Below are 59565 nucleotides of genomic sequence, written 5' to 3'. Positions count from 1 at the left end.
TCGTCCGGGTGACTGGGGGGGTCTGGGGGCTTCTCTGTGGGAAATGGAGACGGGGGTTGGCCGGTGTGTTGCTTCGTGAGAGGGGCTGTGGGGGCTGTGTGCTGTGGTGGGCTTGGGGCTTGCACGGAAAATAGCCAGAAAACCCCACCGAAAAACCAAACCAGTGCTTGTTCAAAGACTCTGCTGTGACCCTGTGTTTTGAGGGACAGTGATATTGAACTGTCCAGCCCTTGTCCAGGCAGCTCCTCTTTGAAAGCATTGAGCTGAAGTGGGACACGCAGCTGAAGGGTTACAGAGCAGATGCCGACTTTAAAAGTCTGTTACTCTTCCTGTTTTAGATGAGCTTCCGGGTTTTAACACAAATACGTCAGTGACATGAGACTAAAATGACTCATGCTGATATTTTGCCTATGCCTTCATTTGTATATGTCTGAGAAATACCCCTGGAAGTGCAGGAAAGATCCCCTTCCCCAAGCACAGCCCATGGGGTTGGTGGCCTGCTGGCAGCGAGGGACTCATCTGGGAACAGCCAGCAGAGGTTGGGTGCTGTCAGGCAGCTTTTATTGAAGGGATGCTGTTATAACTTCTTCCTGTGAGGCAGAAGATTATTCAGCCCCTGTTAGAGATGCTTTATCTTTACTCTTCACGATGTCTAATCTGTGCAGCCATTGGAGAATCTGCCTAAGCCTGGAACTGAGGCTGGGATTTGCAGTGACACTGGCTGACAGTGAATTTCCCTGCTGGCTGCATGAAGAGGACTGTTCCCATTGGCTTAGGGAGAAACTTGCTCCCTCCCTTCTTGCCCTACTTCCTTGCTGCTTCCTCTGGATCTCTGCCTGCCTGTCCTGCTGGCCTTCTTACTCATGCAGGAGGCTCGTCTTCCTGTGAAGTTCATGGTTACAGAGACTGTCAGCTTAGGAAACTGCTGCCTCTGCTGCCTGAAGCAGCACAGCGATGAGGCTTGGGAAATCCATTGAAAACCATCACTGGCTGTCTATTTAGAGGCTCAGGAACCTCTGCACATAGAGAATTGGAGACTGTGTTGGTTTGTAGCATAGAATAAACTAATACTGACATCTTCCAGAAATCCTACTCTTCATACTTCACAGATTTTTTTTCAGCTGGAAGCAGAGTCACATCTTCTCAGTCTGATTTCCATTTGTGAGAAGCGAGCCTTGCACAGAACAGACACAAACTTTACTCTTAGGAAGGAGACCTTCAGTGTGGCTGAAAGTAAAGCGTACCGGTGTCCACTAACTATAGACCAAGCCTCCTGAGTAAACATAGCAGCAGGTGATTTGATGATGCGTGTGCACTTTCTCCTCTGTTCAGGCAGCAGTGACGGTGTGTACTGCAGAGCAGTCACCGTGTGTCTGTCTGGTGACATCAGTCATAACTTAGCAGAAGGTGTATGTCTTATCGTCTCAAATCCAGTGATCATAAAACCAAAAGGGTTCTCACAGAGACTGCAGAATGTATTTTCAAAATCGAGTTTGTTGGGACAAAAATTATCATCATAATTGAAGTTTGTTTTGTTCGTTAGAGCTATGAGTGGGTAGTTATCTTTACCAAAAATGTATGTTTTATTTAAATTCATCCATATATGGAATTTCCTGGGCTTGTACTGCTTTTTTGGGGGTAATTTTGGAAATTGAAACATTTCTCTAAATGTTTACCATGCATCGATATGTATTTCAATGTTTACTTAAAATTTCTCATTGATACAAGAAAAAACATTTTGTGAGAACAATCCTGTTTAAACGGTGACTTTAAGAATCTGAATTTTATTTATATTTAAGCCTTATTTGTATCAGTGCCTATACAGTCATTCGAAAAAACAATTGGACTATACTTGCTTTTGTTGCTACATGAAGTTATTGTATTTTTTGTCCTGCATTTTGCATACTAATTGATACGTATGTATTGATTACACTTGTCCTTTTCCGTTGGACTGAAACATGGAAAAAGTAAAGAACACCTGTGTCAGTTGGTGCCTCTGCTCAGGATCACCTAAACTGTTCTAGATTCTCCTGGAGTGAGATCTGATAGCCTTCAACAGCGGCTCGGTTCAGTTGTTGCCTTGCTGCTGGGTGCTTTTTGTTCTGTATTTGACAGCCACGAGCCTGAAGATGAGAAATGTAAAATTAACATCATCTGTTCCAGCAGTTCACTGGAGGTACATGGAGCAACAAGAGCTGCTGGAAACACCTGGCTAAACAGCTTTATGGCAAATGGTTCTTCTGGAAGAGTAGCGCTGTCCTGTTCTCTGCTCTCCATGACTATCCATCACAGGAAGCTGGTATGCTTTATGGGCTGTGAAAACCTGAAGATGACGGTAGTATGCAGAGATGAAGAAGATGATGGTTGTGCTGGAAGATGTGCTTTACCAGCGTTGACTTATGTGACACATACATGATGCAAAAACACGTAACTGTTGCAGACTTTCAGAATTGTATGGATGATTAGCTTTGCAGGCAGGCACTGGCGTGGGTCTGGTACTCTCTGTACCTCCTGCAGTTAGTCATAGCATCTCTGCAAGGGATACATGATGTGCTGTCGTTTAAAGTAATAAAAACGCACTTGTGCTTTTGATGGGAACAGATTTGTGCTGCTCAGCGGTCCTGCAGCAAGCAAAACGGGTGTGTTAATGGTTATGAAACCTTGGCCCAGAGCAGGCACCATCAGTTCCCATTGGAGGAGCAGTCATAATTAATCAACAACACAACCGTTAAAATTTATTCTTTAGCGCTTTTTCATAGACTTGGTAGTCCAAGAAGTGTGGTTTTTCCTTTGTCTCAGACCTGCTTAACGCTTGTCACAAATGCCCCCTTTGCCCCTTTCCCCCAAATACGTCCCCATGACATGCTGTTGGGAGAGAAGTACTCCAAGAAATTTGTTTCCAAGCTGGTCTGAGGGTGGCAGAGCTGTAGGAGGTGGCCTGCAGCTCTTGTAAAGACCAAAACTTATGCTGACTTCATATTTTGAATTGGAATATTGATAATAATGTACGCTTTTATTGGTGGGAAGCAATGAAATTGCACAATGGTAGCCATCAATAAAATGTGTGAGAAAATTTGGGAACCATGGAGTTGGAAGACACGCAGTGTGCCTTTTGTTCTTTTTTTGGGTACTTACCGCATAGCTCGAGCTGGAAATTCCAGTGATAACAGCATCCACATTGGAAAGTTCTGATCTGGTGAAACCTTGCTGTGTAACTCGGATTTTTCTGTGAGGGTGGGATGTGACCATGGGTTTATTTTATACCGGCAGGTTTTTTGCTGGATCAGATACTGTCTGTCTACATCACACTAGTTCTTAGGTTGGATCAGGTTTTTTTTTTTCCTGCCTTTCTGCAGGGCAAGCTCCCGGAGCGGGTGCTCTGGCTGATTTGACAAATTGTGACTGTTCCTGATCTGATGTGAAACTAATTCTGCTGAGAGGTCTTGTAGCGCAAACTGTCGGTGTTTGCAGCCCTCAGCCTGAAAAGCTGGGGACTGGGGCTGCATAGAGGGCTTGTGTTGGTTTATATATATAATGCACAGACACACATATATAAAAAATTCTATGTATGTTTATGCACATATGTATGTATATACACACACACAGAGAACTCTGTATATACTGCTTCTTGATAGCAATGCAGCCAGCTCACTGTGACTTATTTTATTAGGGCTGAGGAGATCTCTTACATTGGTAGACCCCATTTAGTAGAAAGTATAAATGAAATGAAATATCATAAAATAGAAAGGAATCTCTGGAACCTATTTAGAGGCAAAGACTAAGATCTTAATTCTGTCACATCATGTATGTTTCCAAGAGCCCAAGAAGCATGACAAGCTATTGAAGTTTGGGTTTGCCTGTTCTTGGTACCTGAAGGTTTCTCTGCGTGGATGCCAGTAGCTTAAGTGTTTCACAGAGAGAGAAATAAAAGCCCAAACCAGTGTCTCTGACCTTACGGAGAGAAGGACTTCTGCTACTGCCTTGAATTGCTTCTTTCTTATTCTTACAGCTGTTGAATAGCAGATGAGTGCTTTTACTTTCCCTCTAGGAGACTACTCACCTTCTTAGCTACCGATAGATTTTCATTAGGAAATCTCAGTTGAAGAGCACAAAACTGTTGTGGGAAATACAGGCATTTTTGCAGTTCTGAAAATTCAGATGTGGGAAATGAGTGCATTCATGACAAATAATTATTCTTTCAGGTATATCAAGCTGCAGAATGGCTTATGTGCACTTTTGATTTCGGATTTGAATTGCTTGGATGGGGCCCCAGCTGCTTTGTCTTCAGAGGAAGAAGAGGAGGAGGAGGACAACGATGATGGTGAATCAGAAGAGGAAAGTGATGAAGATGACGACTCTGGAGCTGAGATTGAAGATGGTAAAGAAGGTTTTGATGATGAGGACTGTGATGAGGAGGATGAGGGTGAGGACAATGATGGAGATAATGATGATTTCAATGATCCTGATGACAGTGAGTTAGAAGAGCTAGCTGAAAAGGAAGAGACAAGAAAGAGAGGCTGTACAGAAAAGCAGGTAGGTACTTAAAGCTGGAGAGTGAAAAAATACGTACTGAGCTTTCTGAAGCCTTGTGATTAGGCATTCAGGCTAGACGTTCTTTTTATTGTGCCACTCCTGATTGATTTAGCTGATACTTCTGTCATTTTCCTGAAGTGTTTCTTGAAGTGGCTTTTACTGAGTGTTGTATTTTCTCTAGTCTGCAGCAGCCCTCTGTGTAGCTGTTGGCAGCTTCTCTGATCCCGAAGATCTGCCTGGATTAGCACACTTCCTGGAACATAGTATGTATCTGCTCCTTTTTAATCTAATCCAATTTCAGGGCAAAATGACTGTTACCTAGCTGTGAATTTGGGTAGCATTTTAGTTATTTCTTATTTTAGCTACCCCAGAATTGATTTTGATTAGTTAAATAAATCTGTGTTTTCATAAGGATATTGATTTAGTAAGGAACTCTTAATACGAGAGTATCTCGTATTAAGAGAAGGTGTCTCATGCTCCGGCAGGCTGTGCATTGAGGTACGCTTTCCTGCTGCCCCTTAAACGTGGGAGGAAGCATGTTACCTATGTTTTGATGAAATAAGGTTGGAGCTACAGACCTTTATCTCTCTAGTAAAGGATGATGACTTAGTAATAAAGGCACAGAAAGCACATGAAGTTTCTGACCCGATGTATCTTAAAATGCTGCTCTGGACTGATCAAGGCCAATCATGCCTAGAAAGGCACTGTTATTTCCAGCCTGTTTGGGCTTTCTGCTAAAGGCAGATTACACTAATTTTTGGGCAGATGGCACAGTCTGTGGCTGTTCAGTAGTTAGCCTCTGCATGGGAGCTGTGGGTCAGTTGCAGGTAATGCTGTGTTGGAGAGGGGTCGCTATAGCTGCCATTAATGTCATCGAATTCATGTCATCTTGGTAATTTTGCTGATTTTTGTTCCAGTGGTTTTTATGGGCAGTCTGAAGTACCCAGATGAGAATGGGTTTGATGCATTTCTGAAGAAACATGGGGGCAGTGACAACGCTTCGACTGATTGTGAGCGAACAGTCTTCCAGTTTGATGTGCAGAGGAAATACTTCAAAGAAGCGCTTGACAGGTAACTTCACATAAATAGTGGTTAGGTGTTAAGGAACGTTTGTATGTGCCTCAAGCTTGAGTGTAGCTGTGCAGGTCTTCATTTTGGGATGATTAAGGCTGTTGCTGAACTTCCACAGGTACTTGTACTACTACAGAGAATACTGAATATAAGGAAAATATGTTTTCCCTTTGGATATCTTACTGGTTTTTGAGATAGTGCCTGTGTAGCTGCTGTGTGATTACTTAAGATCCATGTTTAAGTCCTAATGCACATAGCTTTTTGATTGTTTTACCCCCCTTAAACTAGTAGCGTCCATGACAGGAGAAATCTTATGCGGTGTGACGACTGTTCAGAGGGGAAGTGCTCCCAGAATCCCAGTGACTCATCCCTTGGAATATCTGTCCTGATGGAGTTAGTGTTGTGTTTTGGTTTTTTTTTGTTCCAAGTCTAATCCATCAAACTGAGAAGAAGTGCAGCCTTGAAAGTCGTGGTACAATGTGTGCCGCTGACGGGTACATTTAACCCAGTCCAGGTTATGTGTATGTCTTTTGTCAAAAAGTATTTAATGTGGTCTTTTGTGCTGTGGGATATGTTAGGACAATGGAGCTCCACCTGTTGGCATGGTTTCCTTCGGTGAGAGGAAATTACTTGTTCATAGGGGCATGGCAGCTGAGTATTCTTTATGTTGCAAAGTATTTCAGGAGGAGAGTAGACTCCCCTGTGAACTTACTTTGATCAAAATACAGTCCTGTGATGACGCCAAGAACACATGTTTGCACATCTTACCAAGCATTGCCTAAATTTTACTTTACTGGGCCAAATTCAGCTTTCATTTGCAGATTAGTCCAGTTTTTAGACGTTTGGAAGTGCAAAAGAATCAAAAACCATAATTGCAATCTGTCACAACAGCTCACTTAGTGGAGGGGAAACACAGAAAGTATGAGTTCTGTAGAACAATATCTCATACGAAGAAGATAAACGGATGCTGCTGATGGTTTCTGGTCATTCAAGCACTTGTGGATCTAAAGAAATTGAAAGACATCACCTTTCAATGTTCTATAGCTTAATGGGTCCTGTAGCTCTAGAACTCTTTCAGCAATGTGTAACTGTTAACCTTTTCCTTTAGCAAGTTCAGTGCATCATTAAAAAATTCAACAAATAAAATAGGAATATTAGATTCTCTGGCAGAGTCTCTGCAGAGTCTCCATTTGCTGCGGATTTGTCCCTTTCCTTTGCTCTGCTCTCTATGGGTACAGGAGAAGATATGTACCTGGATGACAACACTGACTTTTATAATAGAAAAAAAAAATTGTAAGGGATGTAAAACCTTGTGTTTCAGGACATAAATGAACAATTTATTGCCTGAAGTTAGGAAGAAACTTTCCTTATCGTCATGTTCCTAATGAACAACCAAGGATTTCCTCTGATTGTGGTCCCTGCTAGAGCCAGGAACCGGACTGCATGGATCACTTGTCTGATCTGGTATGATCATTCCTAGGGTGTAAAGGCAGATACTCCTGCATCCGTTAGTATCACACCACACTGTATCCAACCAATTAATTCCTACTTTACGGAGCATGGCAGCCCTGCCCTTTGGTTTTTGATGCTATCACAAAACTGGCTTTTATCTTTCCTTAAGACGGTACAGTCAAGAATGACATAATTTTTAGTAAGACAAGCGATGTTATGAACTCAAAATAGTGGATGTTGGTTTTAATTGGTTTTTGTTCTAGGTTAATAGACACTGAAGGAAAGCATGTGAATTTTTCTGTTTTGTAGGTGGGCACAATTCTTCATTCATCCACTCATGATCAGGGATGCGATAGACCGAGAAGTCGAGGCTGTAGACAGTGGTAAGAATATCTTTTTCTGTGTGCTTAGCCCATCTTCTTAAAGCAATAAACAGTGAACAACATGCCTATAGCTCCAGCGTAGCCCCAGTGCTCTCTCCCGTCCTCTGTGGGGTAAATACAATAAGTCGAGGTCTTTGTGCTTGCCTCCTTATTCTAACACATGAACAGCTACAGATTTGCTTCCCAGAAGGAAATTGAACCTGGCGTAGAAGTGACTGGAGCGTTCACTTGATTTTCTAGTATTACGAATACTTCCAGGCTGCCTATAAAATTTCATGGTTTTAGAAAAAAATGTTATTGGCAGGTATACCAGCTGTTTCAAATGTGTGTTCTGAGTCTTCATCTGTACTCTGACAAAGAAAACTAAGCAAGTTGATCTTTGAATCTAAGTAAGTGTCAGTGTTAACAAGGACCTGTCTTTGAGTTAAGGTGTGGTTTCTTCAACAGCTTAAGCCAGCTTACACCTTCACTTGCACTGCCTTCATCATGCAGATCCACTCCTTTCCCTGTACTGACACTGTGATACTGGGCTGCCCAGTAAACTGTGTCAGCGTGATGAACCAGCTGCTGACTAACCCAGCCAGGGTCATTATTTTGCAGCTCTCCTGTGCATGTTTCTTGTTACCAGCAAAAACAGGAACAGGAAAATGCAGTTCGAGAGGGTGAATTCCTGGTTTTGGTGGAATCCCAGATGTAGATTAGTAAAACTGCATTTCTGGAAACTGTCTTGCTCAGCTTTCACTTTCTTATTTCATAATTAGGCTACAAGTTGTTCTGTGTGATACACAGGGGAAGCAGGTTTATAATTGTTCTCTGGCCCGTTCTGCAGAGCCTGGCTCTGTAGAATATTGATGGCCGCCTGTTCCCATTAAATTTTTCAGATTGAGAGCATTCAGGTGGGACAGGCTGGGGCTTTACATGTTTCCTCTACTTATCCCTTTCTGTACTTCTCAGCAATAAGCTATGGATTTCCTTTTCTCTTGATTTATATTCATTACTGCTAGCAAGTCCTGTTTCTTATGCTATTTCACCACTTCATCATACATTAAAACAAAACTATTTCAGTCTACGTCTGTGTCATATGTCTCCTTTTCAGTTTGGTTGGGGTTTTCGCTTTGCTTTGTTTTGTGGGAAGATGACCTCGAATTTTGATGCATACCACTGCAAATTCTTTAAATTAACAGAGTATCAGCTAGCAAGACCTTCTGATGCAAACAGAAAGGAGATGCTATTTGGGAGTCTTGCCAGGCCTGGACATCCTATGAAGAAATTTTTTTGGGGTAAGTTCTGAATTTATCTTATAAGGTGGTGATAATACTTAAACTTTTAACCCCTTAAAAGATACACTAACATGAGCTATTTTATCACAGCAAGCACTAGCCTTGTGAAGAAGTATTGAGCAATTATTCGCTTTACAGTAAAATGTTTGGGAATAAAAGCAGCTGTCTGCATCTTAAGATACTTTTCATTCTGGTACTGCTTTTTGCTGATGTTAAAGCTAGGTTGCCCTGGGCATTTCATCATATAAGTTTCTGTTAAGGTAAAGGTGATGCTCTCTGAGTCATCTCTGTCTTGCTTAAGCTTGTTTTTTTCTATGAAAATCTCCTGCAAAAATCAAGTGTTTCTGGATTTGTGCCTAAGGAGGTTTTTCAAAGTAAATAATTCACTGATGAACTTGCAGGAGTAGACCTTCCCAGCCATATGAGTGGAGAAGAAGGGAAATACAGAATCCGGGCTTCCTCACCCTTGTGGTGCTGGTGAACATGTCAGTTCCAGTGTGATGGGTAATAGAGTCAGCCAGCTTTGAAATGTAGATAGTTTTAATAACGTTCTGTAGTGACATATTCTGAACATCCTATTTTCCTCTTTTCCCCTCCCCTGTTCTGCAAGTTCTGTTGGTGAGGGAATAGCTGGCGACACAGAGTGAGCTGTGCAGGACGCGGTGTGGGTGATCTGATAACGCAAGAGGACTCAGTCCTCCCTTGTTGTAGAAATATCAACTGTCCTTATAATAGGAACTAGAAATTGTAAGATATTAAATTTCATTTAACATTCCCTTAACTTCACATTTCTATTAGGTATTTTTAATGTGCTTACTGTGACTAGACTGAGTGCCAGGGGAGGAAGAGAAATTGTTGGTATATCTGGTCTTGACATAACCAATGTCTAACTAACCACCTTTTAACGTTTACAGGTAATGCGGATACACTCAAACACGAGCCTAAAATGAATAATATTGATACCTACACCAGGCTGAGGGACTTCTGGCAGCGCCATTACTCTGCTCACTATATGACTTTAGTTGTCCAATCTAAAGGTAACATCAGCTGTTCCTTAAAAACAGGCTCCTTGCTGCTGTTGGTGTAGTGCTTTTGGCACCGGTTCAGCTGTAGCCCAAGCTGCTTTAGTGGACTGGCCGGTCCTGCAGGCAGTATTTGTATGTAGATTTTAGCCTGGTTTCCAACTGAAACTTGAACAATTGTGCTGAGTTATTGTCATCCTGCCACTTCTTGAGAAACTTTTAGCTGAAACTGTTGAATAGGTTCCAGATGGACACAGAATGTAAAACCTCAAAGATATGTTTTGAAAAGAATGTTGTAGGAGTGCAGAGTCAGACCGCTTAAATGACTTAATGCTGCTGGTTTCTCTGTCATCAACAGTGAACCTCCACAGAAAAGGATGCGGAGACTGAGACTGGCTCTCCCAGATGTCTTGTTCTGTTTGCGGCTCTTTCAAAAGAGGCCTTCAAATAAAATGGGTTTCTCTAGGAAGAACAGAGATTCTAAGTTTCTTTTTCCCCATAGACTGAAAAATTTTATGCAAATTGAATTGAGTTTCATTTCAGCAAAGAACTTCAGACCTACGGGTTGTTTCTGCTAAGAAAATAAAAGATTTTCTTAGAAGTTAAGCACGTAGCATAGACTGGTGTTAAATATAAATAGCTGTGTGCATTCCAGTTAGGCTTGTGCTTAGAGGTTTTATTGAATGCTAAAGCTGATTGCAATTCCCAGCTGTAAAATGGAGATGGTGATAACAGAGGTGGTAATTCTTTTTGTCTCCCTTGCTTTTCGGTCTAGACTATGAAATTCTGAGGTCATTGAATGCCTCTTGAATAATTGTTTATGTAGCGAGGGATTGTAATGTTGTTTCTGTTGGCGATTGGAAAGAAAAGCGTGGGACTGGTAGGCAGCCAGGTCTGCTTTGTATTTCTATCTCTGTTAAAACAAAAGAAACTGTGAGTTTCTTCTGTGCCCCTTCCTCCCACCCAGCATTTTTGTTGTTGTTGAGCATATACTGCATCACTTCTGGAACACAGAATGCTCACCTAAACAAGCAATCTCTGATCGATCATTTAAAAAAAATATTAAACTTCTGGTTCTTCACACATTTCCTTTGGGAAAGAGGATGGGGAGAAGGAATTCTTAGCACTGTAGGGCTGCGTTTAGGTGTGAAAACTGCTGCGTATGTTCTGGTCATAGAAGGATGGAATTAGTCTAGCAAGTACTGGTGATTTTTGTACATCCCTAAGTTGGTAATTCCTTTTCACAGTCACAGCAGATACTGCTGGACTTTAAATCCCAGTTGTCTTAGCCTGAGATTTCAGCAGTATGTCCAAAAGCAGAGCTATGATCAAAGATATCATTCAGTGAATATTAAGAATTGTCTCGCACCAACAGCTTTGAAGCTTATAATTTTTTAGAACTTTGCAATTCTAAAATACACTGACTTGCAGGCTCTTTAAAATAACTGAACTAGTGAGATAAGATAAAGAATTTGTCTTACATCTTCAGGAAATTACATTTCTGGCTTTTTTTTTTTTTCCTCTTTATTAGAAACACTGGATACATTGGAAAACTGGGTGACAGAAATCTTCTCTGAGATCCCAAATAAGTAAGACTCTTTTGATGCATAAAGGCATTACAAATTGTAAATTTATGTGTTCTTAAAATTACTGTTTTTAAAAAACGTTCCTTACTGGAGAAGCTAAGGAAATTAACATTTGCTAATTAACATCCTCATCCAGAAAAAAGAAATGGGTAACTTTGGAAATTAAAGACGGGCATTGTTTCAGGAAGACTTTGTTTATGCTTAACAATTATTTAGCCTGCAAGCTGTGATGGTGATAGCTTGCAGCAGTGTTTGCTTCATAGGTACTGATACCTTGATTTTATGATAAATCATTCAAACCTAGCTTATCATCTTACGTTTCTTATCTTTGCTTTATGTTGAAAATAATTAGGAGCAAAATAAATTAAGGCCATATCTTGAATTTAAGTGTTATCCTTAGTGTGGCAACTGGGTAGAACCTGATCTTTGTTTTAATAATTCGCTCCAGTGTGCTGTCTAAAAAGGGGGTTCTGCAAAAGCATTACTGACTTGAAAAGTGTTTAATTTCCCCTTTAATTTTCTGGTTTTGCAAGTTGTTTATTTCTGTGGTGCATAGAAATGTGCTTGTGAAAATCTGGTGCTGTACAGAGACACGTTTGTCTCTCCCAGCTCCTGTCCTTCTCCTTCCTCCTTCCCCACAAGACAATCCATCAGGATCCTGTGAATCCAGGGTCAGCTTAGGAAGTTGTCTGCCGTGCTTGGCTTTCCTTTCCCCTGTTATGAAAGCAAGCTTTTTATTGTTACTGCCTTGGACAGAAGGAGAGGGAGGAGTTGATGGGGTAGCTAAACCTTGGGTAATTACTCTGTTGTGTGGACAGGGTGCAAGTGAATGCCGGGTTGCCTTCTGCTTTGGGCTGGGTGGGTCCTGGGCTGCACCCCTAGTTCAGGTGTCTGGTGTACTGCCGCTGTCACGTCAGAGCTACGGGTGCTTACCTCTTGTGATTATCTCAGCTTTGAATCCTTGCCAGTAACATCACACTTTAATTTTGCTTTTAAGTGGTTTACCCAAGCCCAGCTTTGGCCATCTGACTCAGCCTTTTGACACACCAGAATTTCACAAGCTTTACAGAGGTAAGTAAAATAGATTTAAATGTTTTGAATATGTAGTTTTGTATTTCCTCTGTGTGATCTGGATACTTTGTAGAATAATTCTGTGTGGCTGTGCATAAGTTCTAACCATTCTTTCTGCATTATGTAAAATTTCTTATCTGTGTCTAATCATGTATGTTTATATTCATTGAATTTATTTGTGTTCAGTTGTTCCAGTCAGGAAGGTTCATTCACTGAGTATCACTTGGGCACTTCCACCCCAAGAACAGCATTACAGGTACAGTCGTGCTGCATTTTACTTCTACTGTGTTTATGTTGTGAATAATTTTTTGATTTTCACAACAAGCCAAAGAATCTCATTGATTTGTGTTACAGATTACTTTGGTTCAGCTGGGGGAACGTGTTTTAAATAAACTAAACTGATGAATTGTGGTTCATTTATAAATTGAGTGAAATTGGTACGCAGGTAACGTCATTCCTCACCAGCTCAGATCAGTCATTGTGTTCTGAACTCCCACATTTTTAGCTTATTATCCTAATGCTGTCTGAAAGTGCAAAACTTGCCATGAAGAAACAGTGTATATTTTAGTCATTTGTCTACTGGTTTCAGTTATTTCTGTGAAATGTATTACCTCCTGGCATTTAATGGCCTTCAAATTTTCTTTTAGGGTGAAGCCTCTTCATTATATTTCCTGGTTGGTGGGACATGAAGGCAAAGGCAGTGTTCTTTCTTTCCTTAGAAAAAAGTATGTATTTTTTAAGCGTAGTTATTAAATGCATTGCTATATATTTTCTGTTTATATAAAGCAGGCTAAATCTGCCTTTTTGTGTCAGTGTTTTGGAGTTATATTATTTAAATTGATGATAAATCCAAGTATGAAATAAGTAGTTTCTGGTCTGTGATCCATGGATCAGCAGTATCGGTGACTGAGCTTTAAGAGATCTCCAAAAGGTAACTTAACTTCTTCACTGCTTTTCTTAAATTCTGTATTCTGAGGTTCTTAACATTGGAAAAGCTTTGCATAATCTGTAAACAGATTGAAAGCCATTGAGGTAAAGCTATGATATGCTAATTGTAACTAAGCTCAAGTAAAGCTGAAATGAGTAATTGATAAGTGCCTTTAACTCTTCCATAGATTTTGGGCTCTCGCATTGTATGGAGGAAATGGTGAGACAGGATTTGAACAGAACTCCACTTATTCTATCTTCAGTATTTCTGTGACTTTGACTGATGAAGGTTACAAGCACTTCTATGAGGTAAGGTTTATTGCAACTTGATTTTTTTAGGGTTTTCCTCATCTTTGGAAAAATTAATCTGTTCCTTTCTGTCTGCAGGTGGCTCATGTTGTTTTTCAGTATGTGAAGATGCTACAGAAAAGAGGGCCAGATAAAAGGCAAGTGTTTGTCACTACATCAGGTATTCGGGAGATTGTCCTTCTCCGCTAGCCTTTTATTTGTAGCGTTTGCACTTTTTTGGGGTTACCAGAGCATACACACTGAGTCAGTAGCAAAGCTTGTCTGTGTGGCAAACATATCAGTTAAAGAAGTTTAAAAATGAATTTGCTAAATGTTTATGCTTGTTTCTTGGTGCTTTTAATTTGATCTATTGTGATCTGATTTCTGATTTTAATAAGCTGAATTACTGTAGATGTAAGATGCAGTTTTGCATTTATTTAAATAAATTTGTCGAGCCAAATCTGTGAAAGTCAGGACTGTGGTGTTCTGGTGTTTGCCTTTATGTTAGTGTGGTGTCACGTTTTGACTCTTTGTAGTTAAGTCTTCCTCTTTGGAAAATAGCAGAACTTTCTGCCCATTGAGAAATGCCCTTCTGGATGGAAGGGACTCGTAATGTAATGCTGGCTTCTGTGTCTTGTACCTGAATGAATCACTGAACTCACTGTAGATGCCTTTCCTAGAAGACAGCCTTTTTTCAGATTCTCTGTAAATGTTACAGAATAATGGAGGAAATCCACTTTTATTTTCTTCTCCTTCCTTTACAGAATATGGGAAGAAATACAGAAGATAGAAGCTAATGAATTTCACTACCAGGAACAGGTATTCATCCACTGTTTTGTGTTGATATAGGTAAACCATAACAAGGATTTCTTTTTAATTTTGAAACACATTTTCAAAGTTCTGTTCAACCAGAAACAGGTTATGCCCTTAATGAGACTGTATTTTACTGGGAAAAAAAAAAGTATTCTAGGCTGAGAAATATTCTGACTTTTTCCTTAACAGAATTAAATGTTACTTTTGTCATTCTCTGCCTCGTAGGTGGGATCTTTTTCAGCTCCAGTCACTAGGCCCTTGTGTGTGAAGTTCTGTGCCCATTAATAGTGCTCTGCAAATCGTTTGGGGCTTTTCACTATTTTTACCGAATTTCACTTTTTTTAAGCTGCTTTGGCAGTGCTGATTTCTGGGCATAGAAAGGTGTGCCTTGCTGGTGGCCTGGCCTCACAGAAGGTGCTGATGACCCCCATGTTACAGCATTGCACAGCTGAGTGTGGGTTTGTGTTGAGTCTTCCTTGGCCTACTGAAATAGCAATTAGCAAAAAAAGAACATAATTTAGATAATTTGAGAAGCTTCGCTTCATTGACTTTCTTATTCTCGCTATATTTAGCCATGTTCTCTTTCTTGTTAGGTAACTTGTTTTTTTTTTTTTAAATAGCACTAACATTTCCTTTTGAGAAAACAGACCCATGTACAACATATATGGCTTGAAAGCATCACTGAGGTGTGTTGGTTTCTTTAACATACACAGATGCGAGAAGGAGGAAATAAAAAGAATAGGAAATATTGAAGGTGGAGTTTTTTTCTTTCCAGATGCTCAAAGTATTTTCACTCTGAAGACCCACCAGTCTGCTGTGGGCGTCAGGATGTTAGAAATGTCATTTTTAGCAAGTCCTTGCAGATATTGAGTGTCTTGACTGACCTTTGAATAACACAAGTGGATTTGCAAGTGATACAGACAGCAAGGAGTGCTGCCAGCCACGCCAAGTGATAGATAACAGAGTGGTGGGTTTCTCTATGGCAATCTATACTTCCATGTCCAAGTAGGAGAATCTCTCCCTCCTCATGGTGATAGATAACAGAGTGGTGGGTTTCTCTCCAAGTAGGAGAATCTCTCCCTCCTCATACTGCACAGCATGGCAGAGGACTTAGGAAAGGAGCAGAATCTGAGATACTCACGCAACAGCCACAGTTCCTCAGCTTGCTCTTTCCAGCTTCCAGATCCCTTTAAATCTTGGATTGCTTGGCTGCTTGTGTTCCCTGGAGGCAAGGGGTGTGTTCTCCTGGGTCTTTAACCTCACAGGTTTAATGACTGTCAACACATGCTCAAGGCCATTTCTTCTATAAAGGTGATGCCTGATATTTCAGGATTCTCAGAGGAGTCCTGAGCATTAGATATGGTTATGAAATACATTTAGTTTAATAACCAAAGCTAAATGCCGTAACAAGCAGAGCATGCAACTCGTGCTTGACATTATGTGACCAGACAAGCTCTTCTCAGAACAGAACTTTGATATTTCAGTTTTCTGATGATGTGACAAAGAGCTTTATCTGTTTGCTTACAGACAGATCCAGTGGACTATGTGGAAAGCCTTTGTGAGAACATGCAGTTGTTTCAGAAGGAGGATTTCCTGACAGGAGACCAGCTCTTGTTTGAATACAAGCCTGAGGTAAATGTTCTTTGAACTCTGATTACATGTTTTATGTAAGGAAAATACAGGCGTGCTATATAATGTAAGCACATATATGGGTATATAATTAGGCATAATACAGGCATAGGTCTTGTATTAATTGAAATTTTTTTTATACTCCAGAAAGCCGATCTCCTTTTATATAGGCTTGTTACGTCTTGCTCTTTGTATGTTCAGACGAAGAAGTCTTTGCTGGGTCAGGGAGAGCCAGAGTTCCATTTGAACTGAAATATTGTCTTGCACTTGTAGGTCATTGCTGATGCCCTCAACCAGCTCAGTCCTCAGAGAGCCAACCTCGTTTTGCTGTCTGCAGCCAATGAAGGCCAGTGTCATCTAAAGGAGCGGTGGTTTGGAACGCAGTACAGCGTGGAAGGTAAAACAGCGGCGGAAACTTAGAGAATGGCTAATCCATGCAGTAGAGAGATTAAAAGGGTGACAACACAAAATATAACCATGCAGAAGTAGGGAAATGAATCCTCAGAGCTAAACTTGACCTCGTCATTAATCAAAGACTGTGTCCTACTCAGTAATTATTCTTTGTTTGGTGTCAGTTGATTCCTTCTCCCTAGTTTACAATTGTTTTAGGAGGTGGGGAGCCCCGTGAGCCCTCTGCTTGGCTGCCATTCAAGTCCTGAACATGGAAAAGATCACAAACAATGAAGGACAGGGCGTGTTGGCAGCTGGATTACTCCTGCAGGCAGGCTTGATATACTTTTTAATAGAACTGCTTCAGTCCTGCTCCAGGGGAGTTCTTAGGAAGGGACTTCGAAAGAGTCATGATGAACCAGGTGACGTTAAGAAACCCCTATCGTACTGCAAATCTTCATGGAGATAGCCAGGAGATGAGATGGCTGGTCTGGGAAATAGGGTAGCATTACCTTCCTGTTGAACTAAATGCATTTTATATTTTTTAATAGATATTGACAAATACTGGAGTGATTTATGGGCCAGTGACTTTGAGTTAAATCCGGATTTACACCTTCCAGAAGAAAACAAATACATAGGTAAGGCACTTGAGCATGAGTGAAATCTTCCCCCAGTAATTTATTTGAGAATTTGCTGTGGTTTAGAAACAATTTTAATTTCTCTTTGAACAGCAACCTGATTTTGCAAATAAAAAAAATGTGAGAGCTCTGTTCACCTGAATTTTATTTAATCTTCTTTTATTTAGAAGCTTGAAAACCAGGTTTTTCTGAGGTATAAACTTACAGATCATGTAGCCATAGCAGAGCTGGCCTCACACAATCAGTGGGAGTTAACACAGAGCTCTGGACACCCTAAAAGAGCAATTTTATTTGCCTAATCCTGCTTTTTTCCAAAACTTCTAAATACCATCTGGCTTTGTTGCCAAAACCAAATGAAAAGAAACCTGGAACTTGTATCCTGGATGGAATGCAACATCGCCATTTCTGCACTGCTTCCAAGCCACTATTCTGGTGTGAAACTGAAAAATTAAATGTTCTGTGGGCCCAGGAAAGCATTATCACATACAGTTTAGCGGACGGGGAGAGTGGGGACAGGGAATGTATTTTGTTGATAATTTTGAAGACTTACATGCATGTAGCTTGGCTGTGTCTGTGAAACCCCCTAACTTCTGGTTTTGGTTTGGTTTTTCTTTTTGTTAGCCACTGACTTTGCTTTGAAAGTTGCTGACTGCCCTGAGACAGAGTATCCGGTCAAAACACTAAGCACACAACAAGGCTGTCTCTGGTACAAGAAGGATGATAAATTCAAAATCCCAAAAGGTAAATGCCTCAGGGCGTTCTGTCCCTGGTTTTACCAGCTGGAATGGATTTGAAGGCAAATAACCCATGACAGTGTTCACCATTTAAACTCGGCGTCTACTGTCAGTGCTTCCAGGGCCCTTTCCATGTGTTTATTGGATACAGTAAAAGAGAAGCAGGTGAACTACCTTGTGTCAAAGAAACCCTGCTGATACCTCGGATTAAAAAGTGGAATCACTGGAATATACTGACTTCTCAACACCTGACTGCAGACAGAATTTGACAGACAGAATGTGATAGCGAGAGAAAGGCTTGAGAATGAAGGAACATGTTAATTAGAAGAGACTATAGTGTGCTACAGAAAGAGAAAAATATAGCAGGGATCTGAGACAAATATATTGCAGCATGTCACAATTTTTAGAGGCTGTTAAACATGTTTTGTAGAGTTTTCTTTTTTAATTTCTGTTGGTCATGCCACGTGAGTTAGTATTTTGCAAAGTACAGCTTTGTGTTGTCTAATATTTGGTATTTTCAAGGGAACATTTTGGGGTGAGAACAAGAAGATGTTTTATGATGACTTAACATAAGTAAAAATATATTCTTTTATAGCTCAGTGACTGTTTTCATTAGATTCAAATTGTGACCAAAGAACAACTTGATGGAAATATATTTGACTTGAGAAAGCTGTCACTTTTTATATGATTGCTCATTTAAGTTTCTTTTTCCCCACCAGGTTATGTTCGATTCCATCTGATCTCTCCGTTGATACAGCGGTCTGCAGAGAAGTGAGGATTATATTATTTATGCTTATCTTGCAGAGTAACTAAATTACCATACTTAGGGAAAAAAAACTAATTTTAAGCTGGAATAGAATAAGGCTTCTTTTTCTCATGTTCTCACACTTTCGTGGTTTTATGTGTAGTTTAGTGAGGGTGGTTCTGCAGCAGGTCATTACTGTAGCAAACGGATAGGAGTTTCATGGTGGGTTATTCCCCAGTGCAAGTTTTGGAAAAAATAATATAACAGCAGCAGCGTACATACCAGAAGGAAGCGCTTAGAGAAGGAGCCTGTCCTGAAAAGAGCAGTCCACAGTCATGTCCTAAACCCGTAATTTGGGAGCCTGTAGCAGTAGGTGAAGAGACTATGGGCAGCATTTAGAAACCAACGGTTCGTTAGACAGACCTCAAGGTTATAGCTCTGCTCTGCTGCACTTCTGCTAGTCGTAGGCTGGCATTGCCATTTATGGGGAATTTCATAGTGCTTTTGTCACACGCCTGCTGAGACCTGCACAAGTAGTGTTTTGGGAAAGCCTTTCTAAATCTGTTTTCATCAGGGCTTTGTCAGCCTGAACTTTGAATTGAAATCCAGGCGGTAACGAAAATCTGAAAGCATGGGCTGCAGTTTCCACATTGTGTAGCCTGATTTGCTAAAGCTTATTATTATTATTTTATCTTGATAGATAAATTATTATCTCATTACTCAAGTCTTCAGCATAACTGAGCCCATCTGTCCCCCATTCCTTTACCCAAAGTGTAATAAATCTCGTTTTCTGTGATTACAGTGTGCATTCTTACCTTGAAATTTTAAATCACATGAAGTTGGAATCTTACTCATTGCAAAGAATAGTTGGATGTTAAAATAATTAAGTAGTGTTGTGTGCTTTCTAGACAAAGGCAAACTTGCACACTGTATTTCCAGGTTTGTTGAAAATTTATTTTTGAATCTCATTGTACTCAAATATTAATTTCTGTTGGAGAACTTGTGTGCACCACCAAACTCATTGGGCTTGGTTTTTATCTTTCTTCTATTCCTTCCTTTTTTTTCTTGCTTTCTAACCCTCTGCCCTTTTCTCCACCCAGCATCGTTTTGTTTGATACATTTGTAAACATCCTTTCCCACAATCTTGGTGAACCAGCTTACGAAGCAGACGTCGCTCAGCTGGAATACAAGCTCGTAGCTGGAGAGCATGGCTTAGTCATTCGAGTGAAAGGATTCAATCATAAACTACCTGTAAGTACTGCTCATCTTCTCAACGCTTCCATCATGCTGCTTCTCAGTGTCTGTGCTTTTTGTCCCAGCAGCTGGAGCCCCGCTGGCTGGAGCTGTGAGTGTTTAGCTGGGGTATTTTAAACTGGGAAATTGGTGTCTGTTCAGATACAGGATAACCCAGCAAATGCATTTTCATGTCCTTATGTGTATAATTATGTAGTTTTATTCACTTAAATAAGCTCAAATTGCTGACCTTAGGCTGAATTAAGTGGAATCTTCCTTTAATTAAGAAGTGTACCTCCCTTAAGACTTTAACAGCTTTTCCTTTAGAAAGAGCTCTGAGTCTCCCGTGTCCCTTTGGCATGTTGGCGCCTCTCCATCTATAAGCTGAGGCTTTTTGCACGCTGTCTGGAGAAGTGTGTCTGAAAATAGGGTTTGTTTACAGTTTGACTTTGGAGATGCAGCTTCTGAAAGTGCTCATTTGGCGAGCAGTTTTTCTTTGTTGGGTTGCTGGGAGCTTACCTTCGAAAGACTTGGGGGGGTCCCTGGTCCTGTTCTCTAAGCGCTGGCTGTGTAGGACGTGGCAAGCACAGAGAAGATGCAGTGATCGAAGAGGAGAGAACCCCCAAGCTGCCTTAGACTTTCATTGCAAGAGCTGGACGGGAGCTTTAATAAGACTGTCAATCATTGGTCAGGCTTATTAATGTGAGCTTTAATAGAAAAAGGCAGAGGTGCAAATAGCATGGTCTGAATCTTCTTTTTTAATCATGAATGTTGTTCTTTTGTGATGTCATTGTGCTGGTCAGCTGGAGGAAAAACTGGAATGTCTGATACAGAAGTGTTGGATTCACAGGCTAGGTCTGTTTCAATAGAATGTGGAAACTCATATTGATTTGGGATTACTTAATTCACTTTCTAAAAATGCAGCCCTTTGGAAACTGACTGTAATTTGGTATAGAATTGTTTAGTCTAACAGAATTGAGGAGTGTGCTCTAGTAACCCTGCACGTCTCTTACGTTGACCAAATGATGATTTTTTTCATTATTATATAGGATTAAGTTTAAATTGGTTCTTTAAAAAGAACCCCCAACCTACAAAACCCAAAACCCCCTGACTTAAAACTCCTTTCTTTACAGCTTCTATTCCAGCTCATCATTGATTACTTGTCTGACTTCAGCTTTACTCCAGCTGTTTTTGAAATGATAACAGAGCAGCTGAAGAAAACGTACTTCAACATCCTCATCAAGCCTGAGACTCTGGCCAAGTGAGTTCCGGGGGAGGGCAAGGCGTGGCTGCGCAGCGAGTGTTGGGGTTGGGCTGAAGAGCTCAGGAGTTGCTGCTCTGTGCTCACGGAGGCTTGTTCTGGGGTTGGGTTGTGCCTTAGAGAGCTCAAGCAGATCTGCAACCAGCATATCGAACGTGTGGGTCAGGGTGGACATCCAGGTCCTGCTGTTCTGAAGGGAGGGCAGGGTCAGCCCCTGGCAGTGCTCCTGGGGACCATCTTCCTGTCCCCAGTACGATCCCGAGTCAGAAATGGGATCTCTTACCGTAAACAGCTCTTTGACAGCCTGTGGTTTTCTTCTCCTTCTTGCATTGCAGGGATGTGCGTCTCCTGATTTTAGAACACGGCAGGTGGTCCATGATAGACAGATACCAGACGCTGATGAACGGCCTTTCCATAGAGTCTCTCTCGTCCTTCGTGAACGCTTTCAAATCACAGCTCTTTGTAGAGGGTCTCGTACAAGGAAACTTCACCAGCAGAGTAAGTCCAGCTTCAGCAGCTGATGCGCACTCACACTTGTCCTTAGGATGGGCTGTAACCCACTTACACAACTCCAACACTCGCCTGACTGGAGACTCTGATTTGCTTTGCAGAGTGGTGCAGGGGTGGCCAGAGGGACGTGGGATAAGGCAAGGGGACAGCAACGCTGCTTGGGGGGGGGTGTCACTTCTCAAGTGATGTGCTGGGGGGTGTGGCTGTGAATTGGGGTAATAATTCTCTTCTAAATAAAACTTATGTTTCTGCTTTCTCTTCTAGGAAGCAAAGGATTTTCTGAATTACGTTGTTCAGTGAGTATCTCTTGAGTCTTGCACCACTCATTATGTGGAAACTAATCAAGTTAAGATTCTTTCCGGGAGGAAGGTGTCAGGGTGGGAGTGACGCAGAAATTCCCTTCTCCCCTCCCGAATACAGCACTCACGGTGTTTGTGGGAGGTGGCCGTTGGTCCTGGAAGTTTAAGCAGAAATTGTTCTGGTTTGGGGAAGTGGAAAATAATGTCAGGCTACATCTGTGAACATCTGGGTGTTACATTGGTTTTGGCTAAGCTGTGAGCGGGTGTTTGACCCTTTGCTGTCTGTGCTCCCTTCAGAAAGCTCCAGTTCGCTCCCCTGGCCCATCCCTGCCCCGTTCAGTTCCGGGTGGTGGATTTGCCGAATACGCATCTGCTCTGTAAGGTGAAAACTCTCAACAAAGGCGATGCCAACTCCGAAGTGACGGTCTATTACCAGGTAATGGGTTAGCTTGGTTTGTAGTGGCCTGTGCCCTATGGTAGCTGCTGGTGCCGCGGTTGCGCTCCTCCTGTCACGGTCTGGAGAGCAGCCTCTGGCCAGGGATGTCCCAGAGCACTGAAACCTCAGGCGAGCGCTCACCCAGGGCCCAAGAGGCTAAACCCAGGGGGGCTCTCGCAGCACGTGAGGTCCCTGAAACCAGCACCTTCCCCTCCCGACCCGTGCTAGGAGCTGGGTTTGTGCCCTGGTGATTTCCTGGTGTTCTCGCACTGATCTCATGGTCCTGGGCTGAGCCCCTGCCCTCTCTTCTGAAGCCCATAGTGAGACCCCTGCAGAAAACAAGAACTTTCCAGCTGTCCCTGCTGTGAGTTGTGATGCTGCAGCCCAGGCTGAGCTCTGTGCTACAACTGTCACCTCGGTCTGAACTGTAGCATTTAACTCTATTAAATCACCCTAAAATCTCAATTTTCTTTCTAGTCAGGTGCTAGGAACCTGAGGGAATACACCCTGATGGAGCTGCTTGTGGTAAGTTCATGTTTGTGTCTCCTGACTCATCAGTGTCCTCCCCGAGAACAGTGCTCACAGCCACGACAAGGCTATGGGGCTGAAGGGTACAAAGGGGACAGTAGGTATCTGTCACTCACTCTGACTAAACCTGGGAATGTTTGGGACAGAACCCCCCAGCTGCTGCAGTGATGGACAGTGTGCTACTGCCCCAGCAGACAGAGACCTCTCTCGGTTCAGTGGGTGCAGCTGGAAGGGCAGCGCTGCAGCTGTCCTCACACTGTGCCCACGTTTCTGGGTGGAGGCAGAGGGGTGGCTGCAGGAGCATCGCTTCTGCTGTAACGTCTCTGTGCTCTGTTTCAGATGCACATGGAAGAGCCTTGCTTCGACTTCCTGAGAACGAAGCAGACACTCGGGTGAGTGCCCTGGGGAGGACAGCTCCTGCACCCCTGCTTTCGCTGTTCCCTGGTATTTTTACTCTGGAAACCCTCCCTGCACAGTGGCCAATTCCTGAATTATTGTAATGGAAACAGCAACATAAACACATCAAAACCAAGAGCACCCATTGATACAAGCTGCAGCCAAGTTGCTTTTGAGTCCTGTAAGAATTGCATCTATTACCAGTGTGTTAATGCAGAATTATTCAGCACAAAGTTCTTTCTTCCACTTCCTACATCAGGTCCCCGTTCCCCAGGGCTGTTTTCACAGCGGCTCTTCGGTGCGTAGCAGCCTCCCTCGGAGGCACCCTTCTCCCGCTGGAAGCTGGAACAAGCTTTTCACGGCTCTAGGTCTGTCATACTGTTTGAATTATTTTGCAGGAACACAAACACAGATACTCTGCCGAGCTTCAAAGATTTCCTGAAAATGAGAAAACACTGAAGTGCAGTGATGCAGGAAATAAAGGAGAATATTGAGAATTTATAGCTGAGATTTTTGTTTCTGAAGTACCAACACCATTTTAACTTGTAGCATGTCCTGTAAATGAAAATTTAATTGTGCTTGTGGAATGACCTTATTGTTCCCCTTTTCTTGTGTTTTCTTAAGCTACCACGTGTACCCCACCTGCAGGAATACTTCTGGGATTCTTGGTTTCTCGGTCACAGTAGCAACCCAGGCAACTAAATACAAGTAAGTGCTCTTGGGGTCAGTGTTCATCACCGCTTCCAGCCCTGGGCCACAGGAGTCGCGTGCTGCTGTTGGCTATACCTCAGTGTGGGTCCCTGATAGCAGCGCTGCAGCGACTGCTCTTGCCCCTTGGTTATCCAAAGTCCCTGTGTTTGGACAACACGGAATATAGCTGAAAATCAGGGCACTGGTTTTATTCCCTGATACCAGGGAAGACAGGGAAGGTGGTGTTTGGGGAGGGGGAGGGAAGCGAGCCTGTACCAAACATCCCTCACCATTTGAGGGCCATTATGCTACTTTACTCCTTTTTTTTTTTTTTCCTGCCTGATTTAATTATTTAACTCTCTTTTAGTTCTGAACTGGTTGACGAGAAAATAGAGGAGTTTCTTGCTTGCTTTGAAGAGAAAATCAAGCATTTAACTGAGGATGCTTTTAACACCCAGGTAAAACTTGACCTTGAAAAGCTCTGCCTTGAACTGCTAAATGTCAACCTGAACTGGAAGATGTGGTTCCTATTTCTTAAGTTTTTCTGGACAAAGGACTTGCTTTTAGATCCTGTATCTTACTCCGTTCTGCAGTCACTCCCTAAACATTTGCTTTCTGGCCCTTTACAGTTAAGGTTGAAAGCACTGAACTACCTCATTAGTGTCATGGTAAATTCAGGCAGTTTTAAACCCTTTCAAATAAATTGTTTTGTCTTTTTCAAATGTAGGTTACAGCTTTGATAAAACTGAAAGAATGTGAAGACTCCCATCTTGGAGAAGAAGTGGACAGGAACTGGAATGAAGTGGTGACGCAGCAGTATCTCTTTGACAGGCTTGCCCGGGAGGTGGGTAGTCCCTTGTTGTTGTTACGTGATGCCAAATGGAACACTCGCACATGGCTTCGTGCAGCACTCTTAAATGCAAAGCATGAAGAGGGGGATTTATGCTACTAGTGACACACTGATTCTAGAACTACATGCTATTTTAAAAAGGTTGTTTTATCTAACAGGATATCAATTGCAGAGAAACCATTTTTATGATATTTAAAATTACTTGAATCACCCCTGTGCTCCTCAATGTCATTCCTGTGGGTTTCAGATTGAAGCTCTGAAGTCTGTTACAAAATCAGACCTGGTCGCCTGGTTCCGAGCTCACAGAAGCAACAAGAGGAAAGTGCTCAGCATGCATGTGAGTGTTTGCCAGCTCCATGTTCCCAACTTCTGAAACACCAAACTTGATAACCCCAAAGAGCCCCGTAAGGGTGGGGTAGAAGAGCTCTGGATGCTACTGTTCCTATTTCCCACATTTCTAAGGATTGCTCTCATTTGAATTGCTGTTCAGTATTTGCACTAAGGGTCAGGGCAGATGAACATTGAATGAGATCCCCATTCTAGAACCTTACAGCCAGATTTCTTTTTCGGTAACTTTTTTCCAGGTGGTTGGATATGGAAAACACGAAGGGGACTCAGAGGTTACAGCTGTCTCAGACGTCCAGAATTCTTCATCTGGTGAAATACCTCATCTTATTTTCTTGCCCCCATCTTCGTTGATGACTCACGTTACTTCCATCAAGGACATCAAAGCTTACACATCAACTCTGAATGTTCTCCCTTACCATAAAATATTAAAATAAAAGTGACATCTGGCCCTGTAGTGCTGTGTAATACAGGTGCTTTCTGCCACGTAAGCATGATAAACCTATTTGTATCAACCAGGGCCGTAGTGGTAGCTGGGATGAAGATGTCCGTTCAGATCCTGAGGAAGCTTTCCTCAAGTAAGCTTCCAGCCAACCTTTCTCATTAGCCTCTCAAGTTCATTAAGAATAAGCACAGCCCTGACTTCTAGCTGGAGCAAAGGGAGTTTCCCCCGCCACCAGAAAGCCGCCACGTTCTCTCCAGCTGTCTGAAGGGGGGGGGCTGCGCCTTTTTGTTCCAACTGTCTTGTGCATCCTTCCCGCAGTGCTGGAGCATTTGCAGCTCCTTAAAGTATTCTGCAGTTCTGGGGGAAGAGGTCCAGAGGGGGTGGGAGGGGAGAAAAAGCCTAAGGCCTCAATCTCACACTGCTTTTTTAGTTTTCCTGTATGTGCAACACAGATAAAATTGAGATGACATCAAAGAAAAGCTAGATTTAACTGGGGAATGAAAAATAGTTTGATTGCTACTACTCAGATTGATGTAGCTACTTACTCAACCCTTACTGAATCTCAAGCAAAGCTACAGAAAGGCAAAGATTCCTCAAGTGCTGGCAAGCTCAGAGAGATGCAAGGTTGAATGTAGACTCCAGAAAAATTCTACTGTGAGTGCTGCAAGTTCATTAACTGCTTTCAGACGTAGGTTTAGCTGCAAGGATGATAGGGGAAAAAAAAATACATTTGACATAAAACAACTGATCATCACTCAGCTGAAAAAGCAGTCTTGCTGCAAAGATTTATTATGAAATAAATAAAAAGTCCATAAGAGAAGTTTGAAAAATCTATTTTATGAAGCTTTAAGATGCATTGAGTAGAATTATCTATGGTTACATTGTAATCTCAAAATAACAAAGTTATTTTGGGCAAGACACTGAAATGCCAAAAGATTTGATTATCATACAGGTGGAAGATAACATTTACGTAGCATTTTTCTACCAAATTGTCCCATCAAAGGAATCCTCATATTTACACATTGCAAACATTAGCTAGATTTAAATGACATCTTGCATTTTGTTTCTTGTTCGTTAAATATGTAGGACCCAGGAATATTATGCAACTGATACCAATGCCATGGCCTTCACAGTGGTTATACGAAGTGTATGTGCTTCACGGCCCCAGTGCTCCCTGCGTGGGAAGCATCAGGAGCAGGGCTCCCGCAGCCTGCCCGTGAAGCCTGAATACACCAGCAGAGTCCAGTATAAGTTACTGCACAGCCAAGACGTGTCTTGTTTCATTTAATTGCTTATCTGCATCAGTAAGTCCAGTATCCCTGAGATAGGAACCACTGTCGTTGGAGGGGTCAGGTTCTCCCCACGGTACGTACGTGATAACTGATGACAGTCTTGGTATCAGATGTAAACTTTGCTAAGCCAAGGCTTGAGTGTTTCCTGGTTTTGTAACCCACTTAATGTTTACTGGCAGCAAGTCGTTTCAATAGTGGCTCATCGTAAACCCAGCATTCTCCATCTTCATGGAATAACTAGAAAAAAAAAAAAAGGGAATAAGCAGATGTAAGCTTTTTATGACTGAGATGGAAAGGAAGAAATGCTACAGGTTAGAGGGCATTTACTGTTCAAATAAAGCTCACCCTTGTTTCCCATGAGGTCTCATTCTCCTTTCTGGCTCTGGCTTCAGCTCTTTGTCTTTCTTCAAGCGCATGCTTTGCAGCTGTGGCTGCATCGATGTCTCTGATTTTTAAGTTGTAGGTTACATCTTTCCATAAGCTTAAAAAAAGAAATTCGAATGGAGACTGCTTTATAGAAGCGAAGTGCTACACGGTTGTTGAAACATTACTGGCTTGTAGGCAGCGATGTTTGCTTGAATTAAGGTATGTCTCACTAATTGAAAGTGCAGAAAAAAACAATATCTTTATTAAACCACAACTCCACTGTCTCTTGCCAGGAGTGAGGAGGCTGTAGAGAAGCTCTCTGGAGCTGCCTGGCACACTTGGCCCCAAGGAGGATGTGACCCAGAACTACAGGTTTCCTCTTTTCCCCAGTAACACCCCAACCTGCTTGTACCTCGGCTCTGTCCTGCAGCAAAGGCTAATGAGGAACACAGCTGTCCATACAGTGAATGGATTAAGTGTCCCAATAGTCAGACTGTGTTCTGCAAACTTGGGTCTAACTAAGAAAAAAAAAAAATTTACTTGTTTAATTCAAGTTCTTACCAACGAGACTCAAAGTCCTCTTGGTCCTCCAACTTCCTTACCTTCTTCTTAATTGTAGGCATTTTCTTGGTATCTATAAAGACAGCATTCTCCTAGAGAGTGAGATGTTTAAAAAAAAATAAAGTATCAGTTCTTCATCTAGACTTAAACTTTATGTACTCTCATGTTCCAGTACACTGGTTGTCAGAAATACATGAAAAGCATCATTCTTTTGATTCTGTTCTTGCTATCAAAATCAAGTTACCTTAAAAATAAATTAACAAAGTAAATTCAGGACTTTTATCCCAAATTCAGCATTCTTGTGATCTTTTGGGCAGTGCAATAGGAGCTCCCAACTACTTATATTTTTAAAAAAAACAAAACAAACCAAACCCCAAACCCAGACAAACAGACCAACCAACCAGAAAAACTTTTAAAGCACAATCTTCCCTTTCTGATGAAAAGGAAAACAAACAAACAAAAGGCTGCCTTACCCCTGTTGTGTATTTTGCATACATGACACCATTCCATTCTCCTTCAATGGAGCAGAAGGGCTTCTTGTCATTCGGAGAGCTAAAGAGAAAGAAATAGTAATTTCTCAGTTGTATTCCAGTAACTGAAAGACCCTAAAGGATCAAAATTTTATCCTGGGTGCTGTATGGTCTGATTTATATCAGCCCTTAAAATATCCACCACCAACACAGAACAGATGAGGGTTCTGTTTACAAGGAAGTTTTGCATGAATTAGTTCAAGTGGATAAACCTTAAAAGGAAGTGCTGATCCAGGATGACAGGTCGCGCCCTGGGGTTGTAGCTGCTTTTAGAGTTTAGGAAACTAGTTACAGGCTTTCAAAACAGATTTTGAGCGATAAGTTTAAGCTTAAAAAGGTTTCACCAACTCAAAGCTTCTCTCCCAGACTACTGGGAAAGACAGACAGTACTGCACAAATGACATCGATCAGTGTGTGTCAGGAAGGGATTTAAAACCAAGTTACGGACCTCGCTTTGTCAGCATCATACTGACACACCAGCAGATCTCCAAGTAGGATGAGAATCTCCACTGAATTCTCTGCTCTGAGCACGTGCACAGGGTTTAACCAAAATCCACCAAACCACAGGTATAAATAGACACATAAAAGTCTGCAGCAGAGCTTTAATGACATGCTGCAAACAGCGATATTACAAGGCTTGCTTTGGTATTTTTTAGGAGAGGTAATGATGAAGACATTTTGGATAATTCAGGAGTGAAAATTTAAGTTCCTTTTGGTCAACAGCTGAGAATGTTTTAGAGCAGGACAAGGTAGGACACAGCCTGTGCAGGTTTCCTCTCACAAGTCTTGGCTACGAAATGGCATCCCGTGACAGGTAACCACCACCCAAGTTACTGGGTGTCGCTGTTTCAGTAATTTACACTCCTGACTGTCTCGAAAAGACACTGTCAGCATTTAAGTAGAGACAAAGTGAGACTAACTGAAGAAACCTGCTTACAATATTTCAGCTGTAATTCTGTGCTTCTTTCCTCCATAAAATGGTTTTGTGTGGAAGACGATGGAAGCGTTATAACCTGTCTTTGAGCAATTAATACTGCATTCTCCACCAAGTTCTATCCATGGCACAGTGAGAATAGACCTGCAATTATAAATACATGAATATATTTATAACCTCTTAACTGATAAATGTTAAGCATGAAGTATTACAAGGCATTCAAAATGAAAATACCAAACAGAGCGTTTACTTGCCTTCCATAACCATTAGGAAAGGTCAAAATATAGTGTTCATCGTAATCTAGGCATGTGACACACCCTATGAAAGAAAAACAAAAATAGATTAAAAACATTCAGCAAAACCTCGACAAAACTTTTCATAGTGATCTCCTGAAATCCTTCACTAAAACCTGGTACCATAAAAAGGAAAGGTGAGGAGCTTTATTTTCCATCGATGCCGAGAATGCCTGGCTTCTAGAGCAGGCAGGAACAGCTGTACTGACGTGAAAAACTGGGCCCTACGTGATTTCAGCACATGAAGTATGCAGAAGGAGTCTCTGATTCCTAGATACATAAGCTCTAGTTACACACATTCAAACATTCTTTATGTTTAATAGGATGACTTTAAATAACTTCTGTAAAAATTCTAGTTGCAGAATGTAAATTTCTCTTCAAAAGTTTACACGCACATACCTTGCCCTATGTTATGAACCCCAATAGACATTCCTAAGAATTTTGACTTGGTCCATATGTGAGCATTGAACTGTATCCTCTTGCTGAAACACTCTGCGTAAAATGCTGAAACTGAAGAAAAAGGTATTAAAAATAGCAGCACAAGACATTAACACTATTGTTTCCAAATTTAATTCATCAGGAAATATCTTTAAGTGACTCACACTTATGTGGCAACAGAGTTTGCAACTTGTTTCTCACAAAAATGGTTTATAGAGAAAACCTTCAGCTTTTAAATTTGGAGAGAAAATGTAAATCCAATATTTAAACCAAGAGCTGACTTTACAGTTGTTCGTATCCAGATGCCATCTCTGTTAGCGAAGTTATTGTCAACTTACTTGGAGGATGATGAGAGACCTGCTCTGCCACAAACGTTACGCTGCTTTTACTGACCCAAGGAACTGGTCCTTCTGAAACTGGCTCCTGCATGACAGTAAAGAGGGTTTTCATCATTGATAGCATTTACAAAACACTGGATGCTTCCAAGAGAAGTTGCTTCCATGTTTAAATGCTTCTAAAAATGTATTGCAGTGATTTTAACGTATTTTGTCATTTTGCTAATTTGATGGGGATAACTCCTTACTGCTGAAACTATGCTGCTTTCTGAAGAACATGCAGCTTCTACTCTCTTGTTTTTAAGTATAAATGTATTTGGGGAGATTCCCCCAGATACAGCAGTTAAACCAAGAGAGTCACATATAAACCCAATTACAAAAAAATATTTAAATCCACTTAATTTCTTATTAACTAATAATAAGAAATGGGTGGCAGAAGGAGTTTTCATTTTTGCTTCTGAAAGTCTGATAGGCATATTAATAATGGTCAGATTATATGTACCATAAAACCATAAACCAACATTCATTTCCCATGGCAAATAATGAAATGTAATTCATCATTAGAAGCAATGGCAGCACAAATACAATATTTTCTTTATGCCAGCAAACAGGAGTCCAAGCAATCACCTCAGAAATAATAGAAAGATTTGAGCAAACAAACTGGGAGGAGGGGGTGGGAAGATAATTAAATTTAGAGAAATTATTAAAAAAAAAAAATCAGAAGTTTTTTGTAAAGAAACATAGTGCTATGACACAGTTCAGGAAAAAGAACATTTTTAACCTGTCAAATAGTTCTTAAAAAACTAATAACTTAAAATTTTGTTATGCAAGGTATTTTAAACCTCTGACCAAAGAAAAAGAGGAAGGCAGGGGGAATCAGTTAAGAAATTGGCACAGTGTGTTGATTTTGCTACTTAAACATAGCATGCGTTCTAGTCACCAAAAAACATAACACAAGAAACTAACCGTATCATCTTCACCTTCAGCACCTGGCAATACCCAATGACATCGGAAGATCTCGCCCAAAATGGGATTGTAAGGCTTTTTAGCAACTGACCCTTTTCTTCCTGCATGAAAAGCTGAGAGGTACCATTTAACCACCTGAACCATTCGTTCCTTTGGATCCTTCTGGTCACTAATGCTACACGGGTCAAAAGAGAGAAAAGAAGGACAGGCAAAATTAAATACAAGCAAATACCTCACATACAGGAGAGCTTTTGGGGTGTTTGGTTGTTTTACAACTAGAGGTTTGACTACTTTGACTACTTTTCAAGTTTAGACCAAAACCCAAGCAATAGTCTTCAAAACTACCAACTTTTGGCAGCCCACAACGGACAGTAACAATATCAGAAGCAGTTAATGCTCTGCTTTAAAAATCAAATACCTGACAAACAAGTCCGGATGTGCAAAAAAGTCAGCATACATTTCCAACAGTGATCTTCTTTCCAGGATAAAAGTTGGAAGAACCACCTGGGTGAAGAAAAACAAGTCTTATAGATCAAGATACTTTAACATCCTGCACAAAAGCGTTCTACGTCTTAACTGTAAATAGCATGCAAACCACCCAAGGCGTCTTGTGCCTCTAAGCCGATCGTGTTCTCTAGCTTACCAATGAGTTCTGACATATGGAGGTTAGTTGACATCTTCTATAAAACCAAACATTTAAGAGGACTGTCTCTTGTCTTATGTATATTCTAGTCCCACTTAAAGCACAGCCAACTATGTCTGAGCTTATCAAAAGCTGTTAATTACAGTAACACCGATCTTTTGCTTTCATCTATATGTAGTGTCAATTTTCAGTTATAGTCAAAATCTCATTCCACGTAGTCACATCCTCGTATGTGCCCCTTTATCAAGATGAAGGTTTATCTCTTTCCTACGACTTTTCTTCCCCAACAGCATTTGTAGGTTCCATTCTTGTGGATCTGCTGTCTGCTTCAGCATGGTACAGACCACTATTGAAAGCAGTGTTAATTGCTCAACTGTTGTTGACTTTTAAGTAATGCGGACAAGATGGACACTCATGATGCTTCTTGGCAGCTTAACCTGAGATCAGTAATTTTCAGCTATTCCAGAAGTTCCCAAAACAGACACACTTTTCGATCAATTCCTATTCAGAACTGCCAGAAACTTTCCATAGTTTGCTTGTGAGATGCTGGCTATTTCTCCAGAGAAGTTTTATCTTTTTATTGTTTATTGTGAGTTCCAGACTGGGCAGTTAGAAGTCTTTAGGAAACTAATGATAGGATTGACCTCTCCTACTTTTTTTCAGTCTGGAATTACTTGTTTAAGTTTAACCAAGCTGCCTAGAAAGATCAACACCTTCGGAACACTGTTCATTCAACCTTACGACACCAACATGAATCACAGTCATGAAAAATCCAACTCTTTACTTGCCAGGCCTACACAGCATTTTAAAATACACAAGCAACTTACTTAACAAGATGCCAATTAAACAAAGCATTTTATTATATGCCTAATTCCCCCTTTTATTTTATTCATGTCTTACTGAATGTCACCATACACTGTGATCTTGCAGATCTTTGTGCCAGGAAGCTAAAGGACAAGAGAAACATTACTACTGCATACAGCATTCCTCTTATCCCAGCTTTACAGGCACTCTAAGGGTCAGGTTCAAAGAAAACAAAACAGCTACTTTCCACAGCAAAGCATTTTCCCAAACAGATTTTAGCAGTTAGATATATTTATTCTGAATTTATTTTTTCCCTACCAGTAACAACTCCAATTCAAAAAAATACCATGCTAGAGAGATTACAGCTTCACTAGCTCTTAGAACAAATATATGGTTAAATTATTACTTTAACATTGAACTGATTTACACAGAATTCAGCGTTTACTCCCCCTCCCTTCCCCATGAACAGTCAGCAAGTTTACCTTTGTTAGATCCATTCCTAATCTAACTTGTGACAATAGATGCATAATAACACTCTTATGTTCTTCCACTGATTCTCCTTCCCCATCATCATCTCGATCATCAGGAGGATCGAAGAGATCTAGAAAGACCAAATTATTTTAGTTTTTCTCTAAACCTTCAAAGACAGACTGTATTTAATTAGCACATACACCATCTGTCAAAAAGTTCATTTATAAAACTAAGGTTTTAAAATCCTACAATTCAACAATCTTCCATTGCTAAAGAAATAGCGGATAAACTATTTTCCATTAGTACCTTGACATACATGTATGATCATACACATTTTGACACAGTTTACACACAGATTAACAATCCAGAGCTCCTTACTGAAAATTTACACAGTCTGCTTACCAGCATCATTTGTCCCATTAGACATGGAAGAATTGAGGGACTCTGTGGTATCCGGACGTTTCATACTACTGCCTGTGCTGCTCCGAGTCAGGACTGCAGCAGACCCTGAAGAACTAAAGAAGAGAAATACATTCTCACAATTTACAATGAAATAATTCAGACCAAATTATTATAATTTGATAGACATAGACGTAATTCCCTAAGGAGTTTACTGATAGACATTAGTATACATGCTGTACGCTAATTCACAGAAAACTTAAAATCAGCTGTATCTGAATGAATGGGAAAGCCTGCAGTCTTACATAGCAACACCTGAATGCATAAAACACCCGATTAAATCCTCTTTGAAATGTGTAGCGTTTCTTAAAATTAATTTTGATTGACAGAAAAAAAAGAGTAAAGAGTAAATATAGATTTTTGGGGAAAGGCAGTCAACATAAAAAAAAATTTTTTAGTAAATGTGAGAGGGAATTGGCTATTTACCAAAAGCTGCAACAAATGCATATGAAATACACCATGGCCTCAGATTAAATTTCTGACCTGGTAGCTTCCCAAGTTTAGTTTTTGTTAGAGTTTTGCCAACACAGATACCTGATGGAATGGGAAGGAGCAGAGGAGGAAGCTGCATACCTCACAGATGACTATGCTGGGGGAGGAGGTAATCTTACTCTGTTACACAGAGTGGCTTTTTTGCCTCCCCGTGCCCCCACCCCCCTTTTTTTGATTTTAAACCAATATGGCTTATTTGCTTATTTAACTTAACTATCTTCTACCGGCAGATAAGCCATGCCCTTGTAGACAGAAATTGTATTCAGCACACACTGCATGCTTTCAGCTACTTACTCTATACATCGCTTTGGGGAAGAACTGCTCTGGTAGAATTCATCAGCATCATAAAACTCATCCTCACTGCTCGAGTAAGAAAAATCCGGGACTGTATTTGGTGACAGGTTGACATGGCTTGGAGAGGTGAGACTGCTGCTAGGTGCTGATTGCCCACTTCCTACGGAGTATTAAAAATTACAGTTTTAATAAAAAAAAACCAAAATTCTTTCAAAATCCACCAGTTCTACCTTATAACCAAGGCTGTTCAATTCAATAAAGACTAATGCAAACTCAGAGACATGGCATCTTAAAAAATTAGAAGCAATAATCAGACAGGTTCATATCGAGTTTCATTTAACAGATAACAAAAGGAAGGTCACAAGGGAAATCAAGAACACAGAAAACCAGTAAAGTATAAGGACGTGTTCTCCACAAAGTTGTTGATTAAAGGCAAAACAACAATACTGAAAACTTGTACAGATTCACAGTATTATTTATGCTGGAAGGGACCTCTGGAAGTCACCTGGTCTACTCCCCACTCAAGGCCCAGACAACTTCAAAATCAGACCAGTTTGTTCAAGATCACATCTATTCAGGTTTTACATATCTCTCATATTATAGCAACTTCATATATATTACAGCAACATTTGCATCAAAGCATCTACTATAGTTTTAAAGAACCCAATGAATGCTATTATTTAAGTGGGAGAGGAGGGAATCAATTAATTAAAAAACCCAAAGGCCACATACAATGTATTAACTGCAAAGTTCTTGTGCCAATTACTGCAAGATTGCAATGATGGAGACAAGAAAGCAAGCTAGTAATACTCCTGTGTATATGTATACATGGGGGGAGAAAGCAGAATAATTGATTTTAACACAACACTGAAATATATGTTGATTAAAAGCAAGACATAGGCCCATACAATGTTCTCTTAATAGCTAATTACATACAGGTTACAGACAGTATATATTCAGGTTTTGTTTCTTGTACAGAACTGTACCTGTACTATTTGGTGTTGGAGTCTGGTTTCCAAGCGATGCTACTACAGGTCCCACTGGCAAAGATGAGGGTCGCTGCTCTGACTTGCACAACTGAGCAGGTTCTAGGGGATATTTTGATATGTTAAACCCAAGTCACATTTAAACATGAGGATTATACTTCAGCTGGAAAGGAGATTCCATATTATTTCACCTCACCTTCAAAAATGAATTCCTTTTCTGTAAAAGCCATCCAGACAGAAAAACATCTTTCCATCATTGTTATCTAGCTCTTTTTTATTATTAAGCAAAGACGGCATTTTTAAAATTGCAGTTATCTAGCTAGAAAGCATTTATCGTTTCTGAAAATGAATTTATTTTAAGAAAGTATATTAGAAATGTAAGCTAGTAACTTACAGAAAGTAAAATGCATCAGCTTATCCACAGAACTAGAAGCAGATTTCCCTGATGGCTGAGGAAGCTCCATGCCTCCCATTCCTTTCCCTTCCTTTGTACCACTGTGCTGAGTGTGCACCACTAAGAGCAGCGTGCACCTGTATGGCGTATGTGACACAGAAGCTATCTACCATTACACAGCCCCTCCAACTAGATTGCAGTTGCATCCTGCTCTGCACATGAATATTTCTGCTGAGGTTCTTTCTGTACATCATACCTGGAGGTATAACGGCTTGGGAAGGCATTGTGCTGATCACTGACTGTTCCAAAGGACTGGGCTGATATACTGCGTCAACAGGGTTTATAGTGCTCTGAGACAAAGAAAGAAAAGCACATTTTTTTCCTCAATTAAAAAAAAATAATAAATAAAGCATAGATAGTGAAAACACTGTGAGCACAAGAAATGCTCAAACGTAAGACAGCAAATTCCTGAGAGAGAAAGGGGAACACAAATGGATAGTTGAGGACATAAGAAATACTTTCAAGGTGGTAATACTTTGATTCTCTACACAGATGTTACACTAGACTGAATTTGCTATAGATTTGAATTGTCCTATAAAGAATTCTTATGTCAAGTTCTGGCTTCTGGTATTCCTTCCAATATCCTTTAATAAACATTGCAGGCAAAGAGTGGAAAGTTAGATGCAAATTATGTGCCAAAAATTCGGATAGGTAATCTGTGTTTTTAAAACCTCTTTTTTTTCCCCAAAAAAATTAATTAGTCCAGACCATACTAAATCAACCCAGAAATCAGAATAAGAATCATCAGCATGCTTACAGCCATGAAGTGGTTTTGTTGCCAAAACTCCTTCCAACACAAGCTGACAGTTTTCAGTGTGTCTCCAGTAGAGGACATCTCAATCTACTTACGATCATGGGCACTTCGAAAACGAAGCACCACCTCAACTCGACACTCACAGAAGTCACTGACTTCAGTGTATGTTCTTGGCTTTTATACAACAAACCTCTTGGAAATCTGAATTGCAATGGCTTTTAATCCAAACTCAAATGATGTTGCCTTGCTTCCCTGGCCTGTAATGTTATCATCATCTAAGCATCGTTTGTTATATATGTGTACATAAAAGAACCAGAACTTCTACATTGTTCTGGGTTGTTAGTTGGACAAAAGGCACACAAGACCCTTTGCCAAACATCTTACAATTTAAAACTATTAATCTGTGTCAGAACTGTGAGAAATCTTTGCCTCAGTCTGGTAGGAAATCTTGCTACTGTACTTGAAGAATATAAAGCACAGGAAGGTCATACAATACTGAGTTCTACTTTAAAAAATTTTGTTTTTAAAAAAAGCTAGATGAGCTTTGCCTTTACATTTAGCCAGAAAGTTTATTCCTATCTGGTTTTAGATCAATATTTAAAACATCAGAAAAAGAAGAGAGCCTCCAACTGTTCTTCCCTCCCTTTAGTCTAGTAATTTCTACTTGCCTGCAGACTGAGGGAAACAGGGTCATTTTAACCTTCCTCCTCCCATTCTCCTACAAAAGGAAGACTTCTTTCTTGCCTCCTTTGCTCTTTAATTGTTATTCTGAACGTTATCTTACACTAAAAAAGAATCAGTGAAGCAATGAAGATTTTTCTTTTTTTTTTTATAGCACAGGATTTACTCAATTGAAAACAAAACTATTATTCTCTGGTTATTTTAAAAAAATTTCCAGTTAAAAAAAAAAGATAATAATTTCTTTCTACATTTTCATTGTGTTACTAACTAGTATATAAATAAATAATCCAATACATATTATGTTATTTTACTGTATTCCAGCATAAAATCAACATCCCTTACACATAACTTCCTTCAACTGTCTGTGCAATTATGCATGCGACACAGGTAGGTCCCTGTCCCAGATATTTCACAGTTTAAAATCATGATCCCATTTTCAGAGTTAAGAAACTTAAAAATCAAGACGGTCCTATAATACACAGGATGCTATCGGTGTCTCTGTCTCCCCTAGTTTTTAGGGAAACTATTAATATAGAAGATATAGAACACTGGTGTGATAAAGGAAAAAAAAATCCAAATTAACTTTGTAACCTTATCCTTAAACAATTCTCCACACTGCAACACGAACTGGAGCTTCTCTTTAGATATTCTGGCGTATGCCTTCGTGGTTTAGAAACAGATGAAGGTAGACCTGAAAGTTTCCTACTCTAACAACAACTTACAAACACCCATACAGAAACAACATGACTGTCACCCCACCATAGTATCAACCATCGATCATACTCCTGCCTAAGCTTAAAGTGAAATCCTGACCTTCAGCCCAAGCTAACAATCTCAATAGCATCAAAATTTCAGTTTTCATCATCACTGATGCATCAGTTACCATATTCTTACAGAAATACTATGTTTTCCTCGCCAGTATAAGCCAGCCCACAAATAATTAGAATAGTGGCTAATTAAATACAGACCACAGCAAGCTGTAACATCCGTATGAAATTTCTGAATGGCACATCTAACGTGGATACCAGCTCTGTCTGTCGTAGTGTCTAGCTGCATAACCTCTCTTTCCCAGGTCATGTCACAGAACCTATTCCCTTACACTAAAACCTGAATTATGTGACTGTCCACAGGGTAATCGCTCATCTTATTTACAAGAAGCATGCAACCAAAATCTGTATGTGCAACTTTACTCCAAAGTTCATACCAGAAAATCATCTTGGTAAAGCTGTATATAATGGAGAGACAAATAGAGCTTGGGAATTACTGTCAGCTGTAATGAAAACACTATTATTTTCAGAGTTACGTTTTACTGAAACCAGTCTCCTATTAAAAGTATCTGAAACGTACTCAAGTGACAAAAAGAGAACGAAGAAAGAGAAGTCACATGTGACTGAAACCAAAGATGACAGAAGTCACATTAAAAACGCAGAAGTTATATTAAAGAAGAAACATTGCTTAAACAGACATAATACAACTCTGCGTCAAATGAGCAGCACTGCAGAAGAGACAAACTACTTGAAGCACACAGAGAACTGATCTATTTCACAAACAAAGATACTTCAGATGGAACACAAAACTATTTCTATCCCAATAATTTCCCTTTCAGCTGTTCACATGGCAGATTTTTATCTAAGTGTTCAGTCGAAACGCTGCCACTTAAGACATTCAGGACAGAACTCATCACTGTATTTTCTAAGGGTAAGGGTGTTAGCCAACCTCAGAAGCTAACGACTCAACAGTAATTTTAACAAGACACTTGAAGCAGTAAATTAGAAAAAGGAAGAAGGATGTTGCAAAATGAGTGGAAATTCAGGTCTCTGTTCACATGTTCTGCAGAAATAAAGGGAAATAAAGATTAGATTTAAACTTACTATAAGTCCATCAGCGTGCTTCTCCTCATTATTTTGGTCCTTAAGGAGAAAATGTTAAAATATCAACATAACAATCTTGTACGACTTATCAGTTCTGTGCTATGTGAGAACAGCAAGTTTCTCTCAAGAATGTTTACACTTCCAGCCATAAAACCTTCCTCATCACATGATCCAGTAAATAAACTTACAAGAAACAATTCTGTATGTAATCCCTGCGCCTCTGAAGAGGAGCATTTTCTGAGGATCCATCCACACAAGTTCAAACAACTTTTAAAATATCCTTTCTGCATTGCAGAGTACAATTACTCTTTACACCATAAGTTCTTCCCAAATAACTAAGACCCCCCAAAACATGGTCTGTAGCACCAGTGAGTCCATGAAAACTGAAAGACACGAAGTTCTCAGTTTCTGAAGAACTCTGATTATCATACAGGTCAAATGTTCAAAAGCACTTTTTGCTTTTGAAAGGAAGAGGTGCCTTTGTAAGTTAAATGTTTTTAACGTTTGCTTTTTGGTATCCACTAGATTTTAAAATTATTTTAGATTATTTACAGTCTAGGATTTGGGGTTTTTGCCTAGAAGCATATGTGAAAGAGCAGGCAATGCATGGAATAAAACTGTTATCATGGGAAATTACACTAGTAACAGGTAATTTACTGCTATCTACAGTTACCACAGTTTTAACATTGTACCAGCAACAGTATAAATTTTACTAAACACTAAACCAAATCTCTTCACTTCTGCTGCAAAGTTCATATTACCAGTGTATCAGTCCATAACTTTGTTCAGTGTAACCCTTAAGACTTGTCTGCAGAGTACTTCCACAGACCTCCAGTTCTTAAAAGAAACAAGAAAAAAAGGCTGCACATAATATTAAGAAAGTTGGCTCATACTTATGTTTTGATACTTTATATGTTCTTTCTTAGCCTAGATAGTTGGCAATAGGCTGCTCAAATGTCAAGTCTCCTAGTTGGTGTTTCTGAAGTGAGGCTTTCCATGACAAAAATGACACTGAGGGCAGTGAGTTCTATTGGGCTGCAAACTTACAAAGAAGAAAGAGTAACACCGGAGTCCAAATATATTATCTTTTCTTTTTTTTTTTCAACAAAAAAAATTTCCATGTTATGCTATCATCTCTAAGACCCAAGAAATAAAACACAAAGATGCTGCATTTGTACTAAGCTTGCTATCCAATCTGTGTAATGCACAATCACCAATGTGGGATGTTGATGAGGAAAGGGAGAAACGCCACAAAACCAGGCAGACAAGACTGACCAGAAATGATGGTGTGAAAAAGGGAAGGCCAAGAAGCAAAACTAAATATTTAAATTATAGGAGTTACTTCACAAAATGTATAATAATTTCTGACAGAAGATTGTAGTTTATCAAATCACTGAGAGACCACGAGGGTGGTGAGGCAGTGGCCCAGGTTGCCCAGAGAAGCTGTGGATGCCCCATCCCTGGAGGGGTTCAAGGCCAGGCTGGATGAGGCTTTGACCAACCTGGGCTAGTGGGAGGTGTCTCTGCCCATGGCAGGGGGTGGGACTCGATGATCTTTAAGGTCCCTTCCAACCCAAACCATTCTATGATTCTATATTTTTACAACACACAGAGTATCAGCAAAGCTGGACAGCTTCATCTATCATAAACCAGCAGGGGAAAACACGAGCCACCTGCTCCACCTACCCACCCCACTTAGGGTATTTTCATTGCTTTTTGATAAGCAACATATGTACTGTAACATATTCCTATTTAGCTGGTATTTACTTCATTATTTTAAAAACGCCTTGGGTCATCTCACATGCAAGTAGCATGGTTACACACTTGTAACTTACATGACTAGTAAGTTCAACAAAAATTTAACTGTCCAAGTCCTAAGGCAGGTTGTTTTAAGAGTCCATGGAACAGTTCAACTTAACACACAATTAAAACAATCAAAACAAATTCCAAACCACTCAAAAAACCAGGTTTGCCTCAATGTACCAAAATCATCCAAATAATAAATGGCCATACGCTTGAAACAGAGTGATGTTCTGAGTATTTAGAGAACTGATAACAATTTTCAAGGTATGCAAACAAACAGAAGGTAATTGTGAAGTCTGTCTCCTAATGAGAAAGGCACTGTAGAAGTAAAAATAGGGGGTGAGGTGGTGTTAATATGACTTATTTTCAGCAGTGCAAGTCAGCTGCCACACTTGTTTTACAGCTTCGGGAAAAAAAATTTTGCAGAATCTTAAAAGGTTCAGTACTGGAGAACAGAAAGCTAGCAGTCAGACACAACACATTTTTACATATCTAATGCTTCATACACATACAACTCACAGAACTGTAAAAACAAACCAAAACCCCTGTATTCTGAACTTCCTACAGCAGTAAGAAATCACGATACCAGCACAGTTTATAGAAAAGGGGGAGGAGGGAGGGAGTGGGAAACAGAAGCACCATGTAGTCAACAAGTATAGTTGCCTAAGAGAGAGAGGAAGATGATGAAGAGATGAAGCAGAATAAAGGTTATTAAAATAACAGGAAGGTTTATAGAGGGGATTTTTCACTATATGTGGATCAACTTCTTCCAGTTAGCTGTGCATAAACCAGTCATTTAAACCACTTTATCTTCAACAGCTCTACAAGAGCTTTAGATACGGTTTAGCAAAAAAAACCCCCACTACCCAATGGATAAACCCATCTATTTACACTGGTTAATATTTACTGCTACTGAAAGGAGGACTTCAAGGTCTGATTTAGTATAACAGAAAACAAGTCTTAGATTCTTTGGGGGACACAAATTCCACCTACCTTTATGGTAGCTGGAGCAGTAAAGCACTGATCCTGATCAAAAATGACCACCACTGCCACTAAAAGGTCAGTTTCATCCATTATCAGCAAACCAACTAACCAACTTCAAAATACGCTTAGCATCAGCACAAGATAAGCAATTGTATTTGTCTATCCCCCAATAAACTTACCCATGGCAGAAACTGAATTTGATATTATATAGAAATAAAAAAGCTAACTCAGCCACTTACTATCAGCTTTGACCAAGAACTTGAAAAGCAGATTATAATTCTGCTCTTTCAGATTTTTTGTTGCACACAGCTTCTCCAACAGGTGCCTTAACAGAGCAAGTCACATATAGCTGTGTAAGAAAACGAGCATACTACCATCTAATCTATCTATTATTGACTCCCCGAAGAATGATACATAGTCTGCTGGTTTCACTGTACTAAAACCAATCTAAATAAACCCAGTACTAAATAGAGTAAATAATTAAGTGCTCACAAGGCTCATCTTGCTATCACTACAGTGAAGGATTCAAATAGTATCACTGTATGTTAAATAAAGACTGTTCTAGCGCTAGATTCATGTGGCACAAAACTATTTCAATATATCCTACTACTTGCAGAATATTTTTGGTTTTGTATAAACCTGTTAACTAATGCACCTTTTCTTCAGAATTTTTTAGCTACTGATATGAAATCTGAATTTCACAAAACATGCACTGATCCTTTTAGTGAATGACTTCTGATCCTGCAAGGTTCTAAATGCTACAATTTTCACTGGCCTCAAAATTCTGTACACTGTATCTGGCATCTAGAATGAAGACAAAACAGCAGTATTGTATTTGAAAGCTGAAAAAAGAAAAAAAGAGTTGATCTGGACTATAGAAAAAAATTGAAGAAATTGTGCCTATTTCTGAATAAATCAGAATGTGCTCTAATTAAATTGAGTCTTACATTCTGAAAATATCATAAATTAATTTATTTGTAAAACACCATCTTCACTTTGGTCTCGAGATACAGATCAGCAGCTCACAATTAATGTATCCCAAATACAGTATGAGAAGGCCTGTAAGAGCAGAACTTGCCAAAAGAATTGAAATCCCACTAAATTTTCAAAAGTAACAAAACATTTAAATAAAAAGCGTAAGTGCGTTATCCGTACTGCATTCTCAAATAACACAATTCTTACTTCAAGAAGTTCCAACATTACGAACTTCAGACCTGCTAAAAACCTCATCAAACCAGCTTAGATTCTTAACATGACAATTTTACATTTTTTTGATTTATGTTAGCCACATTCTTAAATGAAACAGAAAAAAAGAGTTTTGTTAAGTTTATATTCCGTCACCCTTATGTTTTGTTTGTTCAAGTTCTTATTTAGCCTAATAGCAAACTCTGCAAAAGAGTATTTATCTCAAAAGAAAACCTCTGTCATCAACACGACTGTTACCACAAACATTAAAAGGACTGTCTGCTACGGAACTCAGTAACATCGTTAAGTAACACCATTAAAATAGTAGCATAAATCAACTCATACCAATTTCTAAATATATCTATATCCTGGATCATATAGAAGGCACTTTTAGATTTCAATTGCTTTCACACAGATTAATGCTATATAATTAATATTCAAAATAGTTTACAGTGTACTTACCTTAGCAATCTGTAGCAACACAATGCAGTGTTTTATTGATTCTACCATGCTCTAGGAAAACAAAAATAACAGCAAAAAACCTTGTATTACTATCCTATATTTCGTATTTACAGGTATTTTTATTAGTTACACAGAATATTCACTGAAATATTGGGTGAGAACTAAATGGACACTCACTTCTGCAAAACCACTACTTTCCCTCCTGCACTCTCCCCCCCACCTCCCTTCAAATTTTCAGAGTGCTGCAAGCAGGTAAACTATCATGTGAAGAGAGGCTGGGAGAGCTGGGATTGTTTAATCTGGAGAAGAAAAGGCTCAGGGGAGACCTTATCAGAGGGCACCAATATCTGATTGGGACGGCAGGGTGTGAAGATGACAAAGGCACACTTGTCTCAGTAGTGTCCCGTAACAGACAACAGGCAATGGCCACAGACCAAAATACAGGAAATTCATCACCTTAAACATAAGAAAATACTTTTTTACTCTGGGGATAATCAAACACTGGAACAGACTGCCTAGAGAGGTTGCAGAGTCTCCATCCTTGTAGTTACTCAAAAGCCAAATAGATTTGGTGCTGGGCAACTTGCTCTGACTGTGCTCTGAGCATGGGGTTGGACTATGGACCCTCAGAGGTCCCTTCCAACCTCAACTATACTATGATTTTGTGATTCCAAGGTGCTAGACATAAATCTGTACACAGCACTGGAACTAGGCTGCCTCTGCCATCACACTGTTGGACCTAATACAGATTCCCACTTTTCCGTAAAAAGCTTTAAAAGCTTTCACAAGAAAATATGGCAGATTTCAGAATCTACATAGAATAGATACAAAAATAAAAGAAACTTACACTGGTTGTTTCTTTGAGACTTTCAATCTTCTGAAAAGAAAAATCAAAATAGTTTGTTTAAAAACAGAATTTCCAACATCTAGTTTGACCTAAAGACTCTGAACAGTGATATTACACATATTTACCAATCAAAGTCTACACTTCAGTTTTGCATAACATCAACAAAACCAAAATGCAGTATGAAGATTCACTCTAAGTTCAGTTTATAGCCTCATCTAGTGTACTGAAAGGTGGGACATTCCAGTGATCGATATTACTTGCAATGACCATCATTCAAGCATAATAAGCATATGCAGTTAGGCACAGTTTAAAAAAAAATCACAGAAAATAACAGTGCACATGTGTTCTTACTCTTTCTAAGCCTCCAGTAAAAGTGCATCTGGAACGCTGCCTACTTAATTTTATCTAGAAACACTGGTTCATAAAGATTTCCTGTATGGAATTGCACTTCAGGCATGCAAAAGGCTCTGTATGCCATTTCACACATCAGCTTGACCTAAGAAGCATGTGCATCCTGTTGATGTCCTTGGGTCTGTCTGCAGAAGGCAAAATTATTAAATTTGAATCAGCACTGAACCTCTACTAATTCAATTACAGGACCTCTTTGTTTTGATTAATATGAGTGTCTCATATGACTTGAGTCACAGTCATTTTGATTCTTGAACAATCAAAGCATGTAAAGGAATTTTTTCTCCACAGAGCACTGCAAGCCAAATTCTACACCAGGAGAGAGCAACATGTGTCTGTAAATCTAAAGTTACGAACAGTCTCAGTTTGTGGATTAAAAAAAAAAAAAAAACAAATGCAGTGACAGCTCCCCAGCCAATACCTGGGGAAAGTTTCTTCAGTTATATGCTGCTCTGTATACTATTCATAAGGATGCTATACATTTTTTTTCATTATTAAATAGCAAGAGGTGGCCAAACAGCGCTCAGCCTCAGCCTTTTCCGCTGGAAAGACTGAGCCATGCTGATGTAGGAAAGAGCACTTCAGGGATATTATATCACAAAGAAAGTTATATTTACTTCTGCTGCTAGCAGAGAACAGCTAAAAACTCCTTTGTTTTGTTTTTTGTTTTTCAAGTCTCTACAATACTTCTAGTCCAAACTTTATCAACACATATTGAAAAAAGCATTTTAAATATCAGGACAGCAGTGAAGCTTTGAGCCCTTCAGCACCAGAATAGAAGAGGTAATGTACCCAAACACACAGATCTTGTCAGATAAAAGATTATGCAGCTGAAATAAATCATTGAGCCTCAAAGCTTTATAGCCAACTGTAGGCAGCTGTCAGCAGCTTTGATTATTCTTTATCTGTTTTTTTCCCCCAACATGTTATAGAGCTTTTACACACCAAATAAACTGTTATCTCATTCCCTTCACTGATACAATCTTTGCTGAAAATCTGAAAGTTATGTCAGGCCATATATAATGTCATTCAGTCACATTGTTTTCCCCCTACTCATTTGTCATTTTGCAAACAATAGACTAATTAACACACTGTTATTCGTACACATAGGTACTGACAAAAGGGTAATTTGTCCGTGATCACACAAAATGGGAAAAACCTCCCGTCACCTGGTTTTCAAGGCCTACCCACAAATTACACAATCATAATTTTTTCCTCTACGGAATTGAATTATTTGTGAGCTGGCCAACCTAAGCAATATCAGTATGCATTAATCACATTTTTTTCACATTTGTACTATACAGCTACCTTGCAAGAATACAGCACAGAGCGCTAGAATATCATCTTCTTCATTTGTACACAAAATTCTGAGAACAACGCAAGAAGTCAGACAGAGCAGGGGTCCTTAGGAAGACCCTTCTCTTTAGGGTGCTTTGGCACCAGCCCTGTTCTTTACGGCTAAGCAAACACTGACATGGAAGTCTCTGGATTTTCATGAGCAATGTGTTTTTCCAGAAGAGTGATGTAAGCAGCCATAAAATAAAGTTTGTGAACTCTCCTCCTATAAGATCTTATACAAACACACTATTGACATGACACCAGGGAGAGAAAAACAATCATCAGCAACAAAATCAGCATGCTTACAAGACTGGTTGGTTTGGAGAAATCAGGAGAATGCTTGTATCTCATCTCATCAATTGTACAGAACTACACTGCTAAGTACACAGCTACAATCCTTGTAACTTTATTCTTACACTCTCTTGTTTAAACTTGCATTAAAAGTAACATGAAATTGACAATCATCAGCAACAAAATCAGCATGCTTACAAGACTGGTTGGTTTGGAGAAATCAGGAGAATGCTTGTATCTCATCTCATCAATTGTACAGAACTACACTGCTAAGTACACAGCTACAATCCTTGTAACTTTATTCTTACACTCTTGTTTAAACTTGCATTAAAAGTAATATGAAATTGTAAGACAAATCATAAACAAGAAGATACGTTGAAGATAAAAACCGTTACAAATAAAATCAAATAATATAATTTACTAGAAAAAGGTACCACAATTTTCTCTCTTCAACATCCTACTCTTTGACAATTGATGAGGATAAAATTCTAGTAAGACAGCTTCCCTGATTTTAGGTAATGAATACACATATTTTCATATAGAACATCAATTCCCTGCAGACTTACATTTGCAGAATGCAGCCACGTGCTATACCTAATCTAATCAAACTGCAGGCTGCTGCTGAAAGTACTCCATCCACTTGCTGCTTGTTGCACCTCCTTGACATTTGATTTTTTATCAAGCCACTGATGATCCAATAGAAAGCTAATTTTTCTCCACTGAACATTATTTTTGCCTCATTCAACAACCATATACAGAGTTGGATCAGCTTGTTGAGCAAAGAGAGGCAGCAGAGGCTTGTAGGGGCAGCCGACTCATGGTCGGAATCAGTATGGTACAACCTGAATGCGGGTGCTCAGCCTTGGATTTACTTCACTAATAATATTGTTAACACGGTGAGAAAGCAACGTCCTATCTCATCTTCACCTTGAAATGCAGTACCCTCAGATCACGGGCTTTCCTTTACTTTGTACATAACCAGATAGTACTCCATCAGTAGATTCAGCAGAACTAGCAGCGCTGCTAGTTATGGTGTGTTTGCAAGACAATATGATCCCACTGTACAGTGCTAGTTGTAGTTCTGCCAGGAGTATTCATGTAAGACAGGGAGCTAATAATAATCACAATATTTCTCAGTCTTCAAAATTCATCAAGTCTACATGTGCACTGTCTTGTTCTAAATTCAACAGATTACCATGTCTCAGAAAGAAGATATCCAAGAGATCTTGAAGCACCTCAGAACATCTATACCGTGTACTATTATCTTCGAAAGACCAAATGTTCTGTAACTAAAAGCTCATCCGATCCTCTGTACACTTGCAAAAGCAATGGCTCGGGTTTTAAATGCCTGGCCATAAACAGTTGCAGAAAACAGCACTCAGCTACTTGGGAAGCACGTAACACTCAACTAACCAAATCTTGTTTCCTCAGAGGCAAAAACTATGGGTTGGATGGAAGCATCCTGCAGGTTACGCTCAGCTCATAATCTGATAGCTGAACCATAAGCAAATAGGAAAACTGCTAAATACAGCATCAAAAAACCTCTCAGGTACTTTAGTACAGGAAGAGACATGATCAAAAAAGTGCTTTGCCAAGTCTTTTTCTAATAGAGAATAAATGGAATCTATAGTAATAGCAACCCTCATCAAGATTTAAAACCAGAGGAAGCTGACCTCTTCCAAACAGGCCTCCTGCTTTCTCTAGAAAGTCAATCTGTCCGTTCCATAGATACCTTGCAGAGACAAAGAAATAAATCAGCACAACATGCCGAAACTCTCCAGGGATTAAAAGCACTGTCACAGGGAAAAACAAAGTACTGCCTGATCTGCAAAGTAGCATCTGGAGAGAGGTCAAAATTGAAGGAGAACTCTTCCCAGTAAGAGGCACCGACAGAGAAACGCAAAATCTTTAGATTGTACTCTTTCAGTCAGTTGTCTACAGATTAAATGCACTTACACAGAGAACACTTGTACTTCAAAGTTATTTTAGAAGACGTGCAAAAGAACTCCAGAAAGACCATCAATTGCTAAGTCCCTAAGACTCATAACACATCAAACAAGATGGATAACACATGAAAGGTCACAACTATTATAAAGAAGTAAACTAATCACAGAAATCGTAAAACTGTTTTCAAAACTGAAATCGAGCACCAGGAAAACGTCAGCTTGTTTTTCACAAGTGAAACTGGGGGGGAGGGAGGGAACTAGGATGAAATACACCACTACTTTATGATACCGAAATTATTGTGTTTGCTGAAAACAAAAGCAACTCCTCAGTAATAAACCCTTCATAAGGAAATGTTAAATCCCTCCTCCAGACTGCACAAATTCACATAAAAAACCCGCACGCTACTTAATGCTGAACCCACAGTACCAAAGGTATGCGCTAGCCTTTCTTAAACGCAGTGACTGAAACCTCACCTACTAACTTGACTTTGAAATGGAATGGAGTTGGGTGCAAAAAAAAAATACATAACAAGTGAATTACAACCTCGCTAAAAAAGTAGTGCTCCACATAATAAGTGACATTGTCGGCATCCTCACCTAAGGCGAATGCACGATGGTATTCCCTAAGTGACATTGTCGGCATCCTCACCTAAGGTGAACACACGATGGTATTCTCAGGCTGCTACTACGTGGCATGCCAGTCACAGAACTGCACAGGATGCATTGATGTGAGATACACGACTCTTAGTATTTACTTTTTTCCCCCTCACAATAGCATTGCTATTCCTACACATATTAAACACTCATCCTTGTTACAAATGAAAAAATAGCAAATTTAACTTAAAAATGCTTTTGACAGAGGAGTCATCATTTCCTACAGACTGAAACCTTTTTTAATGTTATGACACCGACTATTAATAAAATTCTGTTTACCACCTATTCACAAAAGAAATGTTGCTATCAGTTATTCAATTGCTTTAAGTGATTTTGACAACGTGAGGAATATGAAAATAGACCGAGAACATTTAAATTTTTATACACTATAGCAAATCAATGCACAAAACCATCTGATTAAGCAAAATAAGCAAAATTTAAACAAAATGTACTTGCTTTTCTCTGTTCATCATCCTTGCAGTTCTGGAGTTTTTCATCATAGAGCTGAAAGAAAGAGATACTTGTGAAAATACTGAAAGTGTTATTTTTCCATATAAAATCGGCCACAATCACCAAAATTTCAAAAACAAAAGCATTTAATAAGTACGTAAGTTATACGATCCTAGTATTATGATCCAAACCAGTTTTGGGCTAATATTTCTTCACAGCATTTGTGATATAACAATTTTGTAACTAATTTCTCATATTACCCCATCCTGCCAGAGACCAAACCTCAGATCCTGGCTAGTTCCACAGCTCAGCCTGGCACGATTCTACCACGATTTGAACAAAAAGGTGAAGTTAAGTAATAAAAGTGACGCACACATATCAGAACACCTCCAGCTGCCTTCGTTTATTTCAGCAAAGATCTCTGGCACGTACAGAGTGCTTATCAAAACCACCTCAACCTTTATCAACCCTTCCAGGTACCTTGTTATTCAGGTATACGATTCAAATCATGTATGATTTGTAAGTACTTCTTTTGGGAAGACATATAGTAATTTCCCTGCATTAACTTGTATTTATTTTCTTAAAAGTGGATTATGAGATGCAGCAAAGTGAAACAAATTCCTACTGAAAAGCTTGTACGTGTATTTAACACAAGCTGAGCTGAAACAGTCAAAAGTTGCCTCCAAGAGCACACTGAGGTACACATACAAATAACAATTAAGTACAAATTGTTCAAGGAAGAAAAGAGATGAAGGGTAATGCTCAGAAGTTCATCACATCCACCCTTTCTCAGAAAAGAGGCTGTAATTTTTACTAGGTGAGCTACAGTTCTTCACTCAACTGCCTGCCTAAAACCTGCTCATGTGTTCCCTTTCCCTTGAGGGCAGATTTCTGATTCTAAAAATAAAGACTGTAATCTTGGTCTCTATCCATCCTCACTCTTCTTTCATTATTAACTAACTCCTATACCCTCTCCCCCCAGTTGGCCTAAAATAACAATTAGAAGGTGTAAAGATTTAAATACCTTCGGTGAAGCATGCGTGCTAGATGGCTCCAGAGCAGGAGACAAAGCTAACTCCTGATCAGCTTTGTATTTTGTTTGCATCTCTTCTCCCTACCTCCATTTTTCTCTTCCCCCTCTCCACCCTGCCCTGTAACTGAATTTCTGCTGAATATCCCACATGCAAAACTTGCCCATTATATCAGAAAAAAAAATAAAAAATCCAAACCAGCAGAACTGAAGCAATCTTAACAGCAATTTTAACTTGCTGAGTCATGGGAAAAAGGGTCCTAACCAGCAGCAAAAATTGTTTTTCTCAATAAGATGAGCACTGAAAAGTATGACTTCATCATTCTTCACCTTCCCATCTACTCTTAAAATACATGTACAATGTGTAAAAGAACGTCATTTGTACAAAATTTCTACAGAATGTTTTCACTCAAGAACAAAGAACATATTATCTGCAACAAAGTCTGAAACCATCTGCAACTGCAGTTGCGTATTACTTGACAAAATTTTCTCAGGATAAATTCTAAAATGCTATGAGCAATATAGTGATTTAATTATGTTTTTAAATTAAACTTCGGTCATCTCTGCCATTTCCATGTAGCTGTTTACACGAAAGAATACTTCAGTCATTGTAAATCATTTTATAAGATCTGTTTGAGTTATTCTAATTTTCTAACTCTATTTTAACAATCCCAAGATCCATTCAAAGAAAAAGACATTTTCAGCTTATTTCAACCCTTAGCTTATAACGTTTAATTTTTACACTTCTAGTCAAAATCTCTTTTATTTCAGGAGTAGTTAGAATTTATGTAACATCCTACGCTAGGGAGAAACAGATAATAAAATTCTATCATTATCAGACTTCATACATAAAAAAGGTACATTTTCTCCAGGTCACAGTCAGCTCAGCCACATGAGCTCTCTCTGCACCCCACATTTACCAGAACACATGCCAAGGATAAAACATCACTCCATCCCTTTTTTTGAGCTTCCTTTCAACCAGACCTTGAAATGCACACTGACAAGCAGACCCCCAGTACAGTAAACACACCAGTTAGTTACCATACCTTTAATTGGTCTATCAAGATCTGTAAGTAAGCATCAGCCTCTGTGAGTTTCTTGTCAAAATCATGAACACTGGGAACAAATCCTGAATCCACACCCTAGATATAAATAAATAAAAATCAAATATATAATTAGAGTTTCAGAGAAGGGAAAAAAGATAACAAAAATACGGTTTTGCCTGCCAACTGACTGATAAAATGTTGCCTTGCCTCTTATCCTGCCATGTGCAAACACAAGCACATAGCTGAACAGTTTTGTCTTCTAATTGCAGCTAAATCAGTAACAGTAAATTGCTACACATTTTCAGCAGGGGTATAATCATCACACACCAGAGTATTTCATTACTTAGGATTGAATAAATCCCTTTAAATTACACTAATTAAAGTTTCTTTGGAAGATGTAAAAGAGAACTCAAGTTTTTCTGAAGACTATCTTATGATTCCATATTCTTACATTCCAGTTAAGACAGATAAAACCAGACCCAATTGGATGACAGCACTTAACCATGTTTCAGACAATATTGCTCAACTCACAGCTTCTTAGCTAAAAACTGAACTAACGAGTGCTAAATCTCCTCTTAAATACAGACTCACCTTTGAGCTGAAAAATTCCAAATTATTATTCCTGGTTGTCCTAGATCCTTTATAGCTATAGGGATCTGCATCCCTGTCACCATGTTTGATTTCTTAGGTTTTGTTGCACATAGGGAATCACAGAATGGTTTGGTTGGAAGGGACCTTAAAAATCATCTAGTTCCAACCCCCCTGCCATATGCCAACAAGGACAAAGTACTAGTGCCATGAGGATGATTACGTTCATATTTTCTTGTTTGCAAATTTGTTTCCCTTAATTATGTAAGAGTCAAAGCACACTTCTGCATAAAACAATTTCTGCCTTTAAACTGATAAATCATGGATTTGAAGACCAGAACAAACTCCCACTGGGTTACCAGATCTTTAATTAGAGGAAAGAAAAGAGAGAGGATTCTTGAAATTGATTACTTCTGACCTGATGCACATATGCTACGTAAACACATTAAAGGTATTATATAAATAAACCTTAAATGCAAAGGGAACTGCAAACAAATATTAAAGCACAGCTTGAAAAAATCTACAATGTAAGTTAAATACGTAGGAGGAAAAACCGCATGAAGGATAAAGAAATAAACATCAGTTAAAACAGAAACATAATCCTCAGAACATCACAGCAGTGACAAGACTTTCCCACTAGCCTAAATACTTTCATTCATATTCACATTGATCCAAAATATGACATCTTTCAAATCCATCAACTGTGCTGCCTTGACTGCTGAGAATCTCAAGAGTCTGAATGTGTAAAGATCAGCCAACGGGGAAAAACCATTTTGTATGGAGGAAGATGGGCAATCCATATTTGTAAATTTGACACAGTTTGCTTTGTCAACACAAGATACTTTTTTTTTTTTTACTTCTGTATGATAATGGACCATTGCATTAAGAGCTTTATTGCTGGCTCTTTAGAGCCATGAACACTTTCACGCAATAGAGGAATGACTTGCTCTTACTCACGTCTGTCAAGTGATACGCACAATACTGTGCATACCCTAAAACATAAGGCCATCTAGTGACTGCAGAAGATACTATGCTTTCTTCATGTGCCAAATCTTAAACTGTGCTACAGACTAACAGCCAGATCTTGACAACAGTTCTACATGTGTAAATCTATCCGTACAGATTAGTTTGTAAACTAGCATGAAGAAGATGCTTCACCCTGTACTAGACAGCCCACACTGGAGAAACTTAGTGTTTTGAAACAAGGAGGAGGGAGGAGAAGCGAGGAAAAGAAAGCAACCATTTTGACTATGCCAAAATACACCCAATGTAGCAAGTTATCAAAAAGAAGCTAATAGGGAGAAGACAGTCCTCTAACCAATAAACTTTTGACACTCCCTCAAACTACTCAGGTTTAAATGACACTGAAACTAGATCTGAAACTATATGAAATTAGTGTTCCATTTCCTTGTTGAAAATGGAATTGTCTGTGCAGCTAGTAGCCAACACTATCATTTCCACCAACGGTCTAGTCTGCTCAGTTAAAAAATTCTGGAGATCAGATTTCGTATATCAAAACTGCATGAACCACACAGAAAATTTCAGCTGAAGATACCATATGCAGAAATATATTTTCTGATGCAAGTTATCTGTATGCTGCATCAAAATACTGATTTTTACTTCAGTCAGCAGGCTATGAGTACCACCTGGTACTTTTAATGGTGGCTTAAAGATAAAATGCCATTCTTAAATTTCAGCCTCCTAGCACTAAGGGAAAAGCTCACAAAAACATTTAGTGTTACAACTGAGCAGACATCCACATCAAACACGGAGTGAAAACTGTGAACTAAAAAGTCCTATTACAAAGTTAAAACTCCCATCAACGTAAAGAGAAAGCCATAAAACCAAGCAGAGTGTCTAGCTGACGTAGCACAAAAATGAAATACAAAAATAATTCTGAAAAGAAACATGAGTACTTAAAGCTGTGGCACTTCATTAGTTTGCTTTTGGCTTGTATAAAGATAGTTTGGATTAAATTTGATAACCTACTGAGCATATTTACTAGTCCGTATGAGATTAGGCTAATAATTTTAAGTTCTCACCCAGTTTTAAAACTGAAAACCAAAAGATAACTGGAAAGTACGAAATACCAATATTAGCAATGGCACAGAAAAAAACCCACTGTATAAATAGCAAACAAAATTAATCGGTATCGCAAACTCAGCAGCATTTTAGAAAGAGCAGACATACAAAGTGGGGATTTGCATAACAAATCCTTATTTTTTCATTATCTGGTCATCCAAAGACACAGTAGAGGAAAAAAGGGGACCCCTTCATTTTCTTCCCCTTTCTTCTCTCCCCTGCCATGTAGGAAATGAGGCTTCAAAAGAAAGGGGTGAGCAGAGTTAACAGAATGGCATTTAACAGCTTGTTAAACAGGTAAACTGGGAAACCACACATCTGAACTAGCAATCAAATTTTTATGAGAAACTTGTATTGTATGCTGCTCACCTACTCACAAACTGACAAAAGAGGTTGCCTGCAGATATTGTTGAACCTCCACCCCTGAAGGGCAGAGTTCAAAACTCAACTGGATTTGACACTAAACAACCCGATCTAACGCAGAAGCAGGTCTCACAATGAGAAGGGGCTTGGACCAGGTGACATTCTGAGGTCTCTTCCAGCTGAAGTTATGCTGTGATTCTAAAATAAGCATCTTCAAATTATGAAAAAGAATAGGGACACAGACTAATTTAGAAGACAGTGATTCTCTCCTACTGTCAGTACCAACCCAAAGTAATAACCTGTTTTTCCCTTGAATAACTAAATCTATCAGTAAGTACACTTTATTTCCCTCAAATAACGACTACTCTGTGTTCATGTAGGCTTTAAGGAATTAACAGTTATATTACCAGATGAAATACCTGCAGAAGAAAGTAATTTACACAACTTCTAGTCTGCCCACCACCTCTCAAAACAATACACTTGGTGTCTGACTTTTCCCCACAAAGAAACCCATATTCGATAACAACTCTAGAGAAAAGAGAACAAGGTAACACAGCATTATTTCCCTCATCCCTCCCTTCCTCCTCAAACTTCTGGGATGTTCCCTTTGGGATGTATCAAAAGCTTAAGGACTAGGCACATGCCAATCCTAACATCTGTAGGCAGAAGGAGAAAGCAGGGCCCAGCACCACACTGACCTACCCAAATAGCCCTCTCCCAGCATGATCTGCAAGATCCCCAGTAACAGAGTGAGCAGACAGGATGGTTATCCTAGGAAAGGGTTTATCTACTGGTCTGTGGCTGAGTAAAGAACTCACATGCTAGGAGCCCTGCAAAAATCATTCCCTTCACACACGACCTTTTTTGGAGGGGGTAAACAGGAGGGCAACAACAAAATATAAACCAATTCAAAATACACACTATGAGTCTTATTTCCATTACAGAACATCTAGCAATAAGGGAGTTTTTATGTTGTTTCCTCATCCTCCAAATCAGAAGTCACACATATCACTAACGTATTTGTATTCAAAACTTGTCCACGCTGAGAAGTAATTCCAGCCTAATTTAAACCAGTTCTTTCAGACTAGCAAGGGATGAAAAGACTGCACCATCCTTAGAAGCATACCAGAAAAATTCAAATTTATTTCTCAAATAAAAGCATTACAATAATGACCTCTGTGGAAAAAAATGAACAGTAATGAAGGCAGGGAAACAAAGAAAAAGACAGGCAACTGCAAAGACTTGTCAAGAGCTGTCCTTGTAGAACAGCTTTACTGGGGGAGGAAAAGAGAAAGCTGTACAGAGCGGACTTCCTTATCTTTTTGAAGATACTTATGCTATATTCTTCATCTAATTAGAAATCCAAGTCCAAGAAAAAATCTTGTGGAAGCTAGTTTAAAGAAGTGAATAAGAGTGTTTTCCCTTCATCTGCAATACCTCATCAGGAACACATCCCCTGCCTACAGCATGTTTGATTTTGTGGAGCAGGACACTGCCTGCGAGAACCACTGATAGAAAACTGAAGAAAAATGACAAATCAACTAGTAAGCCACTAAACAATGACACCTCCTTGTCTTTTTGCTTGTAGCAGACAACCATATTTTTTTTCCTCTACTAGATTTTTAAGCAATATTTAAAGCTCAGAATGCAAATATCTCAAAATAAGTTCAAAAACAAATGCATGAGTTCTGGAAGGCATGTGAGCCTTCCAAATAGTCAGAATATTGTACTTCTGGAGAAAAAAAAAAAAAAAAAAAAGTACTTCTGCTTTGCAAAATACAAAATGCTTTGCAAAGATTGTGTAGTTGTACATACTACCAGGTCTTCTAGGAAAATAGAGTTCAAAAAACATAAGCATTTACATACAGATGTAAAATTCTGTCTTTAAAGCATAGATCACCATTCTGAAACCTCACACATACTATTATCCTAGTGTCCCATTCATTTACCTACATAGGTTATTATGAATGTAGATAATATACACATGCTAATGTGTTTACTTACTATCACAGTTACTTTGTTAGCAAACTTAAAGGGCAGTATGCCTGTGAACTCTATGCCCTTCTACCAGCACTTGAAACACATGTATATCAGATATATTCTTACTCTACAAGAACCTGTTTGTAGTGTTATGCAATCATTCTTTACTCACTCTAGAAGCAGCGTTGGAAAGCCAGTGAGTAACAATACAATACACTTAAGAGAAACATACAAGAAAGGTTTACTCTCTTTTAGTCTTGTTTGCAGCTTTAGAAAGGTCATAAAAAATCGTGTTTAACATGATGCTAAATGAACTGCTACTAGCAACACAGTTTCACAAACACTTCACACCAGCATAAGTGAACCCGAAACAGTTCCCCTGTTGTTCATGCTCACCTACTCTTTCTGTTGAGTCAGCATAAATATTTACTTTGCCACATAATCAACTCAATATGGAAACTAATCCAGGTTAAAACTAACCTCAGAAAGGGAGGGTAGCAGGAAAAGTAGTTTTAATTTGGGCCAGTTCTGAATCCAGTTCCAAACATAGTTATTCTTGCTGCAGTGCCTCTTTTACTAGAGGAAGCGAGACAGGACTCCTTTCAGCACCAGTACCAGCTCGTGCGTATTGGCAAAGCCATGGTGTAGCTCTTAGTATTTAAGCCATTGTATCACCCTTCACAGCAACCATCCCAGATCCACTTCTTAGAATATGGTTTTCTTACTCTACTATTTGCTACTTATGAAGTAAATACCTTGTTTAAATTATGAAGATATCAAGCTATACAGCAATTTTTTTTTAATTCCTTTCACTTCTATTGTGCTAGGAAACATCCCACCTTCGTACTGTCAGTAATTTCAGTTCTTTTGTCTCTACAGTGAGTCCACTTAGAGGCTGAAATAGTTTGGGGCATTACCTTAAGTGTTTTCATAAGTTTGGATAGGAAATCCTTTGTAGCTTGCAAGTATTTAAAGACTCTCTAATGTGTATTATCACTGTCATATCTACTCAGAAAGTATGAAAGACATATTATTTGTAGAATATGCAAGTTTCAGCTTTGTATTTTTATTTGGTTTTTAAATCAAGTTGGTAGTTGGTTGTCTTTATGCAATTCTCAGCAGCCTCTTTAACTGCTGCTTTAAGACACCTACCAAGATGCTCTAGCAGCACTAGAGCAGCAGAAGGGAACATTTCAAGACATGGGATTTAAGGCAAGAATGAGTGTGAGAGCTTCAGCTAACAGGTGGAAGAAATGCGGTGGGGGGGAGGGAAGCAAAGCTCATCCCTCCAGCTCAGGGTGAGCATGACTCCTACAGACAGGATCCTAACACTACCAAAATACATGCACATGTTCAGCCATTTAGAATTTTACAATTTATTCTGCTTTTTACTGAATTTCCTTAAGACATGAGAAGAGTAGAGCTACTGGTGGGTTTTAGGTAGATTCATATTTTAACAGTGGTCTTGCACTTTTCAGATCAAAGAAGTTACTGTGGTCCTAAAAGACCCGAGTTATCTGCAGGGGGTTTTCACACGGTAAAATTCAAGAGCCAAAAAGTACATGTAACACTCGAGTGCCACTCGAAAGACACAAGGAAAGGAGGATATTTATGCTAAACAAGAAGACTAGAAGCACTTGCTGTTTGAATGGGACTGCTGTTGACAAAAGATTCTGGTGAGGAACAAACGAAAATTTGAGATAACTTATCACCCTCTTACCTCTGCCCAGACAAACAAGAAACCCAAGCCACAACATACCTTCACCCCATGCACACCCTTCCCCTTACCTCTGGGTATGAGGCAACAGACATGCTGCCACTGCAAAGCCACTGGACCTGGTAATACCATGACAATAACACCTTGGGAGGGGTCAGGGGAAAAACACCGGTGGGGTCAGAATGGTACTTCCAATACTATCGCACCATCTACTGTTCAAGGACTTTTCAATAGACAAAGCTAATACTAGAAGAACTACGCACATTTTTAGTAATGCCTTTACTATAAGAACATACAAAACCATAGCAAACAGAACAGACTTCAGCTTCAAAATTCAGATAAATTAGATTACAAGTGTAACTGAAACTTTTCCTCCCTATTCTTGTTTCATTTGAATACAACATCACTAATTGTCAGCCCTCTGGACAGCTAGGATCCCGTTACTCATTCTATATATTTATGACTCAGTTCTTCCTCAGTTCATTGACTGTAGCTCATTCTTGCAAGTTTAGATTTGTTGTGGGGGAGGTGCGTTTAATTATTTTAAACCATTTCAAGAACGCTTCCACTATAAAGACTGAAGGACAACACAGGAGGACATTTAGGCAAAAATAAAATTAGCAAGAGTAAAGAACATCCAGACACCACTTCACCTCTCCACCTTGCATTAATTCCTTATCCTTTCTGATCTGGTTCACACCACACACGAACTGTCTAGGTTTCAGTGTACTTTCTCACACCTAACAGATGTGTGTTTGACACTATGAAGAAAACTTAATCAAAGCCTGACTTTCCAAACTTGAACACTGCAGTACCAGAACACACAGACTGAAAACAGCACCAAAATCCGAAAAAAAAGACTCAGAAAAGATACATCATTTTGGACAAAAACAGTTGCATAAAGGTTTTACACGACAGATAACCACGTTTCTGTTTACAACAGAAACTAAGAACCTAAGAAAAAGCCCTTAGAGAAAATAATCTCTGCTACAGCACTCAAACCCCCATCCAGACCCGCTGAGCCAATAATCCTCCCAAAGAACTCATTTGACTTTACTGTCCAAACAGAAAGGAAAGCAAAAGAACATCAAGTACATGAAGCAACGTTTTGTTTTAAAGGTTAACTGAAGCCAAGGCGTGTTTGTATACAACGGGCTCTTATAACTGGATGAAAGCATCCCTCCGGGCAGGCAGGGCGCACCCCAACTCGGC

At 39.5% G+C, this 59565-nt stretch overlaps 2 protein-coding genes across 3 annotated transcripts; one reads left to right on the top strand and one right to left on the bottom strand.

Moving 5' to 3' along the window:
* Positions 1–4202: 4202 nt before the first annotated feature.
* NRD1 (nardilysin (N-arginine dibasic convertase)) lies at positions 4203–25565 on the top strand (the record flags this gene model as incomplete). Its single annotated transcript, XM_010076944.1, has 30 exons — positions 4203–4533; positions 4715–4796; positions 5451–5604; positions 7366–7439; positions 8624–8719; positions 9634–9756; positions 11273–11330; positions 12325–12398; positions 12585–12654; positions 13046–13123; positions 13514–13634; positions 13713–13771; positions 14378–14432; positions 15954–16058; positions 16329–16452; positions 16997–17083; positions 17705–17824; positions 18537–18588; positions 19663–19813; positions 20929–21056; positions 21392–21554; positions 21831–21862; positions 22163–22301; positions 22779–22826; positions 23169–23221; positions 23850–23933; positions 24283–24373; positions 24643–24759; positions 25013–25102; positions 25350–25565. Coding segments are annotated over 30 exons (3157 nt in total), but the record flags the coding sequence as incomplete, so codon positions are not given.
* Positions 25566–26825: 1260 nt separating this feature from the next.
* OSBPL9 (oxysterol binding protein-like 9) lies at positions 26826–51713 on the bottom strand. Of its 2 annotated transcripts, XM_010076942.1 has the most exons (20): positions 51624–51713; positions 49554–49601; positions 44461–44490; positions 43614–43664; positions 39180–39218; positions 36070–36163; positions 35420–35521; positions 34434–34593; positions 33591–33703; positions 33200–33318; positions 31689–31774; positions 31271–31445; positions 30308–30392; positions 29931–30041; positions 29493–29556; positions 29242–29382; positions 28248–28326; positions 27775–27866; positions 27193–27328; positions 26826–27084 (listed from the first exon to the last, which is right to left on the bottom strand). In XM_010076942.1, exons 4-20 carry the CDS (start codon positions 43659–43661, stop codon positions 27010–27012), a joined length of 1719 nt encoding a protein of 572 aa, XP_010075244.1. In that variant the 5' UTR covers positions 43662–43664; positions 44461–44490; positions 49554–49601; positions 51624–51713; the 3' UTR covers positions 26826–27009. The 2 variants fall into 2 exon arrangements, with proteins under 2 accessions (XP_010075244.1, XP_010075245.1); XM_010076943.1 differs by lacking the exon at positions 39180–39218.
* Between the last annotated feature and the right edge of the window lie 7852 nt (positions 51714–59565).

Source organism: Pterocles gutturalis, unplaced genomic scaffold (genome assembly GCF_000699245.1).
Source record: "Pterocles gutturalis isolate BGI_N339 unplaced genomic scaffold, ASM69924v1 scaffold11313, whole genome shotgun sequence".
NCBI classification, from domain to species: Eukaryota; Metazoa; Chordata; class Aves; order Pterocliformes; family Pteroclidae; genus Pterocles; species Pterocles gutturalis.
The sequence above is the reverse complement of the archived record's forward strand: the minus strand, read 5'-3'. Positions and strand labels throughout refer to the sequence as shown.

What these genes read in the sequence shown, in the direction of transcription:
- OSBPL9 (XM_010076942.1), bottom strand. Translation starts at nt 43,661, where the DNA reads ATGGTAGAATCAATAAAACACTGCATTGTGTTGCTACAGATTGCTAAG. An exon ending in AGCACGCTGATGGACTTATA is followed by an intron (nt 36,164 to 39,179) that starts GTAAGTTTAAAT and finishes TCTTTGTCTCAG; the next exon opens with AGCACTATAAACCCTGTTGA. An exon ending in AGACCTCATGGGAAACAAGG is followed by an intron (nt 27,085 to 27,192) that starts GTGAGCTTTATT and finishes TTTTTTTTCTAG; the next exon opens with TTATTCCATGAAGATGGAGA.